The sequence below is a fragment of the Rattus norvegicus genome, chromosome 13, assembly GCF_021556685.1.
Source record: "Rattus norvegicus strain SHRSP/BbbUtx chromosome 13, alternate assembly SHRSP_T2T, whole genome shotgun sequence".
In the NCBI taxonomy this organism is placed as follows: Eukaryota; Metazoa; Chordata; class Mammalia; order Rodentia; family Muridae; genus Rattus; species Rattus norvegicus.
In genome coordinates this window covers 87,385,444-87,457,133 of record NC_141546.1, presented here as the reverse complement: position 1 = coordinate 87,457,133, position 71,690 = coordinate 87,385,444, and the positions used below count along the sequence as shown (strand labels likewise).

The 71,690-nt window shown below is 46.2% G+C and overlaps 2 protein-coding genes and 1 pseudogene across 2 annotated transcripts; 1 reads left to right on the top strand and 2 right to left on the bottom strand.

The window, feature by feature from the left end:
* Positions 1-20,344: 20,344 nt before the first annotated feature.
* On the top strand, positions 20,345-21,138 carry LOC148001816 (large ribosomal subunit protein eL8 pseudogene; annotated as a pseudogene).
* A 1,979-nt stretch (positions 21,139-23,117) lies between these two features.
* Positions 23,118-26,815, bottom strand: Pigm (phosphatidylinositol glycan anchor biosynthesis, class M). Its single transcript, NM_024144.2, has one exon. The coding sequence runs from the start codon at positions 26,727-26,729 to the stop codon at positions 25,458-25,460; it is 1,272 nt and encodes a 423-aa protein (NP_077058.1). The 5' UTR covers positions 26,730-26,815; the 3' UTR covers positions 23,118-25,457.
* Positions 26,816-33,497: 6,682 nt separating this feature from the next.
* Kcnj10 (potassium inwardly-rectifying channel, subfamily J, member 10) lies at positions 33,498-62,999 on the bottom strand. The gene is made up of 2 exons (NM_031602.2): positions 62,866-62,999; positions 33,498-34,801 (listed from the first exon to the last, which is right to left on the bottom strand). Exon 2 carries the CDS (start codon positions 34,799-34,801, stop codon positions 33,662-33,664), a length of 1,140 nt encoding a protein of 379 aa, NP_113790.2. The 5' UTR covers positions 62,866-62,999; the 3' UTR covers positions 33,498-33,661.
* Positions 63,000-71,690: the final 8,691 nt, after the last annotated feature.

Genomic DNA, 71,690 nt, shown 5'->3' with positions numbered 1-71,690 from the left:
AGGCCAGTGTTAGCTACATGGCAAATTTGAGGTTATCCAGGCTGCGTGACATATTATCTCAGAAGAAAAAGGAAGACAAAGTGGAGGAGGAAGAGGAAGAGGAAGAGGAAGAGGAAGAAGAGGAGGAGGAGAGGGCAAAAGCAAAAGTATGTAAATAAACAGCCATATACTAGGTGGAAAAGTTTTCCTTAAAGTAACCATGAATACAAAAAAATCATAAAAGGGGAAACAGATCTTGAATATACACTTTGTTTTAAAGACTTACTTATGTGAGTACACTGTCTTCTCTTCAGACACACCAGAAGAGGGCATCAGATCCTATTACAGATGGTTGTGAGCCCCCATGTGGTTGCTGGGAATTGAACTCAGGACCTCTGGAAGAGCAATGAGTGCTCTTAACCGCTGAGCCATCTCTCCAGCCTAAATATAAACTTTTCCCCCCAGCTTTTCAGATCAAAATATAAAAGAATCCGTGTAAAGAAAACTATTTAAACATGAAAGATCAATATTCCTTATATAATGAAGCTGACCTTGGAGATCAATAGCAGGCACCTTTAGAGAATACTGAACACAGGCGGTGGCAAAGCGAATCATAAAATAAGAAGGCCAGAGGCCAGTGCGTGTGATGTTCAAACCTCACTCGTAATCAAAGAAATCAAATTGAGTTTTCCCCACTGACCTGACGAAGACTTCTTCTTTTTTTTTTTTTTTTTTTTTTTTTTTATTAACTTGAGTATTTCTTATATACATTTCGAGTGTTATTCCCTTTCCCGGTTTCCGGGCAAACATCCCCCTCCCACTCCCCTTCTTTATGGGTGTTCCCCTCCCCATCCTCCCCCCCTTGTCGCCCTCCCCCCAACAATCTAGTTCACTGGGGGTTCAGTCTTAGCAGGACCCAGGGCTTCCCCTTCCACTGGTGCTCTTACTAGGATATTCATTGCTACCTATGAGGTCAGAGTCCAGGGTCAGTCCATGTATAGTCTTTAGGTAGTGGCTTAGTCCCTGGAAGCTCTGGTTGCTTGGCATTGTTGTACTTTTGGGGTCTCGAGCCCCTTCAAGCTCTTCCAGTTCTTTCTCTGATTCCTTCAACGGGGGTCCTATTCTCAGTTCAGTGGTTTGCTGCTGGCATTCGCCTCTGTGTTTGCTGTATTCTGGCTGTGTCTCTCAGGAGCGATCTACATCCGGCTCCTGTCAGCCTGCACTTCTTTGCTTCATCCATCTTGTCTAATTGGGTGGCTGTATATGTATGGGCCACATGTGGGGCAGGCTCTGAATGGGTGTTCCTTCAGTCTCTGTTTTAATCTTTGCCTCTCTATTCCCTGTCAAGGGTATTCTTGTTCCCCTTTTAAAGAAGGAGTGAAGCATTCACATTTTGATCATCCGTCTTGAGTTTCATTTGTTCTAGGCATCTAGGGTAATTCAAGCATTTGGGCTAATAGCCACTTATCAATGAGTGCATACCATGTATGTCTTTCTGTGATTGGGTTACCTCACTCAGGATGATATTTTCCAGTTCCAACCATTTGCCTACGAATTTCATAAAGTCATTGTTTTTGATAGCTGAGTAATATTCCATTGTGTAGATGTACCACATTTTCTGTATCCATTCCTCTGTTGAAGGGCATCTGGGTTCTTTCCAGCTTCTGGCTATTATAAATAAGGCTGCGATGAACATAGTGGAGCACGTGTCTTTTTTATATGTTGGGGCATCTTTTGGGTATATGCCCAAGAGAGGTATAGCTGGATCCTCAGGCAGTTCAATGTCCAATTTTCTGAGGAACCTCCAGACTGATTTCCAGAATGGTTTTACCAGTCTGCAATCCCACCAACAATGGAGGAGTGTTCCTCTTCTCCACATCCTCGCCAGCATCTGCTGTCACCTGAGTTTTTGATCTTAGCCATTCTCACTGGTGTGAGGTGAAATCTCAGGGTTGTTTTGATTTGCATTTCCCTTATGACTAAAGATGTTGAACATTTCTTTAGGTGTTTCTCAGCTATTCGGCATTCCTCAGCTGTGAATTCTTTGTTTAGCTCTGAACCCCATTTTTAATAGGGTTATTTGTCTCCCTGTGGTCTAACTTCTTGAGTTCTTTGTATATTTTGGATATAAGGCCTCTATCTGTTGTAGGATTGGTAAAGATCTTTTCCCAATCTGTTGGTTGCCGTTTTGTCCTAACCACAGTGTCCTTTGCCTTACAGAAGCTTTGCGGTTTTATGAGATCCCATTTATCGATTCTTGATCTTAGAGCATAAGCCATTGGTGTTTGTTCAGGAAATTTTTTTCCAGTGCCCATGTGTTCCAGATGCTTCCCTAGTTTTTCTTCTATTAGTTTGAGAGTATCTGGTTTGATGTGGAGGTCCTTGATCCACTTGGACTTGAGCTTTGTACAGGGTGATAAGCATGGATCGATCTGCATTCTTCTACATGTTGCCCTCCAGTTGAACCAGCACCATTTGCTGAAAATGCTGTCTTTTTTCCATTTGATGGTTTTGGCTCCTTTGTCAAAAATCAAGTGCCCATAGGTGTGTGGGTTCATTTCTGGGTCTTCAATTCTGTTCCATTTGTCTATCTGTCTGTCTCTGTACCAATACCATGCAGTTTTTATCACTATTGCTCTGTAATACTGCTTGAGTTCAGGGATAGTGATTCCCCCTGAAGTCCTTTTATTGTTGAGGATAATTTTAGCTATCCTGGGTTTTTTGTTATTCCAGATGAATTTGAAAATTGTTCTGTCTAACTCTTTGAAGAATTGGATTGGTATTTTGATGGGGATTGCATTGAATCTGTAGATCGCTTTTGGTAAAATGGCCATTTTTACTATATTAATCCTGCCAATCCATGAGCATGGGAGATCTTTCCATCTTCTGAGGACTTCTTCAATTTCTTTCTTCAGAGTCTTGAAGTTCTTATTGTACAAATCTTTTACTTGCTTGGTTAAAGTCACACTGAGGTACTTTATATTATTTGGGTCTATTATGAAGGGTGTCGTTTCCCTAATTTCTTTCTCGGCTTGTTTCTCTTTTGTGTAGAGGAAGGCTACTGATTTATTTGAGTTAATTTTATACCCAGCCACTTTGCTGAAGTTGTCTATCAGCTTTAATAGTTCTCTGGTGGAACTTTTGGGATCACTTAAATATACTATCATATCATCTGCAAAAAGTGATATTTTGACTTCTTCTTTTCCGATCTGTATCTCCTTGATCTCCTTTTGTTGTCTGATTGCTCTGGCTAGAACTTCAAGAACTATATTGAATAAGTAGGGAGAGAGTGGGCAGCCTTGTCTAGTCCCTGATTTTAGTGGGATTGCTTCAAGTTTCTCTTCATTTAGTTTAATGTTAGCAACTGGTTTGCTGTATATGGCTTTTACTATGTTTAGGTATGGGCCTTGAATTCCTATTCTTTCCAGGACTTTTATCATGAAGGGGTGTTGAATTTTGTCAAATGCTTTCTCAGCATCTAATGAAATGATCATGTGGTTTTGTTCTTTCAGTTTGTTTATATAATGGATCACGTTGATGGTTTTCCGTATATTAAACCATCCCTGCATGCCTGGGATGAAGCCTGCTTGATCATGGTGGATGATTGTTTTGATGTGCTCTTGGATTCGGTTTGCCAGAATCTTATTGAGTATTTTTGCCTGACGAAGACTTCTTAAAACTACTTTCTTAGTCTCAGCGTCCACAAAGGTGTTTGTTGTTGGTAGTGGTCTACCTTAGTACACCCTGTAGAACAATCTGACAGCACATGTCAGAACACTTTGGCTCAGGAAGCCCATTTCTAAAAGCTTAGTCTAAAATACAAAGCATACAAGAATGCCACTCGTTAAAAAAAAAAAAAACTAAAATGACACAAAACCACAAAACCAACCCAGATGAATTATGAAATGCTTAGCGTTTTGGGTCTGAAGTAAGACTTCAAGACTATTTGTTACTGAGAGCCATTGAGTCTAGATGGCTCAGGTTTTCTTTCGAGTTAAATTTAAATGCTATACAATGATCTGGACAGACACACCAAAGGTATGAGCACAGTTTTCAGTGGACTGTGGAGTTCTGTTTCTGTGTTCTAAATGTTCATTTAAAACCTTGGTTCCTGCTTTTCACAGTGAACATATTGTTTTGATAAAACGGGGAACTTAAATTTTTATTTAAAAATAAAGCAAGCTGGAGTCATCACATGAACTAATTGGTTGCTATGGTTACTCAGCTTCCTTAGACAGAGCTAGATACCATTCATTTACATACCATTGTTCTCTCTGTCTGTCTGTCTCTCTGTCTCTGTCTCTCTGTCTATGTGTGTGTTTATCTCTACTAACTGTACACCCTGTACATAAGCAGTAGTCCCATCTTTCTACTTGTGTTTTGCTTAGACCACTTCTAAGGTGAAGAACTCATATGTTGAATTCTAATAAAGAAAACCTCCCCAAAAATATATGAAATACCCAAAGAGAGCTTAGACGGGCTTCACTTTAACACTGTGAACATTTTAAATTTTATTGCAGATAATCCACAGAGTGGATTCTCAGCACACCGATCACTACAGTAGTGTGTACGCAGAGCACGTGGCTTGTCCATGGCCACTGAGTACGGTTAATGGCTCCCACAAAGTGTGTTGGCCCAAAGTGACTTGCTGACAGACTTAGCCTTCTTTCCAGTCGCAGCGAATGGTGGATTCCTGCCAACTCCTCAAATATATGGAAAGGAAAGCCAGAAAGATTTTGCCTTCCATGGTTCAAGGAAGGAAAAGCCTGCCCTCCAAAGGCTGTGCCATACCACATTCATTTAAGAGTCCATTCATAAGCAAGAATGTGGAGGTCTGAAATAAACAAAGCATCGAACAAGTTTCTGTACAGTAAGAGAGTCAAGGTAAGGGCCTGCGCTTCTAAAATAATATGGTCTTTGTCTAACTGGCATGCGTGTGTGTGTGTGTGTGTGTGTGTGTGTGTAGGCACATGTGTATGTCTATCATGGCATACTTATGGAAATACTTATAGAAGTCAGATGACAACTCTTTCTGGAGACCTTCCACCATGTGAGTCCCAGAGATCAAACACAGGTTGTAAGGCTTAGCAGCAAGCACCATTACCCACTGAGCCATCTTGCTGGCCCAAACTTTATTTTGATTCAAGATTTCTCACTGAACCAATCTTGTTGGACCGGCTAGAAAGCAATGGTTAAATCTCAACCGGCCTCCTGATCCACACACACAGGCCCTGAAGTTAGAGAGCTTTTACACAAGGGGGCTGGAGATTCAAACTCAGCACCAAGCACTTCCAAACTGAGCCATCTCCGTAGTCCCAACCCCCAAGACAGATTTCTTTTTGTTTGTTTGTTTTTTTCTTTTCTTTTCTTTTTTTTTCCTTTTTTCCGGAGCTGGGGACCGAACCCAGAGCCTTGTGCTTGCTAGGCGAGCGCTCTACCACTGAGCTAAATCCCCAGCCCCCCAAGACAGATTTCTTAATGTTAGATTACCCTGAGGAGCTCATTTATAAACACCCTTGCACGCAAGTTCTGTCAGGCCCTTGTTTGTGAGTACATCTCGTCTGGTGGTTCCCAGGCGTCTATCTGACTGCCCCCTGACTTTAACCAAGATATCAGCATCTCGAACTTGGCAGGATCAATTCTAGGCCCTGTCTTCCTCCCTAAATCTATCCCTTCCCTCCTCCAGTTCAGTGAAGGATATCACTATCCATCTCATTGATCAAACCAAAAGCCTTTTCCCTTTTGCTTCTCCTGGGCACCAAATCCATTAGCAAGTCCTGACAGTTCTCGCTCCAAAATACAAATATGTGTGCTGAACCCAGCCATCTCTTGTACTGGAGTGTAAGCCACTGTCTTAGGGTCTCTATTGCTGGGATCAACACTGTGACCAAATGCAACTGAGCAGGTTAGGGTTTATTTCATTTTACAGATAATAAGTCCATCGCTGAAGGAAGCTGGGGCAGGAAATGGAGCAGAGGCCATGGAGGAATGCTGCTTACTGATCTGCTCCTCGGGTTGCTCAGACTGCTTTCTTAGATATCCCAGGACCACCGCCTCCCCACTCACAATGGGCTGGTCCCTCCAACATCAATCACTAGGAAAATGTACTACAGATGGATTTTACTGGAACCCCTCTCTTCCCAAATAAGTTTAACTTGAGTCAAGTAGACACTAACCTCTCCAGGACAGCCACCGTCATAGTCTCTTATCTGAGTATTGCAATGATTTCCTGTGGGTCTTAGCAGGATCCATGCTCACCCCATTTTGTTGTTTTACTATCCGTTTGGCTGGTCTGGAATATTCTGGTTTATTGAGACGAGATCTCATTATATAGCCCAGGGGATCATTTTGCCTCCACCTCCTAAATATGGGGATTACAAGCCTGTGCTATTACACTTAGCTTCAGAGCAGTGTGTGTGCTGTGTGCGTGCACATGTATATGCATGTTCAAATCTGTATGTGTACATGTGCGGGTGTGGGTGTGAGTGTACATGCGTGCACATGCATGTGAAGGCCTGACACTAACGATAAGAGCCCTCCTCGACCACTTTCCACTTTACTGAAGTTTCTCCCTGAACCTGGGGCTCTCCGGTTCCATCTGGTCTAGCTAGCCAGCTTGTTTTAGGGATCCCTTAGTCTCTGCCTCACAGTGTTGGGATTACAGGTGGCTGGCCACACTCTCCTGGCTCTTTTGTGGGTGCTGGAAGTCTAAACTCCTTTTCTTCATGCTTGTGCAGCAACCACCGAGCTGCCTCCCCAGCCTGCAGAGCATTAAACACCCCCTGAGTCTGTGTGGTACTGTCGCTCGTTCGCATGCTTCAGCGGTGAGCACTTGGTATTGGATAACTGTAAGGAAGTTCATCCAAGGGAGAGGGGGACTCTTCCTCTCTCAATAGATATCAACTGCCTACAGCTCTTCACTAGGGGTGGGGCCTTATGAAAAACACAACTCTTTTCTATTTAAATCTCTCCAGTGACTTCCTATTTGGCATGAAATAAACAAACAAACAAACGAACAAACAAACAAACAAATAAATAAATAAATAAATAAATAAATAAATAAATAATGAAACCTGAATTTCTTACCTTGGCCCACAGCAACATGGTGAAGTCAAGCCTTACTTCCACCCCAGGGTTTTCTTCCCATTTCCGGGTTGCCGCCAGGTCTGTCTTCTCTGAGAGCTGTGGCATTCTCTCAAAGAACAGCACATCTAAGAACCTGGCTCCAGAGAAGGGAGTAAGCAAAAAAGGAAAACAAGGACAAACGGTTGTGGCTCTCCACAGCAGGTGACCAGCTCCCATGACCTCCCAGCTCTAATTTTTCATCTTTATTTTCCAAGAGCAGAGTTAACTATTGTACTGGTCTCTAGAAGAGCAGCTCCCGTTAATTTGAGAGGTTTTGTTTTCTTTTGTTTTTGATGGTCCCTGGCAGCTTAGCGATTAGAATTCAGTCTCCCCTTCCTCCCTCCCTCTCTCCCTCCCTCCCTCCCTCCCTCTCTCCCTTCCTCCTTCCCTTCTCCTTCTCTTTCTGTCTCTCTCTCTCTCCCTCCCCCTTCCCTTTTCCTCCCCTTTCTCTATATTAATTAGGGGCTCTTAAAGCAAAAATTAATTGCACAAGATGTAGTTTCAATAGGACATTTTCATACATGTACCTGTATGAAACATCCCATCCCATGTTCTCCAGCTCGGTCCCCTCCCCCATCCCATAGTTCCTCTTCCTCTCTCCCAGTAGAACCTTTTTTTCAGATTTCATGTTTGTGTTTTGATTCAGGAATCACCTCACTAACTACATGAACACCAATCTCAGTCAGACAGGATGGTTTATTGAGCATACGCCCCAGGACTGGTAGACCAGGGCCGTGGTCCAGATTCGGAAACTGAACTGTGACCCCAGTTAAGAGCCTACAGGGATTAAAGACTGAAATCTACAAACATCTGTGTCAAGTTATTCTACCAATCAGGATTTAGGGATAGGGGGATTTCCTTAGGAACATGTCTTTGTTGTACATGTTATCCTGTTTCCATCGGTTGGGGTATTCAACTGTGGCAGGGGACTTGCCTAATATTCGTGCCTTAATCTGTCTACCAGGATGGGACTTGTCTAACATTCGTGTCTTAACTTGCCAACCAGGATGTCAGCTACCCATTTACATGTATGTCTTTTTCTGTCAAGTAGGATGTCACTTCCCAGGGAAGTCTTGGGAACTTAAATATTACTGGACTTTACTCAAAATGGAAGTCTTATTTTAAATAGTTTTTTTTTATATCTCTTAGGTTGAGGTCCCTCCCAGGGACAGCTTATAAAAGTAAATACCATAAAAGCTTATATGCTGGTTCAAAAAGTGCTGACGGGTGGTTGGTTTGGGTCCAAGCTTATTGTGGGTAATTATACAAAGCAGTTCTACTGACTTCTATCTTGATTGTTTCCCAAGGGCACAGAACACAACAGAATATGTAGTCAACTTGGCGTTAAAGTTTCCTAGTAACAGGAGAAAGTTTCTTTATGATGGCAGGCTGGTCAGGTAACAGCTACCTAGGCCTTAGCATTTTACCTAGGCTGTAACGGTTTGTTAGTTGGTTAGTTTTTAATGTCGTTTCCTTGTGTGAGAAAACACAGAGTACTGCTGGGTTTGACCCAGCCTTACATAACATGCACTCCAATTCTGCCCATTTTCCTTCCAACAGCGAAACTCTTTTCTTCTTTGTGGCTAAATAAAACTCCGCTGTGTGTAGATATTTCTTTTATCCATCCATCTGTTTGTCATCAGACTGATTTCATAAGTTGACTGTTGTAGAAACCATGACTGCGCAGGCATCTCAGTGATCCTTCTGGCATTGGCCAACGGTAGAGCTGAATTATACAGTTCTTCCATTTTCAGTGTTCCGAGGAACATTTCATGGTTTCATAGTAGCTGGGCCAATTTACATTCCTACCCACAGTATAGAAGGCTTCTCTTCCCCGCCACATATCCTCCTGCACTTCTGTCTTCTCTTCAGTGTTTATGATGATAACAATGAGAGGTGAATAAGGTGATGTTTGTCGCAGCGTACTGAGATTTATGGAGTTGGTCCTCTCCTTCTACCTTTTGGGTCCCGGGGATCAAACCCAGGTCATCAGGCTTGCGAAGTTAGTGCTTTGACCCCTTCATCAAGGACTTTCGCTCGCTGAGCCATCTGCCCAGTCCCTATTTTCCTTATGATAGATAGTCTGGCAAGAGTGAGAGAGATTTTCAATGCTGTCTTGATTTGTTTCCCCAAATGGCTGAGGAGGCTGAGCATTCTTTAACGTATTTGTTAGCCATCCACATTTATTATATGAAGGATTAAAAAAAATTAGACACCGATAGAACAAATAACCCAATCGATAAATGGACAAACGCATTGGATTCAGTTCCCAAGAGAGAAAGTATAAGTGGCTAACAATTAGGGGCTTTTTTTAATTGTAGAAATTAAGAAAGTGCACTGACGTTACCAAAAGAGAATAAACACCAACCCATCCATAAGCCCTTTGATCTATGATGGTGACCTGCCTGTATGATGTGCTGGTGTAGTAGTGGTACAAGCTTGTGGGAGTAACCAACCACTACCTGATTGTGTCTAGGAGGAGACGAGGGAAGGGAAACTATGATCAGAATATATTGCATAAAGATATATATTTTCAAATTAAAAAAAAAAGCAAGTTCATTGAGAGGCTGCATCGTGAAACCCACAATCTGAAGACTTGGGTGCCTGTGTACAGGTCTCCTATCATTTTCAAGGTAGGATACCCGCTCTAACCAGTAACGGTTATGAGTGTGGTCAATAGCTGGAGCGATTCCTTGGCTAATGAGCTGATCTTTTCAGAGTTCAGTCCCAACAGTTAACTCTGTTCTTGAAAATTTAAAATGGGCCTAAGACAGAAATCTAGAGCTTGTCACCTGATATGGACATCTACAAAATGCAGTTTCTTCCTTCCCACACGTGTTTGTTCATGCCTTTCAAGTTTATTAACTGGCCTGTAGGGTTTCAATACATCCTTTAGCTAAAGTTGGGCTCTGTGATTTATAATCTACAAGGCCTTAGAAGGAACTCCATCTTAATTACTTTAATTATCTGCTACCTAGAGTTAAGCCTCATGAGCTCTTTTCTTAGCAATGACTAGTGGCTACCCCAGACTGTCTATGAAGCCTAAACTCAGTGTTAACTCAGCACATTTGGGACAATTTAATATGTACATGTGTGTGCATGTGTTTGCATTCATGCGCATGAGAACATCCGAGCTTCCTCTCCAAGTCCCTCAGTACCCTTTTGTATTTTTCAACCTTAAGGCTGAATTCCTGCTCTCCCTCACTGTACACACAATTCATTTTCCCACATGCGTGCAGTTTTTGTGAGAGAATTGGGAACTCTCTCTGTATACACAACAGGGCCCCATGCATGCAATGCCAATAAATCTGAGCTCTAAAAGGCTATCTTCTCTCTCCAAGGAGGAGCTCATGTCTGAGTCCTTCCTATGTCTCCTTTTTTATTGTTTCTCGTAACTCTAATCACCAATGTAAGGGCGTAACCTCTTAGAGGTCAGGGATTCCTTTGACTAGAGCTACAGACATTTTCCCAAGGGGGAAACAATGAAGACATGTGCATGTAAAACCATGCATACATCCAGGATACTGGGATTCTAATTAATAATGACATCTCCAGCTGTATCCGTTCATTTTTAGTCATTACAACAAAATACTCAAGGCAAGCTAACTATACAAAGATACAAAGTTTCTTTGGCTCAGCTTTGGTGACTATCCTGGCTGTGTCAAGTCATGCCAAGAATGTAGGTAAAGGAGAGAAGTCACACAGTAAGAGCGAAAGAGGTGGGTCCCACAGTCCTACTAAGTGGTTGCCCCTATGTCCTAAGACCTCCCCAAGTGTCCATCTCTACAGTCCCTACCATGCCCCACCACCACAGAAGACCGAGGTTCCAACACTGGAACCTTTAATAGAGGGTGGGAACAAATACCTAAACTATAACAGCGTCTAACAGCCCACCACACTATTATTCCCTCTTTTTTCTAGCAATGAGTCACTCATACCCCCCTGCTGCCAGAGATTGATAACACAATCTTACTCCTGGGGTTTATTACCCTTATTGGAAGACCGACAGAAATTAAAGCTTCTACAACACTTACAGACAGTTATGCTTAGAAGTCACTAACTGCCTCCCCCATTAATAACCCCAGGACAAACACCTGTAATGTCCTAGATTACAGTTTACCTCACGCAAGCGGCATCTTAAATGCTTTCCTTGGTAGTGAGACATTCTTGGGCCCTAGCTGAGATTACAAATCAGCCAAATACTACCAGCAACAGACTTAACAAGAATTTCTTAGGTGGTTATTTCCTGGGAAGATTATCATAGTGATTAATCCCATCGACTTTCCGTTGTCACTTTCAGAGGGTGACATTTTTGGCCTTGTTCCCAGGTTCTAGAGACCTCGTCAGTCTGAAACCTGCAGCGTTTTACGGACTATCTCCTCCTTCTAATTAGAAAAGAGTTTTGAAAACATTGGAGCTTTCTGGATTGCCTTCTCCAAGATAAATTAGAAAAGATAAGGTAGGGGCTGGAGAGATGGCTCAGTGGTTAAGAGCACTGACTGCTCTTCCCCAGGTCCTGAGTTCAAATCCCAGCAACCACATGGTGGCTCACAACCACCTGTAATAGAATCTGATCTGATGCCCTCTTCTGGTGTGTCTGAAGACAGTGACAGTATATTCATATATAATAAATAATTTTTAAAAAAAAAAAGAAAGAAAAGATAGGGTAGGGAGAAGAAAGATAGAAAAAACATTGGGTAGACAAGAAAGAAAAAGAATCATAAAATTGTATACAGGTCAGAAAGTGGACCGTTTTGTGTTTTTATTTTAAACCAGTCCTTTTGTTTGTTTGCTTGTTTGTTTTTGTCAACAAATTGCAGATAGTTTTAAAAAATTATTTTGGCAGTTAAAGGAAAGAAAGTATGAGTATGAAATATACATAGGCTTACAAACAGTGCTCAGCAAGCACTTGCTTCCTACACTGTCCCACTGCAGCAGTAGTTACACACACACTCACACACACTCACACACACTCCATTCACACATACACTCACATACACTCTCACACACTCACACATACTCACACACAATCACACACACCACACACAATCCACTTACACACACACAAACACACACTACACATGTACCACATACCACATACATACTACACACACTCCACTCATGCACATACCACACACACATGCATACCACATACATACCATACACTCTCATACATATACTACACACACACACATACACACATACACTCACACTCACACACACACACACTCCATTCACACATACACATCACATATATTCACATACACTCTCACACACTCACATACACTCTCACACACTCACACATACTCACACACAATAACACACACCACACACAACCCACTTACACACACGCACACAAATACACACTGCACATGTACCACATACCACATACATACTACACACACTCCACTCATGCACATACCACACACACATGCATACCACATACATACCATACACTCTCATACATATACTACACACACACACATACACACATACACTCACACTCACACACACACACTCCATTCACACATACACATCACATACATTCACATACACTCACACACACTCACACATACTCACACACAATCACACACACCACACACAATCCACTTACACACACACAAACACACACTACACATGTACCACATACCACATACATACTACACACACTCCACTCATGCACATACCACACACACATGCATACCACATACATACCATACACTCTCATACATATACCACACACACACACACACCCGTGAATGCACATACCCACACACATCCTCAGAAGCTAATCTACTCTGAAAGAAATAAAAGCCTAATGAAATATAATAGTACCTCAAAAATATTAGGTACCCAGCCTTACTAGTTAACCTCTCCGGCTTTTTTAAACTCAAAAGAGGCTTGCGAGTTAGGCCTTGAAGAGTGGGTGGCAGGCTCACTTGGCAGAGAGACAGTACAAATGAGGGCTTCATACCGGGGTCACTTCCGAAAACTGCATTATCCGGTGAGCCAGAGTGAGGCTGAGGGAGGGAAAGTGGTGCGAGACGGAAGGCGCTGAGGCATTTGGACTTCTTGCAGGTCACGAAGCCTCCTAGGGTGCTTTCATCAGAATGGTGACAGGAACAGATGTGCCTTAGAAAGCAGACTGTGGCAACGGCGGGGAGGATAGATGAGGGGTGGGATGAAGGGCAGGAGAGATGGAAAGCGAGACCAGTCAGAGCTATCGATTCCAGATGTGAAATAATGAGGGCCTGCGCTGGAGAGCTGGCAGCGGGCAATGGCCAGATGCCAGCAGGCTCTGGGGACATTAAAGGGTAGAGCTGACAGGATTTAGTGACTGATTAGCCAGGGGCGGGTAGGAAGAGAAGGAATAGGAGGTGATTATGAACTCCTAACTTAGAAAACTAGGCAGACACGGGTGGCATTTAGAAATGACAGGCGGTAAGAAACTGCTTTCTTTCCCTTTTCACAGCTGCTACCACGGACACCGTGTGCAGGACTCAACTGTCTCCAGCTCCCACTTGACGTACTCCTGTATAACTCAATTCAACAAACCAGGGAGAGTAGGCGGAACACCCCGTTAGCTCAGTGACGTTAGTTACTCCCATCCGTCTGGAAAATAAGCAGGAAAAAAATAATGCCAGTCCTTATAGAATTTGAGGCCTACCTGCCATAGTCACACATTGAAACTACAGGACAAGATGACCTGCACTGTAAAATAAAAGTGCTGTACCAGAGGATGGTTTGCAAAGGTCACCCTTAAATGAAACACGAACTGGTGAGAGAGACAAGGAGGGCACTTAACCACAGGAGCAGCAGGAGTTTTAAAAGCGTGAAGAGTTGGTGAATTTTGGTAAGGTGGTTGGGATGCGGTAGATAAAGCAGAACAGGGAAGGACCAATTAGAAAGGTCGTGTAAGGAGCAATGGCTTAGTTGGTAGAGTGATCCCCTAGCATGCGCAAATCCCTGGGTTCAATCATCATTATATGTAAACCTCGCGTGAAGCGCACATCTACAATCCCGGCACTTAAGACGTGAATCAGGAGTCAAGATGATTCTTGGCGATACAGTGAGTTCAAGGCCAAGCTGGGCTACATGAAGCTGTCTCAGAAACTGAATTTTTGTTTTGTTTTGTTTTTTAAAGGTTGTGGTGGTTTGAATAGGTATGTCCTCCACAGACTCATGTGTGTGAATGCTTGGCCCACAGGGAGTGATGCTATTAGGAGGTGTGGCCTTGTTGGAGTGGGCATGGCCTTGTTGAAGGAAGTCAATGAAACAGGCAAGCTTTGAAGTCTCAGACTCAAACTCGTTCTCTTTCCCTTGCCTGCCCATCTGGGTGTCAAACTCTCATCTCCTTCTCCAGCACCATGCCTGCCTGCCTGCCACCGTGCTTCTTGCCATGATGATAGTATAAACCTCTGATCTATTAGCCTCAGTTAGATAATTTCCTTTATAAGAGTTTCTGTGGTCATGCTGTCTCTTCACAGCAGTGAAACTTTAACCAAGACAAAGATCGTGTTTATTTTGTAAAGACATGTTTAATCATTGGCATCCCAGCCAACAGCTTCCTCCCCACCATCCTCTCCTCGCAGCACCTACCTCCCAACATCCCCTTCCTGCCCTATCCACTCCCCTTATGTTTCTATTCAGAAATGGCTGACCTTGGAAGGATATCAACCAGCCATGGCATATCAAGTTGCAGTAAAGCCTCCTCCTCTATTAAGGCTAGACAAGTCAACCCAGGTTGAGGAAAGGGTCCTAAAGGCAGGTAACAGAGTCAGAGACAGCTCCTCCTCTTGCTGTTAGGAGTCCCACGAGAAGACCAAGCTACACAACTGTAACATATCTACAAAGGGTCTAGGTCAGTCCCATACAGGCTCCCTGGTTGGTGGCTCAGTCTCTGTGAGCCCCTGTGAGCCTAGATTAATTAATTCTGTGGGTTTTCTTGTGGTGTCCTTGATCCCTCTGGCTCCTACAATCCTTCCCCCCACTCCATAAGTTTCCCCAAGCTCTGCCTAATATTTGGCTTGGGTCTCTACATCTGCTTCTGTCAGTTGCTAGGTGAAGCCTCTCTGGAATCATTTCATTGACTTCTTCTCCTCATTCATGCTTGGTTCTCTGGGCAGTGTCAGGAGTGGGCTCCCTCTCATGGCATGGGTCTCAAGCTGAACCTGTCTTTGGTTGGCCGCTTTCAAATTTCTGCACCTCCTTTACCCCAGCACATCTTGTAGGCAGGGCAAATTGTAGGTCAATGGTTTTACGGCTGGGTTGGTGTCTCAATCCCTCCACTAGAAGTCTTACCTGGATACAGGAAATGGCCAGTTCAGGTACTGTATCCCCCATCGCTAGGAGACTGATTTTAAGCAGGAACGTTTTTAAAGCCACTGCTATTTACCCAGTACTAAAGGAAAGCAGATAACATCTTAGTACCTACCTATCCCAGGTTCTGCACTAGCTTTATTCAAACCAAGGGTGGATTAATCATGTGTACATTTTATCTCAGTCATTGAAGTGGAGTTACAATTGCTTTCCCATCAGTTGCCTGTATCAGACTATGAGTTCGTTGAAGAAAGAACTGTTATTTTCGTCGTCTTTATTCCCAGAGCCTGAGAATATAACCAAAGCTGATTCCTAGCACTAGCCACTATATGAATGAATGATCTTTGAACTAATTTTTTTCCCTGCACTTCCAGACTTCTAGAACCCAGTGGATCATTTTCTGTTCACCTGAGGAAGAAGTGATGAAAGCCCGGGAAGATCTGGGTTCCAGTCCTACTAAGCATACTATCTTCGACCTTGGACTTCCCAAGCTCTGCCTGATGTTCAGCTGTAGGTCTCTGCATCTGTTTCTATCAGTTGCTGGGTGAAACTGAAGTGGAAATTTCTGGTCTCTTTGGAAACTCAGTTATTTCGTATGATGTTTTGCTGGGGCAAATAAATAGGTGAGAGGATATTTTGCTGAAGCAAACACAGGTGAGATGTTTTGCTGAAGCAGACATGTGAGAGGACACGTGATGTTCGGGAAGAATATAAAAAGGACCCCACGGACAGTGGGAGGTGGCTCTGGCATTGGTTCATCTTGTAGTGCGTGACTGATCTGTCCTGGCCTTGTGGAAAGTAGTCGACCTTGTAGAAAATAACTTACCAAAGAACTTCTTGTGATATTCCAGCAGCCTCTCGGCATTTCTTCAGACTTGGGCTGATTGTCAGAGCCTCTTGGTTTCTTCAAAAGAATGGCATTTGAAATTTCATACATGTGAAGTGACTACGTCATCCCACGCAGGCTCCCTGGTTGGCAGCTCAGTCTGTCTGCCCCTGTAGGCTCATTGATTCTGTGGGTTTTCTTGTGTGTCCTTGACGCCTCTGGCTCCTACAGCCCTTCCTCCCCGTCTTCCTGATCAAACTGCCGTTGCTAATTCGTGGATGGTGGTTGCGGAGTGGACTGAGAGCTGCAGCTGCTGATTCATGTTGGTGTTTGCTAGAGGATTGGGACCCCTCCCCCCAAAATTTCTGAACGGTCCACAGTTCCCACTTCCTATTAACCTCCCTTTCCACTACCTCCGGTGGCTGGTGGGCTAGAAGGGAGGTTGAAGTGTCTAAGAACCCTTATTAAAGTAGGTTTTGAAAAATCTAAGCCTACATGAAGCCTTTCTGATGACACCCGGGCTAGACAACAATCTGTGAGTACAGCAGACTATCATTAAGAGTCATTTAGTTGACTTTTTCCATTCACCTTTGGTTCTATCGTGGGTCTCTGGGGTATCAGAGGAAGAGTGGATGTGGGGGGAGGGGACATTGAGAGGAAGAGGCTGGGAGGAGGGAGGGGAAACTTTGGTTGGGATGTAAAATAACTAAAATTAAAATTTAAAAAAGGGGGTTGGGGATTTAGCTCGGTGGTAGAGCGCTTGCCTAGCAAGTGCAAGGCCCCGGGTTCGGTCCCCAGCTCCGAAAAAAAAAAAAAATTAAAAAAAAATTCAGTCAGTGATTACACATCCCTTTAAAAAATAAGCATGGCCTTTGTCTCAGTTAGGGTTCGTTGCTGTAAAGAGATACCATGACCACGGCAACCCTTATAAAGGATGATATTTAGCTGAGGCTGGCTTACAATTCAAACGTTTAGCCCATTCTACATAAATGAAATTTCCCTAGGAAATCAGCCATTTTCACCTGGCATTAAGAGAAACTTGCGAAATAATTGGAAGATAAAGAACTGGGGTCAGATGTGCCGGATGCTGACTCTGGTCTTGTGTTAACCAGCTCTTTAATTCTGGAAAGTCACTTGTTTCTGAGTAGAATTTTTTTTTTTAATCTGGAAAATAAACATGGGAACACCCTCCACCCCAAGCTCTTACCCACCCTAATCTTTAAAAAGAAATCATGCTATTTTTAACGGAACTTAATGGGGTCTCACATACGGTTTTATTAGCAGAATCTGTTTCTAAAGTTACTGGTAATTCTTCAAAAGCAGAACACTGAGTTGACTCGTCTGTTACCATGTTTGACGCAGGGGTCTATAAATAACTGCCTAAAGAATGGGGAGCAAGGAAAGTGAAAGTTTTCCTTTGTGAAACGAACTGAACTTCGAGTATTCATGCTCCAAATTATTTTAAATAGTCACTGTAAGTGTCATTTCACTTTAGATAGCAGACATTGCAATTAGCAGAGTGTCTGCACAGCTAGAAACATTGCCATTTAGTCTGGGTTTTATTCACGATAATGAATATGAATGCGTTTTGACTAAATGAATGGCTCTGCTAGAGCAGCGCTGAATACAATGTGCTCGGGCTCTTGTGATACTTCTGACCCAGGCAGAAGACATGTGTTCCCATTTACAGAGCACTAACCTTTGAAAGGCATCCCACCCCCACCCCCACCACAACACAATGGAGAAAAAAGTGCTATGTAGATTGGGGGCACAAGCCAAACCTCCACTGATCAGTGCCTGGCAGTGGTCGTGCAAGCCTTTAATCCCAGCACTTGAGAGACAGAGGCAGATGGATCTCTGAGTTCAAGGCCAGCCTGGTCTACAGAGCTAGTTCCAGGATGGCCAAGGCTATACAGAGAAACCCTGTCTTTAATTCTGGATCTCCTGTGGAACTCTAGAATAATCCCCTCCTCTCATTCCACCATTGTGTGTGTGTGTGTGTGTGTGTGTGTGTGTGTGTGTGTGTGTGTGTATGTGTGTGTGTGTGTGTGTGTGTGTATGTGTATAATATATACACATATAATTCCAATCAACCCTTTGCTTTGGAAATGCCGCTAACTTTCATGGCTGAATAAAATTCTGGTGTGTATGCCTCACCTTTTCTTTATTCTTGGTTCCTCTTTTTAGATCATTGTAAATTGTTCAGCAATAAATAAAAATGAAGACAAATCTCTGTAGAACTTAAAAGTCCTGGTTTGACTTTGTACCCGGGAGTGGGATAGGCGGTTCCTCTGGTAGCCGTATTTCTGTTTGAGACACCGCCATCCTGATGCCCACAGAAGCTGCCCCAGTTTACTGTCCCAGCCTTCTGAATCCTCACCTGCGTTAATTTTTTTGACTTAAGCCATTCTGACCAGAGCCTCAAGAGTACTTTTAACTTGCATTTCCCTTTCAGTGTTTATCGTCCGTTTGCTTCTCCTTTTGAGAACTGCTGTTCAGTTCATTAGCCCATTTACTGACCAGATTTGAGAGTGTTTCTGTTCTTCTTTACCAAGTTGCCCATTTACCTATTTAGTGTCTTGTTCTGTGCCAGTACAAGAATGTTGGGCCTATTAATTTAACTTTTTTAAAGAAAGAGTCTCATTATGTAGCTGTCTGTCCTGGAGCTATGTAGACCAGGCTAGCCTTGAACTCAGAGATCTTCGGTCTCTGCCTCCCAAGTGCTGGGACCAAAGGCATGTGCCACTGTGCCTGGCTTAATTTCGTACCAAGCAATTTTCTGATTCTATTTTCATCCCCATTTTACAGATGGAAAACGATGTATCTAGAGATGGAGATCTTGTTTGAGATCTAAACCTAAGCTCAGACCCGTGCTCTCTCATGGTCTAAATAAGCCTAGAACACTCTGCTAAGCCCGTGGATGTTCATTATACAAATTAGCATTGCAACGTATAACGGGATTTGTCTTCACCCTGGTCAGAATGGCTAAAGTCAAGAAAATTAATGCAGGTGGGGTTGTAAATTGTGACAGTAAACTGGGGCAGCTGCTGTGGGCATCAGGGTGGCGGTGTCTCAAACAGAAATACAGCTACCAGAGGAACCGGCTATCCCACTCCTGGGTCCAAAGTCAAACTAGGACTTCTAAGTTCTTCCACAGAGATCCTTGTTTGTTTCTTGCTGCACAATTTACGATGATCTAAAAAGTGGGGCCAGTGAATAAAGAAAATGTGATGCATATACACACAGTAGGATTTTATTTCAGCCCCGAAAGAAATTGAATACACTTCAGGAATTATGATCACATATTACCTGTAGCTTGATTTACAATTAGCTAAGACCAGATCTAATTCACTGATTCGACTTCTTAGGCTCGGTGAACGGAGGGAAAGGACAGTAGCGAGGATTTAACACAACTAGGTGCAAGAAGATGCAGAGACAATTTTGGATTCTTTTAAAGATACAGAATTAGTCTGAGGATGTGCTTTTGTTTTAATCCCAGGTCTAAGGATATGGGCTGCTGCTGACTGACTCCATCAGCTATGATTTGCCTCGTGCAGAGGCATGGTTTTGCCAGCTGCAGATAGTTTCTGAGATTGTGTGACATTTGGAATCTGGGATCTTTTCAGAGGGTGTATAAATGCTAGGGCCCAAGAGACAGCATGGTTGTGTTTTGTTAGTAGTAATGCTCAAGAGAAAAAAGAACACTAGACTTAGGAATCTCACACTCTCTCTCCCTTCTTCTATCCTTTCTCTCCTCTCTAGTGATGGGAGTGAAACCAGAAGGATAAAGGGTGGGAAAAAGAACCCACAAAGTAGCAAAAAACCAGCTACAAGAGGATTTGAATGTCAGAAAACTTCAATATCTAGAAGTCACTGAGAGAAATGTTTAAGAACAATGGAAATGGACTAGAATTTAAGAGTCCTTGCTGGTCTTCCATAAGGCCTGGGCTCAGTTCCCAGTACCTTACATTGGTAATTCCCAGAGGAGCCAACATATTTGACCTCTGAGGGCACCAAGCACACACAGAAACTTGACAGAACTGAAGAACTGCCCCTTAGAAAAATCTACATCAGGCTCTCCTCCAGCCAAGCAAGATGACCAAAGGAAAGAAGGCCAAGGGGGAAAATGTGGCCCTGGCCCCCACCGTGGTCAAGAGACAGGAGGCCAAAAAAGTGGTCAATCCTTTGTTTGAGAAAAGGCCTAAAAACTTCGGCATTGGTCAGGACATCCAGCCCAAGAGATCTCACACACTTCGTCAAATGGCCCCGCTACATCAGGCTGCAGCGGCAAAGAGCCATCATCTATAAGCACTCAGTGTACCTCCTGCCATCAACCAGTTCCCCCAGGCCCTGGACAGGCAAACAGCAACTCAGCTGCTTAAGCTTGCCCACAAGTACAGGCCAGAGACAAAGCAGGAGAAGCAAAGGCTGCTGGCCCTTGCTGAGAAGAAAGCTGCTGGCAAGGGGGACGTCCCAACTAAGAGACCACCTGTCCTCCAAGCAGGGGTCAATACAGTCACCACCTCGGTGGAGAACAAGAAGGCTCAGCTGGTGGTGACTGCCCATGATGTAGACTCCATTGAGCTGGTGGCTTTCCTGCCTGCCCTTTGTCGAAAGATGGGGGTGCCCTACTGCATCATCAAGGGAAAGGCCAGGCGGGGCGCCTGGTCCACAGGAAGACGTGCACTACTGTTGCCTTCACACAGGTTAACTCGGAAGACAAGGGTGCTCTGGCTAAGCTGGTGGAAGCTATTAGGACCAATTACAATGACAGATATGACGAGATCCACCACCACTGGGGAGGTAACGTCCTGGGTCCTAAGTCTGTGGCTCGCATTGCCAAGCCGGAAAAGGCAAAGGCTAAAGAACTCGCCAGTAAACTGGGCTAAATGTACACTTAAGTTTTCTGTATATAAATATAATTACAAAATTAAAAAAAAAATCTACATCAGGAAGGTCAAACTGATTGGCAGGCTATCTGCCAGAGTTCAGCATTGAGTTCCATTTATTTTGCAGAAATCGTCTGCTGGAGTTGAGCATGCTGGGGGAAAAAAAATCTAAAACACAGTGAAAAGGGCATGTTATTTTAGTCAGAAAAACTCACTTAAAATTCTAGTTCTGTCTTTTATCAGCAAGCCATCAAATCTTTAACACGCTTTGTTCATCTATAAAACTAAGTCCAAACACCAAATCTGAAGTGTCGTCATAAAACTTAAGTTGTGGCAGAGTAATTGATTAACAATGAAAAACCATCATCATGATACAAACCAGTTAAGCAGCTGTCACCGAGTAAGGAAAGGATGGAGATGGAGGACGGCTATGGGTATTTCCTCTTATCTTGAAGTTTGCCATAAAACACAGGATAACCTTCTTAGGTGGGAGACAGAACTGTCTACAAAAGTTGTGTTCGATGTAACCGCTATATGGCTAACGTTTAAAGAAAAAAACAAAAGCCAAGTATGGAGACAAATTCTTAGAATCCCAGTCCAAAGACAGGCAGATCCTTAGGGCTTGTTGAACAGTCAACCTAGCCAATCTGGCCAGCTCAAATAAAAAAAAAGTGGATGGTGCTTGGAGATGATACCCAAGACTGATAAACACCTGTGTGCACCCGTACTCACACTCACTCTCTCTCTCTCTCTCACACACACACACAAAAGCATGAGAGAAATGAGAAGAGATTGCATTTAAAGACCACCACAGGTAGAATTTTTTACATTTTTCTTTTCTATTCATAACTCACATCACAGATGGCAAGAAAGTGTAGGTAGTAATATAACATAACAACTGATGTTAAAAAAATAACAATATATTCAGTCATAAATTAAAGAACAGGCTTTATACAACTTATGAAACATCGTCCTACAACTTCTAAAACCCAGATGGTGAGACATCAGTAACTGAGATATAAGTTTTTTTGGTTTTTTTTTTTTCTTTTTTTTTTTTTTCAGAGCTGGGGACCGAACCCAGGGCCTTGCGCTTGCTAGGCACGCGCTCTACCACTGAGCTAAATCCCCAACGAGATCTACGGTTTTAAGACTCCTCTTGCTGAGCTGCCCAGTAGTGGATAATTGTCACAGCTTTTCCAAAGAACCTAATCCAAACCAGGCATGGGCCAGCACACCTGGTAATCCTAGTACGTGGGAGGTAGACTTAAGAGGATGAGTCCTCGGCCAGCCTCTGTTACATAACGAGTTTGAGACCAGCCTGAGCTATCTAAGACCCTACCTCCTACAACTAAAAACAAAACAGACAATAATGATCCTAATCCAGGGAACTAACTTGATGATTTAAGGGCATTTTGGAGACATCAGAAAAGCAATTAAAGAAAAAAAAAATCACAACCATCTGGAGAAACATTCTTCTTAATCTAATAATTAATGCTTGCCTGTAAATTAGTCTTACAGTTGATGCTATAGTGTGGATCTGAACTCTCCCCACAAAGGCCCAGGTGTTAAAAAGCTTGCCTCCTTGTGGAATTTAGGCCAGCCCAGTGTGAGGTTTTAGGGGTGTGCCCTCGAAAGTATCTGAGAGAGCCATGTCTCATACTCTGTCTTCTGCACACACGATGAGGTGAACAGTTTGTTTTATTGTGTCCTCATGCTACAATACTCTACCACATCATAGGCCTGAGGCCAACCAATCTCAAAGTGAAACTTCTAATCCATGGGCCCAAGTAAACCTTTTCTCTCTACAGTTGACTTACGAAGGGCATTTGCTACAGTGACATCAAGATAACGCAGGTAGTATAGGAACAAGAGAATTACACAGAAAATAAGAAAGAGCTACACAATTTTAAGGCATCATTTAAGGACTTATAAGGAAACAAAATGGGAAGAAGCCAAAGCGACCAGACAGTGCAGTATAAGAAGGTACTGCTGCCACGACTGATGCCCCAAGTTTGATCCCAGGGTTAGCATAAGAGAAAGAGGAAAATCGACCACCACCAGTTGTCCTATGTTGCATCTGACCTCCATACACAGGACATGGAATGTGTGCCTCTTCTCTAAATAAAACTTTTAAAAGTTGCGAAACAGAAGTAAACCCCAAAAAGATCAAGTCATTTCTCCACTTAACTTACTGAATGTTTTTGCAGCAGGGGGCTTGAGAGTTGGCTCAGTGGTTAAGAGTGCTAGCAGCTCTTCCAGAAGACTCTCAGGTTGGATTCCTAGCACCCACCAACATCGTGGCTCAAAACCATCTGTTCTAGTATAGCCAATGTTCTCTTCTGGCCACCTTGTGCACTAGGAATGCACACGGTGCACAGACATATATGCAAAATACCTATACATATAAAGCAAATAAAAAAATAAAGGTTTGCAGCAGATTAACTGCAAAACATCTGCATCTCTTAGGAAATACTTTCGTTTCTTTAATAGAGATTTTCTGAGCCAGGCACAATGGCACAGGACTGTAATCTCAGCTCTTAGGAGGTAGAGGCCTGAAGGTCAGGAGTTCAAGTTTATCTTGGGCAAACAAAGAAAGTTTAAGACCAGCCTGGACTGTTTAAAAGAGCAAGAAAAGCCAGGCCTATACAAATACACGAATATACTTTCCTTGCTCAAATTTTCATTTCAAAATTTCACTTGGGGCTGGATACATTGCTCAGTGGTAGACAGACTACTTGCCTAGAAAGTTTGAGGCCCTAGTTTCAATCCCCATAATAATTTTAAAAGGTTCATGTGCCATAAAGTGGAAAGCTACTACTTAAACTGTCTTAAGCAGTATGCTGTTATGAGCTAATAAAAAGGATGGGTTTTGACATTTTAGGAAAGGCCATTGTTTTCTACAATTGACCACTTTTCTTCACACAGTAAGCAACAGAAAGCCTTTTCTTCTAAGGCCAATCCCAAAAGGAATCCAGCAAAGAAATGCTGCCACAATAGAATTTTTAATTATGAGCAGCCCTAAATATTTTATCAACAAAGGCTTTTTTAGGCTTGCCCTAACAGGAAAAAAATTACTACTTTTCTGGAGCAGTATTTATTTTTCAGGAGTTTTTTGTTGTTGTTGACTCTGGAAAAAAAACAATTTTTTTTTTGAAAAAAAAAATCATGATCACAAAATCATAATTATCTATTTCTGCTACATCTTCAAATGTTAGAAAGCCCTCAACATAGATGGGCTCTATGTTTTCTAAAAAAATTTTAGAATGTTTATTCATACAGTTGAGAAAGTATTTCCCTATCACTGTATTTACTTCTAGTGATACATAAAAAGATCTGCCTACCACAGCCTCATTTCTGTAGTTCCTCAAGTCCCTTGCAACCTCTTGATCTAGAGCAGTGAGCCCAAACAATGACACCACTTATGCTTCACAGGAGTCTTCCTCAAAAATCATCCTTTCTATCAGGGGATTTTCAGAGTGTAGGATTTATGCCTTATCAACAATGTTCACTATTGTAACAATTTAGACGATAAAGCCAGAATAGAGCAAATGACGTCATACCCAAAACTTTGGCTTTACCATCTAAAGTCTACTACTTTTACAACAGACAATACTCAAATTAAACTCTAGAAGAAAAATCTTTCTAGGAATTAGAAAAAGGGCAAGCATATACATGCTAATGTCCAATTTCTTTTGTTTAAACTCAGGTCTAAAGATGGAGGAGTTTAAATTTAATCTTTTTGTATAAAACGAATATCACTGGTACTAATGCTGAAAAACTAAATTACAAAACAAATACATGATCACAATTTAAATTCTTTGGATTAGTTCTCTTCTAAGCCCCCACATTTAATGCAAAAATTTAAAGCTTTCCCAACTGAGCATGGAACTGTTAATACTTTATATGTAAAAATGGTGTACTTTAGGAACTTTGTAAATGTCCATAGCTGTCAGAACTGCAGGGAAAAAAAAGGCAGGGGCTGAAGGTACAACAGTAGCACAGTGACAGGAACAAACTGACAGAGACCTTATGTCTATTCCTCTACTGTTCAAAAATATTTCAGCATCTTCTAGCTTCACCAGCTTTTCAGCAGTCAAACAAAGATTTACTTCTCAACAAACAAACAAGAGTCCTAAGACTTCTAAAGGATGGACCTCAGTTATTGGTCCCCTTTATATGTAAGGCCAACACCGGTTTTAATTTCTATTGGAACAAGGAAACTTTCACTAGAGTGCTTAGAGTGCTCAGGGAGGAAAAAAATTACAAAGCTTTTCTAGTCCACATGGAATCATCAGAATGCTACAGAAGATCCAGACACATTAGTCGTATTTGATTCTCTCGGTTAGGCGGTCCTCCTTGTAATGGGAAATAATCTGAATCAGTATAGAACAGTTGATCAGAAGGAAGAACAAACCAGCTAACCAAATAAACAGGAAGGTGTTCTTTCCTTGAAACTCTAGAACGTATGCAGGAGCCAGCCATAAGGCCTGTCCTATGAACCACAACATTAAGAGGACCACGGCTCTCTTCCAAGGCATCCTCACTAGTGGCATCACCAGAGGCAGAAGGCAGAGGTACCAAAGAAAGTACTGAGAAGTGCAGACTTTGTTAAAAGTCACAAAAATGGATGTATGAAGAAAACAACAGAAGACAAGGTCTCTGTAATAGGCAAAAGACGCGGCTGAAAGCAAGATGAACTGTGGCAGGAACGCAGCGATCCCCAGCGTGAAACTCCACTTGCTCTCTGCAGTCAGATACAGCATATAGAAATATGGAGAAAAGTTATGGCGGATATCCCTCCGAGTCAGGTGATAAAGGTAGGTGTGCTCCAGAAACTCCCAACCGTACTTATAGTAAAAACCGAAGCTCAGGGCCAAAAAAGTGAGTCCTGCAATTGCTACGAAAAGCAGCACAGCCCAGCTACACAGCCTCTTCAGGAAGTCGTACAAACGAGCCTGGAAAGAGTACCGGGCTAGCCGGAGCCCCTCGTCACTGTCGCGCTCGGGACGCAAATGGAGCGCTATGGGGAGGATGTAGGTCACCGGATACATCTTCATGTGCACCGCGAAGCCATAGAACACCGCGGCACACGCGATGAGTCGTTTCTCTATTAAGTACAGGGTCGTAAGCACCAGGGAGGCGACGATGGAGTCTGCGTTGCCTCGGCTGGACACCGCCATGGGTAAGGGGTTAAGCAGCCAGAAGACGCAGTAGCCACAGGCCTGGCGGCGCCCCAGCCCCTTGAGCAGCAGCAGGCGGTACAAGAGGAAGGCGGTGAGGAGGTCGCAGCTGATGAAGAGAAACTTGCCAAAGAGTTCGCTGAGGTAGACGTTGGGAGTGAGGAGCCAACTCAGGAGCGGCGTGTAGCGATACGTCGCCCTCAGGTAAGGGGAGCGCCCCTCCGTGACGAAACGCGCGGCGTCCGTGAACACGTGGTAGTCTATGTCGGTGTACCTCACGAGCAGAGTCCGGTCCTGAAAGACACCGTAGAAAACCAGGGCGACCCGGGCCAGGAAGGCCACGCCGAACACCCCGGCGGGCGGCACCCGCAGGTTCAGGAACCATTCTCCCCAGTGCTTGGTGTAGCTCATGGTCTGAGTGCGGGCCACCGGCCCGGCCCCGGGTCCACGCTGCGCCCCTCTCTCTAACCCTCCTCCGGCTCACTCCACTCGCCCACTTGGAGCATCTCCCCCGCCGGTGCGCCGACAGTAATAACTCAGGAACGATCACTTCCGGTACGAAGTCCTGCCCCCACCGTACTTCCGGCCTACGGCCTTCGCGCGGGCTCTAAGTTGTCTCCATGGAACTACTGCCTTCCTCGGGATTGGCTGTCTTGCGTCCGCAGCTTCCTCCGGCGGAGGCGGGATTTCCGGTCCCTCCTTCGCGACACTTCCGCTGTTCGGAAATCCCGGAGTGGCTGAGAAGTCGTGGAGCTGGGTGAACTTTGTTTGTAGAAACCAGTGCTTCCGCGTTCTCAACTCGGGCCAACCGAGGAGGACTCTTGACTCGGTGAGCTGCGACCTGCTGCCACCTCCCGCAGAACTGGCTTGGAGGACTGAGAGTGGAAAATATAGATGGGAAGAATAAGCCTAAAAATAAAATAGTTCTCGTGGTTTTACCCTGATGTGAAGGTTCCGCCTACCGAAATAACGTCTAGATTGCCATCCCTGGAGTACTGTCAACTCCGTCCTTTTCAAGCACTCTTCACGTAGGTAAAAATCGGCCCTTCACCCACCCCGTTCAACCCTACCACTATTAATTTCTTGCCAAAGACTCCCAACTCTTTCATTCTTTTTCTGGTTTCTTACTGCACTTATTAATCGACTTTTAAGAACGTCATACTTTATTTTACAGCGTTTTCAGTTTCAACTAAATTGTTCGTGATAGTAGAAAGTATATCCTTATTTCTTTGTACTTTCTTGTAATGTATTAGAGTCTCAAACACATGGTAACTGACACAGACTGCCTTGATCTTACGAATTGAGCCTGCGCCTAGGGAACGTCTTCTAGATTTCTATAGAAGTGGTTTCATTCAGCCTAGACATCTCTCCTCCTACATCTCACATTTATCCTTTGAATCAGCCATATTAACCTTATAGTCATATTTCTATGCTTTGATGTAATTACATGGTGTAGATTAATAACTACCTCTGTTCATTTTTTACTATGCATTGCCCATATGTACCGTCATAACACATTACCATTCAGATCACCTTACAACTAAATTGTAGGGTTCTTGAGAGTGGAAGTTATATCTTTATTTCTTTGTACTTTCTTGTGTTAGAGTCTCAGACACATGGTAACTGGCGCAGACTGTCTGGCTTCATCTTATGAATAGAGCCTGTCAAGAGTTATTTGAATACTAGGTAATGGGTTATCATGGTATATATGCCCTAAATTATTTTGATTCATAATAGTGGTTTGTTAAGGACTTATTCCCAATTGTCAGACATACTAACTACTTTTAAATGTAGACATCCTTATCTTTATTAATGAGCAAAATCAGGATTTCTGGAGAGTAAATAAGTCACATTGCCAACTAGTAGCAGAAAAGGAATTGGAAGTAGGCCTGTCTAACTCAGGATAGCATAATGATTGTGTGATGAACTTGCAAATAAAATGCTGATATGATATCTATTTCTTTTTCTCAATCTCTTCTTTAGTCTGTCTGATATTCTCTGTCATCGTTACTTTTTATATCCCTGGTTTGATAGTTTGAGATCTGATGCCCTCTTGTGGTATGTCTGAAGACAGCGACAGTGTACTTCTGTAGAATAAATATAAATAAATATTATATTTATTATTTAAAAAATAAATAAATAAAATAAGGGTTCTTCTGGATGGGTTGTTCTAGGTATTCTGGCAGAAAAGCCACAGCTAATTCTCCTCTATGGCTGGTCTAATAAGTAGGAGAGGCTCTAATTCGACAGCCTGTCCGTGGAGTCATGCCAGTGAGCTGCAGAAAGTGGCAGAACGCTTGAACAGATAACATTTCCCGTCTTAGGGTCTGACCCTGTGAAATCTTTAAAAGATTATGTTAATTCTCTATTTTGTATTAGTATACGCTAAATGCTCTACCCTTGGTTCTACGGGTTATATACCATTTGTTTCTGTGTTCTGTCCTTACGTCTTGTACATCTAATATGTCTTATGACTCACATGTAGTGTGTCCTAAATGTCAATTTATTAATGATGAGAGACTCAATTTTCCATTCTTCCCTTTGTCCTTTCATCTTAAGGACCAAGAGTCAGTTGTTTCTGTTGTTTCTTGCCAGAGTATTTGGGATTGGAGACTGACTGTGACTTTCTCAGGCTAATGCTAGGTAAGAATACATGAGAAGTCAATTATGCTGAGGCCCGGGGATAGAAATGTCTGCTGATTACAATGGACTTCCAGAGCCTTGAGGATGTGTAAAGAAACCATCCAAAGAGTGTTTCCTATAGTGTGAAAGGAAAAATGAACTAAAAAAATAATCACTATCCAAAAGAGACGGTGTCCACTCTAGAGCTATTTGACTCCTGGAATTAACTAATCCAGTTTTCAGATTCCTGAGTCTTAGTGTTTATTAAATCTTGCCATTTAAGAACTGAATTTGCAAGCCTTCGAGGTGGCTCAGTGGGTAATAGGGCTTGCTGGGAAGCCTGACAACTGGAGCATGATATGATCCCCCTGACCCCACATGGCGGAAGGACACACACACACACACACACACACACACACACACACACACACACACACACAAAGACACATACCTTTAATCCCAGCACTCAGAAGGCAGAGGCAGGCAGATCACTGTGAGTTCCAGGACAGCCAGGACTACACAGAGAAACCTATGTCTCAAAAATTAATTAATTAGTTAATTAAAAACTTTTCAGAAATTCAAAAACTGAATTTGAAATGTATTTGTTAAGGGATCTTACCAAGAAAAGGGTTGGTGACAGATTGGGTGAAACCATTACTGAATGTTTTCATGCAAGGGAAAGTCAGCAGGAAAGGCTGGCCACAGGGTAGCAAATCCTTCCAACAGAGCCTAGTTGAGCCCCCCTCTCCCCAAACTCAGCCCATGAGTTCAAACCATGATAACAAGTTAGGGTTCCATTTCTAAAAGAAGACACAGTGAGAACAAGAAATGCATCCAGTTTATTTAGTACTTTGTTCTGAACCGACAAAAATAAACCAAAACTACCTCACAGGTCTTTTTCTAAATACATTTGACCTGGTTTAGTCTTTACTGCAGTGTGTGGGAAAGTCATCCCTAGACACTTCTGCTTCAGTAGCACTGGCCAATGCTGGGCCTGGGAAGCCCAGCCAACTGTGCAGCATAGGTAATGGGTTAATTTGCAAAGAAACTAGGTTAGCTAGCAAGGTTTGTGATAGCAAACCTTGAAGAACAGGCACTGTCCCTGGCTAATAACATTATAACTGCTTTGCTTTTTCTGCTGACCTCAGGAAAACCCCTGCATAGTCATGCTAGCTGGTGTGGGTTTCAGGAAGTGTGGAGAACAGAAGGGAGCAGCTGGAATTAAGTGAAACCCAGTTTAGGGATTCCAGAAACCTTCCATGGACCTGCATCATACTCTGGGGAAGAGGAAAGCCACATTCTGCATTTTCATCGAAGAGCCTCGTAGCCATAGCATTCCAAACCTGCCTCCATGCCAGAGCTGAGACTCTGACATACGAAGTACGCTTTAGGATTTTTGTATATGGACTTGAGCCTCTGCCTTGAGAGTATCTTGAGCTCAGCGGCTCATCAGTCCAGGTGTTCGCACTCTAGCGTTTGCATTTGCCTCCCAAAGACTAATACTTCAGCTTCTCAGTTTTTAATGATGGGGCTCAGACCTATAGCTCCCACCCTGGTGGAAGAAGAGAAGAAAATGGAAGGATGCCATAGCTTGCTTGCTTGCTTGCTTGCTTGCTCGTTTGCTTTAGAATTTGTTGGATGGCAGGTTGTTGTCAGGGATAGGTAGCACATAGTGTGAGTGGTAGATTTTCTTAGCTCTCTGTGAATGGGACAACCCTATGCCCCATTTCCTCCTCTCTCTTCTCTTGTCCTATCAGCATGATTCATCAAACCTTGATGGATGTTGCTTTCTTTATCTATGAAAAGGGCAGGGTCTAGCCCTCCCTTTTCCATCAAGCAAACTTAAAACCATCAGCTCCTCTCACTGTTCTGCTGACCATAACACAGAAGATCCGGTTATCCTACTCCCAAAACCAAGGCAAAATACTTGTCCCTTTGTTAAAGTCTGAATACTTACTTTCTGTACATTCCATATATGTGGGTATACGTACATATATATACATATCTGTCTATATATTATCTCTGGTTTTCTCCTTAGATAAACATATATATCATATCCCAATTTCCCAAGTTTCCACCCACCTATTGTGTGTCCATCATAAGTAAGACTCTGGGTTTCAGTTCACTACATTTTTCCCACTTTGGATATACTTCCCCATCGGTGTTTTGCCCACCTGTTACTCTCTGACATTCCAAGTCTCTAGCTGGTACAGATAGGGAACCCATTTCTCATTTCTCATCAGTCATGGCCACTAGTGAAGCTTGTCTTACATCCTGAAAAGGGATTCCAGGTCAGAGAGTCTGGCTGCGATCTAAAGAACCACTTAGGGCTGTGAGTGGGCGTTGTTCATGCAGAACATAAGGCTTGTTGGAGGAAGGTGCCATTCTGAATTAACAGGACAGAATGATTTTAAAGTGCAACTTAGAGCAAAGCCTAGGATTGTAGAGGAAGTTCAAAAGGGGTTAAGGCAGGAAATGCTCTCTCTCACATTGTTATCCAAGAATCTGAGGAGAGTTGGGCCTTGGGCAAGGGTCTGGGAAGAGGGTAATCCCTTCAGGAGGGAAGCAGCAATGTGTAGAAGAAACAGGACAGAGGATAAATTGCCACAGGATAAGAAGACACACACACGGCAGTACACTTGGTCCTTGCACGCTGGACACAATCCAGTAAGCACGGCATTGAATATATTTGAAAGCACAGAAGCTGCTTCTTGCCTTCTCGCTCTTTGTTTCAGACATTCAGGTTCTTCTGGTTCCTGTTTTGATAAGAGCTGGAGAATAATGGTGAGCTTTACAGTAAGGAGAGACTGAAGCCTCTACGCTTTCAGGCTACAGTTAATTGAGTTCAAGGGACCGTGCACAGTTGAGATCCGTGCACGGTTGAGATGGGTTCAGCCTTGGGATCTTCTGGGCTGCTCTGCAAGGCTTTGCACAGAGATCTGTGCATACATTCTGTACAGGTGTGTAGCTTGTCCTCAATTGTCACGTCCACCTTACACCGACAGTTACATCATTCCGGCTAAACTATCCAGGAGGTTTCCTGGGTACCCAAGTGGAGCCAGAGCTCACCAGAACAGGACCTGGTGACACCTGATACAGCCCTCACCAGAGAACTAGGAATAGCCTGGGTGCGATCTTAAGCTGTCTTTGTAATTTGCCTGGAACTGGCCCGTAGGCAGAGAAGAGAAGAGATGAGGCTGATTTTCATCATGTTATGCCAAGTGTCAGTCAGAATGGCTGAGATCAGAATTTAAGTTCCTCTCCTCTCAGCATTGCCTCATAAAATAGCTGGTGCTTTTCAGAAGGGCACCAGGAGAAGGAACAAAACAGTGGCTGTCAGCCAGAGTTCTGCTTCAGCCCAAATCTTAACAAAACATCACAAATTCCCAGAGGCTCTGTACAGTAATCTGGAAATCTGAGAAGTTGGTTCAACTTTCCTGGGGAATCTTTTCCCTTGTGACTCGTTTTGATAGATCGATCGATGTTAAGAAAGGTAAATGACATGTTTCACTCTCTTACTTCAAAAAGTTGGGTTAAGGGACGAGGGGTCTGGGTTGGGAAGAAAGGAAACAGTGGAACTAGCACAGTGTAATCTGGAGTGTTTTTAGATATTTTCATGGGCACTAGACTTATTCAAGAGAGCATTGGGGGCTTGGCATAGTGGCTCGTGCCTGTAATTCCAGTATATGGCAGGCAGAGGCAGGTAGATATCTGTGAGTTCAAGGCCAGTCTGGTCTACATAGTAAGGTCAAGGTCAGCCAGAGCTACATAGTAAAGCCCTATCTCGGAGAGGGAGGGAGGGAGGGAGGAAAGAAAGAAGGGAGGAAGAGACAGAGAGAGAGAGAGAGAGAGAGAGAGAGAGAGAGAGAGAGAGAGAGAGAGAGAACGCGCATTGGCTAAGGTCTTCCCATTCCCAGGAAATAGTTAATAGTTAAACAAATCTTTCCAGGTCAGGGCTGCCTGAAGAACAGGGCTAGAGTTTTAAACAATACTTCCAAAATTGAATTTCTCAGAATCCAGGATAGGTGCAGGAAAATGGTGGCTGTTTGTGTTCCTCAGGCCAACCCCAGTTCTGTGGGAACAGAAGCTGAGAGAGACTGGTTGTCCTGAGAAGACCCACTTGAGAACAGGAGAGGGAGGGAAAATTAGGTGGTGACCAAGAGTCCAGGCTCTGTCAGGAGTTACCAGCTGAAACTGAAACACTATGACAAACTCTGGCTTCTTCAGGATTTGGTAGAGAGCCCAGAGAACACTGATTTCAGATCCCTGTACTTCTGAGAGGAGACCATAGATCGACTCTCTGAGAGAGTTCTGCTTTAGGGAACTTGCTAGATGCCACAGAGGACGAGGCCCAGTCTCAAATCATCAAACATTCTAGTGGGCGTTTGGGGGGAGTCTATCCATCCAATCACAAGGTCCTCTGAATGTGAATCTCCAAGCATGGCTGAGGCCTTTCAAGCCACATCAGCCTAATCTTCCCTCTCCTTGCCCCAACCCGGCTAAGACTCATGTACATTGGTGTAGTAGTAGAGGAAGGCACAAGGGGACAGTGAGAGGAAAGAGTAGGACTCCAGCAGGCCTAGACTGCTCATAGGCCACCGGGTTAAGGGAAAGTAGAGGATGGGTACTTCCAGGGCTCTCCAGCGAACCCAGATAGTATCCTTTTCCCAGGACACTGGGAGAGGAAAAGGCCAGAGGGCTGAGGAGGAGAGAACAGGATGTCAGACGTTACTAATGCGCACACTAAGGGCACTGCCTTCCTTTTCAGCTTGCTCTCTTAATGACTCCTCCAACTTGAGCTTTTCTGGGTCTCCATAACGTACGGTGCTATCTCGGAGACCACCGGGGGACGCCACTTTCACAACCTGGTCAAAAAGGCTGAAGTCAGCCACGTATTTGCCACTGGCTGACAGTGAGATAGCAGGTGTGAACTCGTAGCCCCAGAGGATCTCCTCCGGTAGATAGGAAGTGCGAACTTGACAGGTGGCGCTGGTGGACTCCACCGTCCCACTTAGGATCAGCACGAGCTCGAAGTCACCCTCCCCGCTGCGGAGGGGGAGATCTTTCAAGGGGCTGGTCTCATCTACCACATGGTAGAAAGTCAGGGGTAGAATGAGAAAGGGGCTATCAGAGGCTGTGTCTACTTGGAAAGTCACATTGACCTGGTTGAGCCGAATATTCTCACCCTCCTTTGTCTGGTGGGTTTGAAGCAGTTTGCCTGTCACCTGGCACCCAATGAGGAGACTCTTACGCATGTTGGCCACCCGGATCATGAGGCAAAGCTTCCCGTTGTGGTAAGCCACAACCGCATGCTGGCTGAAACGGATCGTCTCAGCCCTCTTCTTTGGCCGGGCAATCTTTGCAAGGAAGGTTCCGGTGATGAAGATTTCCAGAATGGTGGTGAGCACGAGCTGTGCAATGAGAAGCACAATGGCCAGAGGGCATTCCTCGCTGATGTAGCGGAAGCCATAGCCAATGGTGGTCTGGGATTCGAGGGAGAAGAGGAAGGCCCCAGTAAGTGTGTGCACCTGCACCACACAGGGCGTGTGGTTGGCAGGAGGTCCCAGCTCCAACAGGTCCCCGTGGGCCACAGCGACCAGATACCACACCACGCCAAAGAGGAACCAAGTGCCTGCAAAGGTTGCCGAGAAGAGCAGAAGCTTGTAGCGCCACTGCATGTCAATGAAGGTCGTCCATAGATCCTTGAGGTAGAGGAAACGCTTGTCAGCAATATGCTCCATTCTCACGTTGCTCCGGCCATCTTTTGTCAGGACCCTCCTCCGACGTATTCCTGGAGCCACTAGGGGCCGGCTCTCTGTCTGCGTCGTCTGGCTGTAATAGACCTTGGCAACTGATGTCATCTGCAGGAAGCAAGACAGCGTAAAGAAGGTGATTGCCAAAATCCGGCCAATTCCTAGACGCCACCCAAAGAGAAGAGAAACCATCATCCTTCTTAAAATGTCTTTGATTTATTTTGGAGGTGGTGGGGTGCTTAAGTGTCACTGCTGAGGACAAGTCACAGGATTTTTGTTTTCTCCCGCCACGTGGGCCCTGGGAATTGAACCCAGGTGGCCAGCCTTGGTGACAAATGCCTTTACCTGCTGAGTGAGTGCCATCTAAGCCAGCCTCTAACCTTCCTTTTGATGCCATTGATCTCAGCAAATATTTGTAGAGCCTTGTTAAATGCCAGCGACGGCGTGAGGTCCTGATAAGTGAAAGATGAAAACGACATGGTTCCCGCTAAGAACTCGAAGCTTTAGTGAAGAAGACACATGTGAACTAGACACTGCGAAACACGCAATGCAGGGTAGTAACGTTGGTGATCTGGGGAGGAGGTGGAGCAGAGAAGAGAGTGAGAAGTGCACAGGCTGCTGAAAGGAGAAATGAGAGGGATGAGAGCTCTCCTGATCGCCACTGAACGTGTGTGTGTGTGTGTGTGTGTGTGTGTGTGTCTGTGTGTGTGTGTGTCTGTGTGTGTGTGTCTGTGTGTGTGTGTGTCTGTGTGTGTCTGTGTCTGTGTGTGTGTGTGTCTGTGTGTGTGTGTGTCTGTGTGTCTGTGTGTGTGTGTCTGTGTGTCTGTGTGTGTGTGTGTGTGTGTGTCTGTGTGTGTGTGTCTGTGTGTGGAGATAACTAATTTAAAATAAAACCCCTCCCTTCAGATGACTATCAAGGCAAGAAAGCTTATCCCACTGAAATCCTAGGACAGCCCTGCTTAAGACGTGTGTATGCCTTTAATTTCATGACTCTCTCTCCTAACCCCCGGTCAGTGCCCATTGGTGAGAAAATGGCCAAAGGGATCCATCCCTGCACCCTCTAGGCACCCAGGCTCCTTCCTTCCTTTGCCGTCATCAGTTACCACCATCACTTGTTTGCACTACCTGGGAGACATGGCGTCTGGGTCAGGGTCTTAGCTGATGTTAGAGGGAGCACAGACAAGGTCTGAGCAAAAGCAGGAAGCAGAAAGGAAGCAACTTCCTTCCTGTCAGCTCCAAGGGAGGCATCTCCCCGTGGGCTGGCAACGATGCCAGGTTGTAGGCAGCATAACTGCCCTGAGTGAGTGAAGCGAGGGTGGACTCCATAATCATTAGAAGCTATGTCTTCAGAGGCTCAAATTCAAGATGGCTATTTGTCCTGATAGTAGAAAGTGGGACAAGAGATTGAAATAGGAGACCATTCACGTAATACAAGGTGTCTGGCATTCCTGCCCCAAAAGTAACTTTGTACTTTTCCAGTAGAGAAAAGCTTAGTCACTTAGACTCTGAGTCTGACATCTGGAACTCCTGAGAGGAATTAAGATGCTTTCTGGGACTCCGGGCTCTTTGGATACTGGAGCAGCCCGTTGCATCCCCCACCCCATATGTCTGAACCGTTAACATTTTATCATTGTTCCATTTTCCCCATTGCCTTGCCTGTGGAAGAGTCTAAGTTATATGCGCCTGTCCATAAAGTCCTAGCCACACAGGGAACCGAATTGGAGATCACCAATGAATGAGGGCCTTGAGAACATTCAGAAGCATTCAGCCTGCCCATCTTACCAGCCTGGAGACCATTTGAAGTGTTTATCCAGCCAGACCCTGGTGCTTTTCACTGCCCTATCACCTTGGTTCCTTTGAAGCAAAAAGGAAGCTCTATAGCTCTGAATAATTTCAGTTTGGGAGCTTAAATAAAGCCCTGCTCGGGGGCTGGGGATTTAGCTCAGTGGTAGAGCGCTTGCCTAGCAAGCGCAAGGCCCTGGGTTCGGTCCCCAGCTCCGAAATAAATAAATAAATAAATAAATAAATAAATAAATAAATAAATAAATAAATAAATCCCTGCTCAATACTCAAAAGTGCTACTAATAACAACCACCTACCACAATTTGTGTATGTGTGTGTGTGTGCACGCGCACACCACTGTATGGTCTGCACAAAAGAGTGTTTGATCCTCAAACTCTTTTTTTTTTTTAAGATTTATTTATTTATTTCATGTGAGTTCACTGTCACTGTCTTCAGACACACCAAAAGAGGGCATCGGATCCCATTGCAGATGGTTGTGAGCCACTATGTGGTTGCTGGGATTTGAACTCAGGACCTCTGGAAGAGCTGTCAGGGCTCTTCACCACTGAGCCATCTCTCCAGCCCCAATCCTCAAACTCTTAAGGATGTGAAAGCTCTACATAAGATTTCCGAGTGCTGTTGGAGAACAAAGGAACCACACAGTTAGAGATGAGAGGAAGTGATTTTAATTTTCAAAAGTAAAAATTAAATACACTTCATAAGATATAGACAAACAAGTGTAGTGATCCTAGGAAGAATTCTCGAGTAAAATACGAAGATTATGTGTAACTAGACAGAACAAGGAGAAAGAAAGTTGTCTGTAAAACCCTCTGTGGGTTTACTAAGATTGATTCATATCAAAATAACTTAATTTCCTTCCATGATAAGGTTACTAAATTGACAAACCAACAAAATACCGATAATATGTAACTAAAGCTTCAGCAAGCTTTTGGGCAAAAATCTATCATTATATCTTTGGGAATAAGATAGAGAAGAACGACCAGAAGGGTAATGTAATTAGGTGGTTTTAAAATTCAGTGGCTCTGGTGAGTAAACCCCAATAGGCCAGAATTCACTTTCTATTGATGTAGCAGAGAGATTTATTCTTTATTTTGCCCTACTCAATGCTCCTAACACTGACTTCATTCAAAACTAGAGAACATTGTGGCTATCAATCATGTGGACGACACAAACCTAGGACAGTCTGCAAGGACTGGGTGGAACTGGGATCTAGAAGGAACCAGATGAATGAGCCAAATGCGACAAAAAGGATAAATGTTGGAGTATGTGCTTGGGTCCAAAAATTATCTGAGAGAGTTTAGAACTATGAAGACGTAGTTTAGTCACATCACCATGGGGAAAACGGAGACTTAAACATTTTAGAAAAAAAAAATCCAGTATGAGTTATTCATGTATTTTGACTGCCATTAAAGCAATACAATCTTAAGCTCCTTTGGCTGAATGAAGTCTCTAAAATAAAGAGGTAATTGATTCGACTCTGCTCCATTAGTCCCACTTCGTCAGTGTTCTATCTAGAACAGCAGTCCAGCTATGAAAAAAAAAAAAATCAGGACCAGATCACATGGGGAGCGGTTAAAGGAAAGGGATGGATCTTGTCAAGAGATGGTCTGAAAGAAAGAACACGTGTACAGGATACTTGTCTTGAGGGGCTGTCACATGAATGAATGTTCTGAGCTCCACGAACAAACAGGAGCAGGGAGTACAAACTACAGGGTGAAAGATTCCAGAGTTACATTGAAAAAGAACACTGTGTCACCAGGATTGCACCGATGTGAAGAGTCCCTAGAAAGAACATACTGTCCCCAGATGCTCAAGGAGAAGCCATACAGTATTTTCAGAAGGTTCATCTCCATCTTCCTGAGGATATGGATATAGACAGATTAAGCTTCCATCCAAACCTGAGAGAAGCACTGGGTGCCTGCCTCCTCCTCCCCATCTCCATCCCTGACCTTTCTGTGGTAACAAGCAGGGGTCTTTCCTCTAACTCCTAGCTTTGTATTAAGAGGAGGTTCTACACATCGGGAAGAATGGGGGCTCTCAAAAACCTACTTTATCCCTCCTAAATCAATAGCCCATGAGTATTTACTACTTTATAAAATATGTAATCTGACCCCCACACTGTGAGGTAGAGAGGAAAGATGACATCATTAGAAACTGAGGCTCAGAGAAAAATCACTCAAAGCAAAATAGTGATCAAATGGGAAGCCAAACCCTGGTCTTCTGGCTCCTGGTCCAAAACTGGTTCCTTGAACTGAGGAGCTTCACTGAGACAGAGAAGACAGAGCCTGGAGCTCTGGGAGTGCAGGTCAAGGCTATAGACGAGATTTTGGCTACTAGCTAGATATTTTGTTGCCTCTGGCTGCTGTGTTTACCGCCTCCACCTCCGATTGTTGTGTCTCCCCTTGCCAGCCCTTGTATCTGCCACCTCCAGCTGTTATCCGAAGTTCTCAGCTGTTATGCCACCTCCTACAGCCAAGCCACTTTGTTCTCCGGGGTGGCAAGACTCCGAAACAGATAAACAATCTGCACTCCACCCCCAAGCTGGCCAGGCCTCTGGGGAAGGAAAGCTGGCCGAAGTTCTGAAAGTGGTTTGTTGCTGCCCTACCAAAACCCACACATCCGTTCTCCTCTAGAGGGTGCAATTTCTCCAGAACAGTGCCAGCCACGCACTGGGGCTGGCATTCCACAGAAGCGCTTGAAGAGAGAGACTGAGCCGGTCCATCGACCACCTTTGCCCTCTAAGAAGTGAGCTAATTCTTTTCCAAAAGGACAGTGATGTTCAGTTCTGTGCCTGTCTTCTGTTTCACACTGTCAGCTTCCCCCTAAAGCTGGGTTTCCTTACCTACAAGCACTTTCATTTTATGCCCGTGACTTGCGCTTCGGAACGAATGGATTTATCAAAGCCTTTCTCAAGTACTTGATTGCCCATGAGACAAGACACAGTTCTTGTGTCTAAAGTTGGCCAAGGTCCCCCGTTGTTTTGAGGATCAACTGCAAGACTTTTGTACAGCATTCAAGGTGCTCCATGATTTAGCCTCTGCCCGCTGCCGCTGCTTCTGTCTCCTCCTCTTTTCTTCTTCTTTAGTTTTTTTAAATTATTTGGGGGGGGGGTTGTTTGTTTGTTTTTGTTTCCAAGGAAAGGGTTTCTCTGTGTAGCTATGGCTATCCTGGTCCTCTGTAGACCAGGTTGGACTATCTGCCTCTACCTCCGAAGTGCTGGGACTAAGATCGTGTGCCATAAGCCCTGGCTTCTGTGACTTCTTGGCCATACCCTGGACAGTCTTCCTCACACCCTTAGTCTTCAGCTCTGCAGAAAACCCTACTGTCTGATTCTTTCTACCTTTAGAGATGGTTTTGTATCACTCACATCTCTGGCTTTCTGACGACCTCCTGCCTACCTTACACAGCTTGGACCAAGTGCTAGAGATGCCTTCGGAGGCCTTCCTGGCCCTCAAAGAAATAGTTTTTCTCTGTACTCGTGCTCCCTCCGACATGCGTCTTCTAAGCACGCCTCTGCCCAGCTCCTACTTTCTAACACCACAGCGCTTGCAATGTTTATTTGCCGTTGTTTGCTGTCTGCGAACTCTTAATTGAAGGCCGTGGGATAAGCTTGCATCTGCTTCACCAGAAGCAAGTATGGTTTTTAAGACTGAGGAAGAAATGACTGAAGGCATTGTCTGGACAGGTCTGAGTGAGGCTGAATCTTTGAGCCCTGGAGCCCTTCAGGAGGAGCCATGACATCGGGAAGAAGGGGATCCAGGTTCACTCAGGCATGACTTCAATGCCAGCCCTTATATGGGTCAGCTGATTTTTTTTTTCAGGAGCATGGTAAAAGAGTGGATCTTTCAGGTAGCTGCAGGCAGGAGATGTGAGGGAAATTAAATTAGCAGAGGTCCTGCACGGCACTCATGAAGTCCTGAGCTTGATTCCCCAACACTGCATTAACTAGGAATGGTGGTGCAGTTGTTATCAAAATCCTCAGGGAGATCAAGACAGGAGACTCAGAGGTTCAATGTTGTCTCTAGCTACGTAGCAAATTTAAGACCAGCCTGGGCTACATGAGATCCTGACTCAAAATTTTAATTGAGTTGATTAATTAGCCCTGAAGTGTACTACGCTCTATTAGGTGGCCAGAAAGGATGGCTCAACTTCACGCCAGAGACAGTAGAAGGGCAGGGGACAAATGGTGCCATTTCCTGAAACCTATCATGTGGGAGAAGAGTCCCTTCAACCCCAAAGACAGAGCTTTCTTTGTAGCAAAATCGATCCAAGTGGAAGGAGCTTCACCATGTGAGCACTAAACTCACTCGTTTCCAGACAGTTCCCTGCCTATCCCTCTCTTTGGCTCCCTAAATCATTAAAGGTGCCATGGCTCTCCCAGCTACTCACAACTCAAGTTCTAGAACCATTTCAAGCTCTCCTTCCTCCTCAGTTCAGTGTTGTGGATGCGTCCCGTGCTTCCCCCTCTTTATTTCATTCCCATCCTTTGGGGCCTTAAGGAGCCACTGAGGCACCTACAGTTTGTCTAATTATCGCCATTTTTTCCTGTGACTCATCCTATATCGCTACCGTGCTACTCTTAACTACATGTCTGATGATGCATCCGCGAACGCTGATCTGGTATTTTCCAAAGAGCCCGCACCTTTCCTGCTCTTGGCATTCCTAGGAGAGGGTAGAATCAGGGTTCTGAGGCTTAGGAGACAACAGAGCAGTTCAAAGAAAGTATTTCACTGGTCACCGAAGAGAGACCAGACTCAGTCTAGCACTGACGGGTTAGTGATCCACTGCCAACCCATCTTCCATGCCTTATTTCCTACTATTCCTCTCTTGGGGCAAACAGACGCCTTGCCCTTGAAGCCCTGCTGTGCTCACACAGGCTTTCTGGCCTTTACCTGTGCTTCTGTCTTCCAGGCTACCTGAGTTCATGACCCCTGTTCCATAAAACCTTCCCTGAACAGCAGAGCCTATTCCTGAGTTGCCATGTATTGAGTGAAAACAAGTTTACTGAAGGAAGCATCGAGGTCTACCATGTCTTGTCCCTAGTGTCTTGTGATTGAGATACCAAATATTCTCCCAAGAAAACACATGTATTGAAGGCCCTGGTCCCCGATACAGCAGTGTTCAAAGGTAGAGACTTGACACGTGAGTGGTTGGATTATCAGTGGACTGATGAACTGGCAGTTAAGAGGTGGGGCCTAGTTAGAAGTAGATCATGACTTGAGGGGCGTATCATGTCCCCCAAACCTTCCTCTGTACTTCCCCGTTTCCCTGCAGTGATCAGCTTTCTTTCTCCTTATGCTTCTACCATGACGCTTCTGCCACATCAGTGGCCTAAGGACAAGAAAGGTTACCACCTGGACTGAAACATCTCAAACTACAGCTCAAACATTTCCTCCTGTAAAGTTTTTTGCTTTTGCTTGTTTTTGTTTTTGTCAGAACAGCATAAAGCCAATGGATATAGTAACACTTACGTGATGCATAGAGAGGGCTCAGCCAGGAAGCATTTCGTGAGGGAATTAATGAACAGAAGATGGCACAGCCCTGTCTAGGTGTAGAGGTCAATCTAAGAGAATGGGAAGACGCTGCCAACACCGTAGGGCCGAGGAACCGTAGAACCTCTTGTTCTATGAACAACGAATGGAGCTCTGGCCCAGGGCCTTGGAGACCTTTTCCTCCTCCCTTCTTGTTTGTGTCTTCTCGAGTTTTCCTGTGATTTTTTTCCCCCTTATACACATGGAAACCCCAGATAGTTCACTAAAAACACTAATAATTATGAGGAAAAAGCCAAAGTATTTTCATTTGTAGTGTTGGCTTTCATGCACTTGTATAATAAATTTATTTTCAGTATTTCCTGGGTACCAGCTTCTAAACAAGGCACTGGGGTCCTAGAGATGACGAAGATATAAATTCCTTTCCTTGAAGACCTTAGAGCCTAACGTGGGAATCAATGCTAATGGGAATCAGGCAGGAAGAAGGGATCCGCAGCTCAGGGTGTGTGAGAGAAAGGAAGGACAGCATCCTGAGGGATGATAGTTGGGAGCTAACTAATACCTGAGCCCCTGTTGTGTGGTAGGTGTGGAACCGAGCGCTATATTTTAAATTATGTTTTGGTTATTAATGATAATAACTATAACATTAATAAAAATTAACAGTAACTAATGATTTAGTTAATATGATTTCCAAATCACCATAATGCCCTGACCCGCAGGGCAGTCAGCGGAGGTTGGGGACCACCTAGGAGAGAATGGAGGACAAGAGACTCGAAGACGGATGCCAAGACAAGAGTCTGATCAAAGCGACAAATTTTATCTTTTCCCAAGGCTGAATTTATACCATAGCAGGGGTAACAGAGGGAGGGGGGAAGCAGGAAACATTCACGAAAGCCAAGGACACTGTGCTCTTGTGGTCAGGTAATCGGCTGACGTCAACAGGATATTGGTTTCTCAGAAAGGTCACAAGTTTGTCATATCATTAGGCATCCTGACCACCAGATTTGTATTAGCCTTGCTGGCTGGGGATTTTCCATCATCCTGACCTCTTAATGAACCCAGTCATACTTAACTCCAACTATAATATTAACATCAATAATGGAGGGTTTTAAGGGCATCGCTCCCAACACCATAAAAAACTGTTATGGTTTCCATTTGGACCAGGAGATGGTGAGAGCAACCAGGATTGGAACTTTTCCTGCTATACTCAAATGTCTCTTTCAGAAAAGAATAGGAGAGAAAGGTGATTTGGGGTCTAGAGGATGGGCAAAATTCGAGTCAAAAGAGAGTGCACCAAATGAGGTGAGAATAGCTTGCCTAGCAAGCGCAAGCCCTGGGTTCAGTCCTCAGCTCCAAAAAAAAAAAAAAAAAAAAAAAAAAAAGAAAAAGAAAGAAAAGAAAAGAAAAAGAAAAAAGAAAAGAAACCCCCCTTCCGAGAGCTCAGGAAAGACGCAGGTGAATGCTGCGTTTTCTCTCTGCTTCCTGACTATAGATGTAATGTGACCTCACACTCCAACCACCATGCTTCCCTACCATGAAACTCTTAAACAAAAGCCAAAATCAACCTCTCTTTCCCTCAGTTGCTTCTTGCCAACTATTTGGTCCCAGAAACAAGCTAAGTGAGGAATACAAGCCCACCAACACAATCTGTGGGCAGGTCATCTTCCAATAACATGCATTTTGAATAAACGACCTAGACACGTGTCCATGCAGTACACTCTGGAGATGAAGTGAAATCCTCGGCCACAGGGTGAGTAGGTCCCAGCCTGGGGACGGACCCAGCTCTGTCTGCTGGGAAAATGCACTGCCCTGGGAAGCAGAAGACAGGATGCTGGTCTTAACTCTGCCAGACTCTCCGTGGACCTGGATAAGCTCTTAGCCCTCTAAGCCTCCATATCTTTCACTGTGGAAAAAGGAGGTTGTAGCGAATCCTCAATGCCCCAGCACACACTTGTCTGTACACAGAGACACCAGTAGCCCCAGGATTCACCCCAGCATGTTCTCTGTGACTCTAGACTAGAAAGATCTTAGGGAAATAATATTTAATCATATATAAGCAAAGAACAGTAGGATAAAATGAAACATTTCCATTACTTAGAACCAACACAGACCTCAAAAATGTCCAAAGCACAGCACCTGTGACTCTTCATGGACACCTTCCTGTCCTCTGCCATCAGAACACACTGCTGGGTCAGTTTGGACACGCTGTACTAGAAGAAGGGAAAGACTTCTTTCTGTGGCAAAACTCCCCATCTGGTGGGATGGTGGTACACGCCTGTGAGGCCAGCATTCCAGAGGCTGGGACAGGAGGATGGTGAATTTGGGGCCAGTCTGGGCTATACTAGAAGGAAACGATCTCAGAAACAAACAAACAAAAAGACCTCACTACCCAGCTAATGAGGTCCAGTTCTATTCCTCTCATTGGAGAAAGGAAGCAGCGACTCAGATCCCCCTTACCACCATATTATCTCTTCTTTGAATACCAAATCCCACTTAAATGGTGACCTTAGAGGCCTCCTGGGGGAAAGTGGCTAGGTCTAAAAAGAAGTATTTCTGGGCTTCCAAATATTCTTAGTGAAAGGGAGGAAGAGAAGAGAAAGGAGCGGGTAGAAGAGGAAAGAGTAATGAGGAAAGCCCTCGGGGTTATGTAAGCCCTCAAGGTTAGAAGAAAGGACTTGGATGTGAGTTCTTTCAGAGCTTATTGTCACTATTCATCAATCTCCCCTATCCTTTCCCCGTGAAAATAGACAAATAGAAATGGAGCCAGATGCACACAAATCTCGAGGTGAGGGAAAAGGGGGCAGTGTCTGTGTCTGGGGCCCTGCCTTCCCAGCTGAGTCACCACTGCCTCTGTCCCCCACCCTTGAGCCTCCTTCCTCCTGGCCCTCCCATCCTCTAGCCTCAGCCTGACACCAATGTCCTGGCCCAGGGAAGAATAGGCTTTTCTTCCCTTGTGTCAACGTTTGGAAAGTTCTCGTAGTTTGATCAGAAGGAAGGACTAAGGACTTCAAAGCATTTCCTGGGAGCCTGTGACCTCTCGCTGTCCCTCCTGACCCCTCCCTCTGTGCTTTCCAGTCAAGGGTGGGAGGGACGAAGAGGTGGGGCCATCTGAGATGGTTCTTCTGTGTTTAGACACTGCTGTCTGTCAGTGTGGGCTGATCAGGACCCACCGGCCCTTCCTCCAGCTTGTTCCCTAGACAATGCCTTCTGACCCCCTTCAGGAAGGGAACCGCATTCCCTGCAGGGAACTCCAGAAGGTGGCATCTCAGAGAACCCATTGTCCCTGGCTGGAAAGGGAGGATGACCCTGTAGCAAGCTACCTCCTCGTGTGCCTCCCAATCTCCCGCGTCACCTTCAGCATACTTCCTCCCCGATTTGTGGTCCAGCCATGGTGTCTGCTTTTATCTGTTGTCTGAGTCTACAGAACTGCACATCCTGAGCTCTGCAGTAAACTAGTCCTTTGTGAGGACTTGGCACTGTGTCGAGTTCAACTGAGGATACAGCTGTACCATTGCCTCCTCATTAGCCTCGGCTCCAATGGTCCGGAGAGCCTCCAAACCTGCCCCACGTGAGTCTTCACCTCAGGACATTCGAGTAGAGATGTTAACCCATACTCCTTCGCCTTAACGGAAGAATCAGAAAATTCAACTAACAGTAGGATTTAGCAGGAAACCCTTTGGTAGGAAAAACTCCATTCTCCCAACACACCCCTGGGGAGAGAGAGGCAGGATCTTATGTAGTCCATGCTGTCCTTGAACTCATAATGCAGTTAAGGATGACTCTTGGCTCTGTCACCCAAATGCCAGGATTACGGTTGTGCAGAATCACACCCCGTTAATGCAGTGTTTAGGGGATCCGTGCGTGCCAGGCAAGCAGTCTACCAACTAAGTCACAGCCCGGCTTATATTTTCTCTCAGTAAGATATGAGATACTGGAACAGTTCCCAGGGACGTGGCGGGGAAAGCCGCAGTCTAGGTTGGGTTAGGAAGAAACAATGCTAGGCAACATATCTGTTCTAGATCTTGCCTTTGCGGACCGCCTCTGCCTTACATCTCGATCAGTCACAGCCTAATCTTGAACTCCATAAAGAGTTTCTAATCCAACTTCTGTCTGATGCTACCAACTGAAGTAATAAAACTCATTTGTGTGTCAGATAAAAACCCCCATCTCAGAGATAGGAGAGAACTACAAAACTAAAAACTTCAAGCTTCCCTGTGCCCTACCATTCTCCTGTGCTGCAGATTTAAGTCCTGGCCACCAGGGGGCAGGGCTCTCTAGTCTGGCAGGCTACCCTAAGCGTCTCCTAACCTCTACCAACACACCAACCCACTCCTTTTGCATAGAGGTTAAACTATATGTAATCACAAATTAAAAATAAACAGGGGTTGGGGATTTAGCTCAGTGGTAGAGCGCTTGCCTAGCAAGCGCAAGGCCCTGGGTTCGGTCCCCAGCTCCGGAAAAAAAAGAAAGGAAAAAAAAATAAAATAAACAGATCCCATATCGTCAATATCAAAGGGTTCAATAACACTATTCAAGTAATAGTAGCAACCACCTCAGGAGGGCAGAAATTTGCCTTCGGGGAAGCACCTACACAGATTTGGAAGCCTTCCGTTTGATCCACACAGCCACACTGGGCATGAGCAAAGGCCAACCGGGAAATTCTTGCCAAGGTCAGATGTGTTCCATTTGCTAACTGTAAGGTCCTTTTCTCAGTTCTTATCAGCATTGGAGACTGACGGCAGGTGGCCCCTTCCTGGCACACTCTTTGGGGTTTTGTTGTTTTGATTGTTTGTTTGTTTGTTTGTTTCAATTGCAGTGTGCTGGAAAACCTGACTTGTAGAGCTTCTAGGCTTTAAGATTCTAGGCAAATCATTTGAGTTTCTGAGCTTCTTTGCCTTTCATCTGCAGAAAGGGCCTAAGGACCCAGAGGGGAGGGGAGAATGATAGGAGGTCACAAGTGTACCAACTCCTCTTGAGTTCCGTCTGTCCGTCCGGAGTGCTCTAAGTATGCAGTCCTGACATCACATTCCCCAGGTTCCCTCTGCCTCCTTTTAAACGCTTACTACATTTACTCTATGGGTGCGATAGCAGATGTGTGGACATCAGAGGACAACTGGTAAGGGTCAGCTCTCTCTTTTCACCATGTGTACCTTCCCGGTATCAAAGTCATATGGTCAGGCTTGGCTGCAGGCTCTGTTCCCCACTGAGCCAGCTCGCCTGCCCTCTGTTTACTTTTGGTCTATCTCTTTGGATGAGGTCTCTTCCCTCCGGATTCGGGTTGACATTTCTTATGCATCACACACACACACACACACACACACACGCACACGCACGCGCACGCACTCGAGGGCGCACGGGTGCTGCCCCTTTGATTCTCATTCCTAAGAGTGCTACGCGCCCAGTCTCCACAGTGTCAGCCCTTCCTGTGCATTCCACCTTACCTTGTATGTCCAAGTATTTACAGGCTCCATTTATCTGAACATCCCAATTTAAAAGATACAGACCCATGCCCTCTCCTCAAGATTTTCTCCTGTGTTTTCCTCTTGTTCAGAGAATTGTCATCCATTCATTCAGTGCCCAAGCCAGATATCTGGTCTCTTGCCCCTCAGCCCATTTGTTACCAGGTTTTATCAATTCTTTCTGTGAGTCTCCCTATTTTTCTGAGGTCCCCATCATTCAACCTTGTATTCTCCTCCTGAAATGGTGCCTGGTCCTCCTACCCCAGACTCTCGTCCCATCTCCACCCCCAGCTACCACAGAGTTCCACAGCCCAGCCTGATCTATCATTCAGTGCAGGCTTGAGATTGTTCAATGAATTATTTGACCTTTCATGACACGGTACTCAGAATCCTTCGCCGCTGTCTGCCTCACCTCTCTCTGGAAGCCTCTTCTTCTCCCACAGTCCTGTGTCTGCCATGGAGAGCACTGCCTACCCTCCCCTGCTTGACTCTTACCTGTGCTTCTGCAGTTCTCTCCATGGAACACCACCTCTGTCCCAACTCTCTCCCATACCCCTCTTCCCTCTAAAATCTTTTCATCCCCCAAGGCCCTGTCCTAGTCCCTGTGGTCTCTCTGTCCTGGAGGCTGCTCCAGGCTCTCAGGTAGAAATATTTAGATTCCCAATATGCTCCTGAGGTATTGTGTCGCAGCTTTTTGAAGTCAGAGACTACCTCGGGCACATATTAAAGCTAGTGCTTTTGAAATTTATCTAACTGTTCGGTGTATAAGGACTTAAGTTTGTTATGTAGGGATAGATTCTGGGCCATAAATGTCAAAAATACAGCGTGTATGAGCCGTCTTCACACACACACGCACACACACATACATATGCACACATGCACACACACATACATATGCACACATGCACACACATGCACACACACATGCACATACACATATGCACACATGCACACACATGCACACATGCACACACGCACATACATGCACATGCACACACATGCACACACATGCACATACATGCACATGCACACACATGCACATGCACACGCATGCACACACACGCACACACTAGATATCACTGATTCATAAAGGTACATTTTTTCTCAGCCGAGCTTCAGAATCTGAACATAGTGATACAGAAACCCATTTTCAAATGGAGTTAGGCTAACAAGCATTTTTTCTCTGGTGACTCCAACTAATAGCCAAAATATCTATTTGTTCTCAGTTGCCACTGTTTGTCATTCTGGTCTTTGTCAGTTAGGAGTCCTGGGAACCTCAGTCAATCTCTTAATCTCTCAATGGCTCGGTTTCCTAATCTAAGGAGGCAATACACTTTGACTGTGTGCTCAGGATTACAAGAGATAAATAAAGCATGTGAAATCTGCTAGGCCCTTTATGCAAATAAAGACATCATTTTTTATTGCACTTTCCAGCTAAAGAAAAAAATTCCCCAGAATCAGAGGAACTAAGACTCGGAAAGGTGGCGTGCTGACATTTATTTAATGGTAAGCCAGACGCTCTCTCCAAGTCTCACAGGATTTTTACTCATATTGTTTCTCTGTACCCTAGAGGGCTTAATGTCACTCAAGCTGAACCAAGACCTTATTACTGATTTCTCTAGGGTAACTGCAATTGGCAGGCTAGGATTTACTATAGCCTCTGAATTTGAGGGGCTTCTAATTCACTGCTCTGTACCAGCCCCCCTCATTCCCAACTTGAGGCTTCCTCCAGAACCCCCTCAGTCTGCCAAGAGCCAGGGAAAGGATGCAGCAAGGAATGATGGACAGAGTTCCTGGATGTCTGCTTTCTGGCCCCTCCCCACCACCTCAGCAACTTCCAAACTTAGAGGCTCCGGGAAATTAGCAGGCTCTTCCAGACTCAGGAGGCCCAGGCCCTGAGAAGACTATATGCTGGCCCCTGAGACACTACAGCGGCTCAGAGCTGACAGGATTTCCTCCTTAGGAGTCCTGTGATCCCAGTCACAATCCCCACTTTAGAAAAGAGAGAACAGGGCGTGGTGGCACAGGCCTTTAACCCCAGCACTAGGGAGGCAGAGACAGGCAGATCTCTGTGGATTCAAGGCTGGATTGGTCTACATAGTAAGTACCAGAACAGCCAGCACTACATAGTAAAACTGTCTCAGAGAGAAAGAATAGGGCCCCTACTGAAGGCCCCTTCTCTATACATTCGCTATTCCCTAATCTGCCATCTTGAATCTAATGACGAGGGAGGGTTTGACCTGGTTGAAGTATATATGTTTTTATGCATGTATATGTGTGCCTTGGATCCCCTGGAACTGGACTTAGAGACAGTTATGATTGTCATGTGGAGACGCTGGGAATTGAACCCTGGACCTCTGGAAGGACAGACAGTGCTCTTAACCTGCTGAGCCATTTCTTCTGCCCCTGAACTGATTCTTTTTTTTTTTTTCCCCCGGAGCTGAGGACCAAACCCAGGGCCTTGAGCTTGTTAGGCAAGCGCTCTACCACTGAGCTAAATCCCCAACCCCCCTGAACTGATTCTTAATCTGAACTTTTGGTTCATTTTTGTGTCTTCCTCAGCACCTAGTATTTACAGACTTAAAGAGCCCATAAGTAAGCGATGAGAGTGGAGGTGCCTTGAGTGTGGCCTCTGAGACCTGCATGGCAGAAGGAGGGAACCAACTCCCACAGATTGTCATCTGCCCTTCATGCGTCCATACCCATGCACACATGATTAGCTCTCCAGATTCCTTTTACCTCCCTTAGGCCAGCCCTGCAGAGTGTGTGCTGTGTTTATCCTGACAAACCATCCTTCTTAGCTCCTTATAGAGTCTCTGGGCATGGGGGGGGGCAGGGAGGGGTTCTGACTCATTCTCCTCAGCCATCAGATTGGGCTGAGGGCTGTGCTCTCTTTAGTTCTCCGGACCATGTTGCAGGCTATTCTTAGCCTTGTCTCCACAGAATCACCCTTGCTTTCAGAGTGAAGGTATACGGAAAAACTGAGGCTGCAGTCAGCGTGCTCAGTGCCAGAAATCCAGTTGTCCACAGGACGTAGACAACTCTTCTATGGCGTGAGAAGGGAAAGCAAGTGCTAAGCCCTGACCTAAAACTGCTGAAGCCTTATCCTAGATCAAGATGTCCTCCAGGCAGATCCAGTGCCTCTAGAACCAGGAGACTAAGGTAAGAAGAGAGAGTCTTGAGAGAAAGGGAGCGAGACAAGTTGGAAGGAAAGGGTTGAGGAGACGCTGCGGCACCTGTCTCTGTCTCTTACAGTCTGACCTCCGCTGACCTCCCAAGCATCACTGTTCTCTACCCCTCATCCTCTCCTCACACACATCCTCTGTCCACTAGTCATACCAAACATCTCTTGCTTCAGGAACACACTCTGGCAAACAGTTCTTTCCAAAGTGGGGCCTCTTCCAATCCCACTTTGCTGTCTAAGTTCTTCTCTCCCATCAGGATTCAGCTTGGATCTGGAAAACTCTTCAGAAGGCCTCCAGCCCCCTCCCTCCCTTGTGGGAGACACCCTTGTCCGTGTTTCCGTGGTCTCACCAATGGCCCTCTCTCAGCTGTCCCCACATGCTAGTATTTTGCTGATTGCTCTGTGTGATACAGTGAGTAGATCAGTCCTCTAGGAAGCTGGGAACAGCATTAACTTTGTGTATAACGGCATGGAGACTAGACTTGGAGAATTAGCCGGCTTTCTCCATAAAGCTTCTAACAGAGCTTCTCAGAGACACTGCAAGGTGAGCCCGGTCTGTGATGCTCATCTTGCCTGAGTCACAGTTGGTGCCAGGAGGCCCATTCCCCTTTAGTCAGTCCCCTTGATGTACTGAAAAGAGGAGACATGGCTTAGGAAAGATGTGTACTTCCCTAAGCTCACGCAGCTTGCCAGTGGCGCATCTTACTTTACATTGGCATCAGAGCAGGACCCCGGCCTTCATCCCACCTTCTTTCTTCCTAACAGATCTGACCCTGGGGTCCACAGAGCTTGTCCCCTGCCCTCACCCAGCCTGGGATGTGTTTGCTCTGACTCTCTAATCAGGCCTCAGGCCTTCGCGCACCTCCTGCAGCAGCCAGCCCAGAAGCCACACTGTAAGAAGTGAAAGAGAAATTAGTGAGGCTCCCAGAGAAGAGAGGGGATGGCATCCAATGATGCTTTCTCTTCAGGCTCTGTGAAAACAGCACAAGAGTTCCTCTGAGACATTTAGAAATCCCACCACCCGGGTTCTGAAGTCATTTATCGCTTAGGCCACTCAAGCTTTGTTCAGTTGTTGATTTCAGGGAGGTCTTCCTACCAGAGACTTTCCCTCCTTCCTTCCTTCTCCCATGCCTAGTAATACCTCAAACCCAGGAACTGTTTTAAGGCAAGTGTTAACCTTCTGTTGCTTAAGCAATTTCTATTTCTGCTTTTGCTTCTGCTTCTCCTTCTCCTTCTTTTTCTGATTTTTTTTTCTTTTAGACAAGGTTTCAATTCACTCTGTAGACCAGGCTGGCCTCAAACTCAGAGATCTACTTGTCTCTGCCTTCCAAGTGCTGAAATTAAAGCTGTACTCCACGATGCCTGGTGAGCAGTTTATTCTTCTCTGCATCCTTGATGGCGACCCTTGAGCACTCTACCTACCCTGACTAAAATACTCAGGGAATTGAGCTACCTCTTGGACAGGTCCTCTCAGCTCCATCTCCTCCTCAAGGCTATGGCTCCAAATTGGAAAGCAACCTGTGACTCACAAAGAAGTCCCAGGGGTTCAGCCTTCACCCTAGGAGATAGTCTCTTTACTCCCGACTTTCCCCGTACCCTTTAGCCATATTCCACTTGAGAAGGACAGGATAGGGTGAGAGCAGCTTGCAGATTCTGAACAGATACAGAGCTGCATTCAGGGGGAGAGGTGGGCCTCATCATAGTCCCCTCACCTCACTAACTGCTGCAGCACAGCAGCAAGGGTGTCGGGCAGGTTCCATTCATGCGAAAGGGACTTTTAGAGGCCTAAGACCATGACTAGAAAGGACAGATGAGGTACAGAGACTGGTGGGTAAGGCGACTTGGGCTGAGTGCATTACCAGAGGGAAACATCTAATAAGGAACAGAAGGAGGACTAGAGGAAGCCCGCAGTTCTTTCCCACACTTCTTACATAAGGAGGGGAAGCATTGTGGAGATCAGTGTGCAGTACCCACTTTTGGCTTGATTTCTGCTGAAGCTAATGCAGTGGGGCCTCACACACCCTCCCAGGACCCAGCAAACTTCAGAAGTCAGCTCAGCCCGGAAGCCCTGTAAGTGCCAGAAGGCCTTTCTTTCTCCCCCTCTTTACAGCATCCACCCCAAGCTACTAGAGAGACACCCCAGGTCTGAATCCTAGCAGAGGCACAGATGCTGTACGAATGCTGTACGGATGCTGTACGGACAGGGATAGGAACCTGAAAGTGTAGAGCCCGGCTGACAAAGACTTGCAGAGAACAGTGGTCTCCTGGGGGAAGCTGAGGAGTTACTCTCTCAGGCTCTCTCCAGAGTCAGCAGGAGGAGGAGGGCTGATACCACAGCAGGAAGTGCAAAGAGGTAGGCTCACCCTGCACAGAGTGACCTTCCGAAACCCTTTCCGTACCCAGAAGCCTAGTGAAGGTCCCCATACCTGCCGTTCTCTACTCCCAACTGTTACCATGCCCACCACGTCTTTCTGAAAAGGGTGAGTGAAAGCCGGCTATGGTAGAATTCCATAGGAGCAGGGGACCGTCTGAGTAGAACCAGAAACAGCCAGTACAATGAATGAGTGAATGAATGAATGAATGAATGAATGAATGAATAGCAAATCAGAGGCAAGAGACAGCCCCAGTCTGGTCACCAGCTACCTTGGGCACTTCATCTCACCTTCTATTCAGTCTTGCTGGGAAAATGATTATTGTCCTGTCTACCCCTCAGGCCCATAAGGGATTGGGATGTTCTGGAGTGCTCTGGGGATATGCAAAAGATAATTCACCAGGGTCTGCCTGCACCAGATCAGGGTATGTTAGCTACCCACATATCCGCATATCTGTGTGCTTGATTCAGAGCTTTGGTGGGGGTCCTGATCCACCAGCCTCACTCCAGGGCTGCAGTAGAGGTGGGAAGGTTGTACTCAAAGTTTGGCGGAGGCTGTGTCCATGGTTAACGTATAAGCAGGTACAGTCTGGGGCAGCAGGACATTCCCCGCCCCAGGGCCACATTCTTGAGGTCACGACAAGTGCAAACTTGTTAAAACCTGTGTCAGAGCAGCAGAGGGCAGCGAGGGGGATGGTACTGAGTTGCCAGCAGCTGCTGGAGGAGGGTGAAAGGGAAAGGGGTGAGGTGGGGGCGGGAGAGGTGTGCAGGTGCACATGCTGACGGAAGGTGGTATAGGTGGTATAGACGTGTGGTCCTTGAGCCCCACTCTGCACGTTATACTGAGGCACATCTGCTGGGCTGTGTGCTTGGAGCCGGTGTGGGGCTGCATAGATGAGTGTGTGCTTGTGTGTCTCTGCATATATGAGCCACGTGCCCATGAGCTGGGATAAGAAAGGGGCTGGGCAAATAGAAGCAGATGTGGACAGGCTGTAAGTACCCTTTTCTGTCACGGGCCTCACAGACCTGCATTCCAACTCCTTCCACAGACCGCCCCCAGCCCTGTGGTCCACAGTCAGCCCTGTCAAATGCCCATCTCACCAGCCTGTCCAAAGGGGGAGTGTCGTACTGCCTACATACTCCCCCCATGCACTCCCCCATGCTCTCTGGACACTGGGGCGGGTGAGGGGTAGTGGGGGGAGGCTCTGAAAGCAGGTGACTGTTTGGGGGAACTTGGGGACAGAGCCCCATTGTGCCCTCCCCGGAGCCGCCTCAATGGAGCTCTCTGACACAAAGGGGCTTTGACAATGGGCAGGACATTAGTATGCAGAGCCAGCCCCTCAACCCTCTCCCTGTCCCACAGTCCAGGGGAGGGAGCTGGAGGGCTGCTGGCAGTGGGAGACAGGGTGGGGCAAGGCTCAGATTGGGGAGATTTTAGCCTTAGCAGCTTCCTCGAGGGTCACTGACCAAGAGCCAGGAGGAGATTTGACCAGGGCCTCCAAACCTGCTGCTGACCAGAGAGGACAGTCTAAACAGGGAAGGCCTTGGGGACAGGTGTTGGAAGAGGGGCTGTGGGTGGGCAGTCTGAGTCCACCCACCCTACCCCCCCATCTTGCCCTTAGTCAAGGGAATTGTGTGGGTAGGATTGTGACCACCAGCACGAGAGAGTAAGAACCCAGGCTGGAGGCCAGAGCTGCAGCTGGTGTAGGCTGTGTGTCAGGCTTCAGGAGTAGAGGGATCCGAACCTCTGAAATTCAGGGTGCTCAGATTTAGGAGGCGGCCTCTGGTCTGCTGCTTCCTTGCATGCTGCCCTTTAATTCGGCACGGATGGGTAGGAAGCCGATGTGTGGAGGCCTACGGTTGACGTCAGGTGTCTTTTGCTGTAACTCTATGTTGCGAGATAGGGTGTCTCACTGGGCCCAGAGTTTACTGTTTTCTAGGCTGGTTGGCCAGCAAATCGTAGGGATCTACCTGTCACCACATCGTGCCCTGTTTTACATGGCTGATGGAGATTTGAACTTGGGTCCTCACGTAAAGCAAGCCATTTCCCCATCTAGTGCTGCCCTCTTATAAGACTTCTACTGCTGCCGCTGTGGGGACAGAGAAAGCAGGCGCAGTAACTAAGAACATGCAACAGCCATTGCCCTTTGTGCTCTTCCAGGGGGGTCAGGGTGAACCCACAAAGTAACATCACCTGCCCAGCTAAGGCAGATTAGTCACAGGGCCAGCAAACCAGGGGACTCTTCCCAAAGCGGGTGCACATCTGTTTCCAATTCAAATCCACCCAACACAAGCCAGCTAGGTCCAAGTCAGGGTGCAGGGCAAGGGCTTTGAGGCCTGGGTTGACGGGAGCTTTTAGAAAGAGGATAAGAACCCGGCAAGAGGCTGCAGGCAACATGCAGGAGAAAGCAACCACCCAAGCTGCTGTGTCGTTTAATCAGATTTCCTCTGGTCTGGACCGACAAGCCCCAAGAGAGAGGGTGGATATATATCTATGTATCTAGAGATATAGACGAGTTTGAGCTTAGTATCTTGCCACCGGCTGATGAAGCTCACCATTAATCACAGCACTCCAGACTCAGAAGCAGGCAGATCTGAGTTAGAAGCCAGCTTGGTTTACAGAGCTACAGAGTGAGTTCCAGGACAGCCAAAGGCTACCCTGGCTCATAAATCAAAAACAAGACAAACAAACAAAATTTTCTTCCCAGTTTTCCTTCTTTGTAGGTGACAACAGAAAGTCCTCCCTCCTGTTCTCTTCTCGGGGACTTCTAAGGGGAGGTAAAACCTGCTTCCTTTTTTCTCACATTGAAAACTAACTTTCACCTCATGATGTGATAGAGAGAACACAAGGCTAGACCTAAATCAGACTCCTGGTTCAAGACCCAACTTTCCCTGGAAGCTAGCATGGGTCACTTGCTTTCTGAGCGAAGAGATGCCCTCTGTATCATGGGAAGACCTCGTCTAGGCCTGACCATTTCTTGGTGAACTCAGACACAGGACACGGGAAGGCAGCAGCTCGTAGTACTAAGTACTGTCCTAAGCACCTTTCTAGCATTGGGTCAGGGGCACCCAGCAATAGATGCTTACTTATTTATTCTGTGTCGGAGGAATTGAGCCTAGGGCCTCTCCCACTACGCTATATCTCCCACTAAGCTTTTTATTTTGAGACAAGAGTTATCAGACTGACCCTGAGTTCACTATGTAGCCCAGACAGGTCCTGAACTTACAATCAGCTTCCTGAATGCTGGGATTAAAGACACACACCACCATGCCTGGCAGCAGACGCATTTCAAAGGCTCCATTTTATAGAGGAGAGAATAGAAACATAGGATGTTAAGGATTTACCCAAGGTCACCGAGCTAGTGGATAGAGGAGCTAAGGTTTGTATTCACAAAAGGTAGCACCCCCCCACCCCCAGCACACATGAGCTAACCACTGTCCCCTCCCATCAGCCCAGTGAAGACCCTTCTGAGGGGCATCAGCCAAGACGCCCAGATCTTTATAAATGTCCCATGCAGTCAATCAAACTGAAAGTTCTTGAGGGATGGCTCAGGGACCCACAAAGCTTCCTGGGAGGTTTTCAGAGGCCTTCTGAGGTCGGACCCATCCTTGTCATAACGCTAACGTAGCATTATTTATTCTTCCCACTTTGATGATTTCAAGGGTGATCGGCCGAGCTTCCCAGGGGAGCAGGTGGCACGAGATATTGCAACATAGTAAATGCAGAAGCAAATAGAAGGAACCAAGTGATTTCTTTTTTACTGAGCTAGACATTAAAAAGATTTATGTAAATAAAAGGCAGCAACACTCCTACTAATCCTTAGCTTTATAAAGAAAGCATAGCTAGTTTCACTTAAAACTTCACGTCAACAGGCAATGGGGTTATTATCTTTAACGTTAGTTACGAATGGTCTTAAGTCACCTCAGCATTCGTTTCTAACATGCCGCAGATCAACAGACACAATCTTTGAAAATAATGCCCTCATGAAAATGGAATGTAAAGAGGTACTGAGATGAGAGAGAGAGAGAGACAGGGACAGAGAGACAGGGACAGAGAGACAGGGAGAGACAGAGAGAGCAACCACTGCAGACAGCCATAGACACTCACCTTCACCTTGTATATGCTGGCCATGTATCTGTTTCAGTCATAAGACCAGCCATGGTTTAGGCATGGGAGTGAGGTGTGTACCTGGATCTCAGAGTTAGGACTAGGGAGAGCTGAGGCAGCTACTCTATGTGACAATAAGGGGCCAGGCCGGCGGCCCATTTGAGTGGGATCCACACATCTTGCTTTGCACATCCCCACTCAGAAGTGTGAACAAGACAACAGGACAGTCCCAGACTGGACTCTGACCAGCTGACAAGCTGAGCTCCAGGCTGGATCAGACCTCCCTCTGAGGGACCATGCTTAGAGGACAAGGAGCTGGGTGGAGTCCAAACATCTGCTGCTTTTGATCTTAGGGGGACGCTGTCCCGCAGACAAAATGGTGGGTCCATAAGGAGTCACTTTGAAGCTCCCCAGAGAGTTAGGTAATGGGGTCTGTGGTGTGTGGAGGATGCCCACTTAAGTCTGTAGAATCAGGGTACTCCCCCCAAATGAGCACACACAGTCCTGCCTAAATGTAGAGTAGACAACGCCTTCTCTCATTCCTGGGACTAAACCCTCTGCTGGGTTCCCCAAGGCCAATGGAGGGAAGTCTTGCCTTTGCTTCAGAAGATCCTCAATATGACAGGGACATAAGTATGTCCTAGAGGAACTCATAAGCAAGTAAGAAAGACATGATGCACCCTCTAACATTTGCCGTTTATGAGGCATCCTGGGAAAAGTCAAAGTTGGAAAGATAAAGCAAGATGGTTGAGCAGAAAGAGAAACAAGAGCACTGTAGTTTTCAGGCAAGTGGGCCTTGGGAAGGCTTGTGATGGCCAAGAGTGGGTAGGAGAGTGAACTCAGGGAAAAAGGATCAGCCCCGGGAAGAGATGGGGTTTGGGAGTGGAGGTGGAAAAGGCAGAAAGTCGCTTGAATACTGTGACTGGAAATCCCCATCTGATCTAACAGGCACGGAAGGGGCAAGCTAAAAACCACTGCTCTGTGGTGACAGGGCCCAACATGGAGCAGCGATGGGGAGGAATCAAGAAGAGCGGCCAGAGTCAGGAAAACCTCATTAGCTGTGGAGGCCATCATTAGCAACTACTGATGGGATGGGCAGGCTGGTCAGAGGTGAGAAGCAGAGAAGGGCACAGAAGCCATGTGAAAAGGAAGAGAGGCTAAATGGAGAGACGGAGAGATAGGCAGGCTAGGGCTGAAGCTCAGCTGTAGAATGTGTTTGCCTGGCATATATAAGCCCAGAGTTCCACCCTCAGCACCACGTGAAACCAGGCCTGGAGGAAGTATGGTGACACCTCCATGTTTACCATTGCAGCACCTGAGAGGTAGAGACTGAGGTTCGGAAGTTCAAGATCAGCCTTGGATACGCAGCAGCAAGCTTCCTAAGACCTCTTCCAACACACACACACACACACACACACACACACACACACACACACACACACACACACACAGTGCTGCCGAGAGGGCTCATTAAGTAAAGTGCGTGCTATACAAGCATGAATGGATAACCAGCACCCACATAAAATGCCAGGCACAGTGAGCATGCCTACAACCCCAGTACTGGGGAAAACAAAAGATCCCTGGGGCTTGCTGGCCAGTCAGTCTGGCCAAATTGGTGAACTCCAGGTTTAATGAGAGATCCTGTCTTAAAAATACAAGGTAGACAAAGACTGGGGAAGATGCCCAGCATCAACCTCTGCCCTCTACACTCATGCACATGTACACGCACACATGTCCACACATGAACACACACATACACCATACAAAAGAGGGGAGACGGGGCCATGCCAGGGAACAGAAATACAGGACGATAGATACCCCAGATGGAGGGATAGAAATTGGTCTCTGGCTAAGAAGCAGAGGTTGTTAGGAATGGGAGATTATCTAGGGGAGGAAGTCATGTTCAACAGATCGGTTATTCAATCTGAAGACAAGAAATCTGGCACGAATTTCATGGGAAGAATGGGCTGTGGCATGAAGGCCCTGCTTCTGGCAACAGCTGGTCTGTTGGCATGAAATGGGACCCCTGTGTTTAACTTCTCAATAATTCTTCTGCCTTCCCAGATCTAGGGCGAAGTCTCAGAGAACTGCCACTGAGGGCTGGGACAAGTCCCAGGAGCCAGTAATGACAGAGTGGAAAGATTTGGTGGGTCTAGAGAATGCCAACCGCCAACTACACCTTGTACACACCACCCACTTCCTATGTCCTTCACAAATATTGACTCTTTTAATCCTCACAACTATTGTTAACCCCGATGAAAGCACGAGGGAAACTGTGGTTATTCACTGGGAAAAACAGAACTTAAACCCAGCAACGAGGACTCCAAGGCCATGCTCTGAACCTCTGTGTGCATTATCTCTCAGAGAGTGATGGTGACAAAGGTTCCACTGCCATCCGTGAGAAGCCTCTTGACAGTTATCACATGAGCTCTGTATGAAAGAACTTCACAGGTCCTCTCAGAAGCCTTCACGATGGGCTATTTTGTTTGGGGCTATTTATTTTATTTTATTTATCACGGAGGGCAGGGTCATATGTATACCTGAGTGCATATAACCCATGTGTGCAGGTGGCCAGAAGAGGGTGTCCGATCCCTTGGAATTGGAGTTACAGATGGTTGGGAGCTGGCATGTGGGTGGGGAACTAAACCCAGGACCTCCATAAGAGTAACAAGTGCTCTTAACCACTGAGCCATTTCTCTGGCCCCTGGATACACACACACACACACACACACACACACACACACACACACACACTCACCAGAAATGTGTCTCCTTTTCTTTCCCAGTCATCATTTCAAGTGCCTTTTTTTGGGGGGGGGGTGACTTTCCTACTGGAGCCTAATCTATTTCCCTGGGCTTTATTGTTGCTGTTGTTGTTACTGAAAGAGCTGCAAAGGTACCACGTATTAACCCAGTCTTGGGGAACCCCCACTTCCCCAAGCTTCTTCTCCAGACCACACAATTTAGCTCTGACCTCTCTCCCACATTCCAGAGACAACCCCTCCCTTCCCCACCACCTCAAATCCAGGCTCTAGGCTGGCAGACACCCACAGGAGGGCTGCTCCCACAATCCTTTTCTCTTTGCCCTTTCAAGGTTCTGCTGGGGGAAGGGTGGAGAGGGGCCACCCAGGACGTACTCTCTCTATGAAGAATGGTACACCATGGGCACTCGTCTCTGAAAATATCCCTTGGCCTCGGACTGAGGTGGCGAGATGAACAAAAAAGCTCCCCACTCTCGGGAGCGGACCCAGACAACTGACCTTCATTCTGTGCTAAGACATTTGGAGTCCAAAACTCCCCTTTCTGGCCAGTCTTCCTGAAGCTTCATCTCAACGGGGTGCCTCATGCTAGTCCTTCTCTCTGCCCTTTCCAGGGCCTCACTACTGTCCTGGACAGCTTGGCCCCAGCCTGGACAGTAGCTCCAGTCAGGCAAGGGAAGAATCTGGGCCGGAGAAGGGAGGGAGAATGAACTTTGTTGTTGTTATTGTTTGGGGTTTTTTTGTTTGTTTTATTGTTTTGGATTGGGGGGGGTTGATTTTGGGGGGAGGTTCCTCTCATCCCTAAATAACTTTTTGCAGGGAAATTTAGGTACCCTTATCTCCTTCCCTCCTCACCGGTGCTTTGGACCTCAGCATTTCTTTGCATCTTATACACAAACCCAGCCTAGGACGCCCAGAATCTCCTTCACGGAAACGGACCGTGCTACACAACCCACCTAGCAAAGCCTTTGAAACTTTTATCCTGCCAGTGCCAGCATAGAGGAAAAGAACTTCATACAAGTCCACCCAGATCTTAAGGTCCCAGCTTCCCTGGTCCCTAGGGGGAAGAGGGAGAGGAAGGTACCTGGGTCTTCTGCCAGTCACTTCCCTTCTAGCTCAAGCCAGGAGACCTGGAGTATGAATGAGTTTGTGCAGAGTGCGGGGTGGGGGGCGTAGAGAGAATTTGGGAAATGCCACATTGTCTCCCACATAAATATATGCCCCCCCAAAGATATATGGACACATGTTGGAGAGGTGTTATCCCCCCACCCCAGGGTAAGGGAAAGCTGTAGGACTTTGCCTCAGAGATACACAAGGAATGGGACCATGCCCCCCCATTACCCCCCAGTCGGTGGAGTCATTGCCATCTGATATCCACTGAGACAACTTGGCTGCTCTGGGCTCTGGATGGGGGCTGGGGGGATGGCTCAGAAAACAGCAGGTCCTTTCAGGACCCAGGTTGGCAAGGGCTTTGGGAGGCTGGACTGGCCCAGATCACCCCTAACTCCCCCTCTTTTCTTCCCTCCCTTGCCACCACCACCAAAGACTGGGCGGGTGGGTGGAGGGGTTGGCACCGCCTGGGTCAAGCCTACTGCCTCTGCAGTCTGGCCCTGGACCCTCCCCCTGGCACAATGCCTCCCTACCCCCTCTTCCCCTTTCCTTCTTCCTGAAGAACCAGCTTTGAGCCAGGACACCTGGTTCCTTCTAGACTTGGTCCCCATACTCAGTCAACCCCCCAACCCCGGGGACCTGACAAACCCTGCGCTCTGGCAGAGGATGGAATGATCTCCATCATTCCAGGAACATATTCAAAACTCCTTGGAGATCAGGGAAAAGTGTTCACAACGAAACCCAACTGCGCTCATGGTAACTGCCTGCTCACGGCGCCAGTCTCTCAATGCCCACTCCGTGCCTTCCCCATTACCCCAAACAGGAGGCTCCCAAATCATCGTTTACCATCTCCTGCCCTCTCAGACTACCCAAAGAGGTCCGTCCCAAAGGGAGAAAAGCATTTCAAATACCACGGCAAGGACAGTCTGGCCAGAAACCTCTCATCAGAATTTGTGTTGATAAGCGACCTAAGCAGGCTTTAAGCTTTGCTTTTCCTTGCATCCAAATCTGCCTTTATTTCTTTACACACATACCTCTTGGTCAGCCTTAGTCTGCCCAGGGCACTTCAGTACTGGAAAACCAGAAGTCCTACCCCGACATGGTTTTTCTTTCCCAGTTTTGACCTTCTAGCCATTCTGGGCCTCGGGTCTCCTCCCCCAGAATCAGTTCTGTCCTAACACAATTGCCCTTGGTGAGTCCCTGTCAGAGGAAGAGATAAAGTGGGAGTGGGGATCCCTGGAGGGTGAATTCAGAGGCCTTAACCTACCCTAACTCCAGAAGAAACAGCTTCTCCTTCTGACAGTGTCCTTGTGAAACAATTTCAGAGGTTGAGGGATGCCGATAGGGAGGGGTGTTTCAAAGGGGGAACCCAGAAGGAAATGGAGAAGAGGGTCCCAGGCATGTCAGCTTGACTCTGTCTTCTAATCTAATGCATGGCTTTCTCCCCATGTATAAACTGGTGATTAGGAGATCATCAATGAGTGTCACTGTGTGAATGTCACTGAAAGGGGGAAGAGCTGGGAGCAGGAGTAACCTGTCTCTGCTGGGAGCAAGGGGCACTGTCTCTATGCCCGTGGGTGCAGACTTATGTGTGGTAATTATTCTAGTAACTGGATGAGCCCCATGCAACTGCAGGTGTGCCAAGTGTCAAAGGGAGGGGCTATCATGGAAGCCCCTTTCTTAGATGGAAGGCCTGAGGTAACTAGCGTGAGTAAAGTACTCTTGATGGGGGGCCCTTCCCAGGAAAGTCCACTTGGAACTGACAAGACTGAAGGAGGGAGACCCGGATGGTACTGCTGCGGTCCAAACAGCTTTCCTAGGGACCAAAGGGTTAGGGGAACCCGATGTCGCTAAGTGGATAGGACCCAGCACCAGGACCAGAGTCTTACCTTGGCACAGAGGTGGAGTGGCTGCTCTGATGAATCCTGGGGTAGTGGGACAGATGAAGAGACTGGCGGGCAGGAGTGGCGAGCGGAGCTGTGCCACTGCCAGGGCCAAGACTCTTAAACCCCCAGCTGGAATCAGATAAGGGTTTGTCCGGGAGGGGGGCCGGGGCCGGGGTCGGGCCGGCCGGGGGCAGAGTTGGGCCGGGCCGGGTCGCCCCCTCCCTCTGCAGTGCAGGAGCCAAACTTTGTGTGAATGGAGGGGCCCGGCGGGGGCCGGGAGGGCGGAGGCGGATGGGGGGGAGGAAGCTTGGAGCCGGCCAATGGCAGAGCGGAGCGCCAGACCCGAGCCTGAGGATTGGAGAGATAAGTGCAAGGGGCGGGGCGTGGGGGGCAAAGAAGCGCAAACCCAGACGAACGAGTGTGCAGAAACATCCGAAGACTGAGATCCAGACAGAGTCCCGGAGAAAGAGAGATGAAGGGACGATACGCGTAGCGATAGAAGCCGAGCTGGCAAGATGACAGGGGGAAAGAGAAAGAAGAAAAGCGAAGCGGCCCTGTCAGAATGAAGGAACCAGGACGAGGGCCGCGGGGGCGGGACTGGGCCCCAGTTAATGAGGTGGAAATGAATTCAGGACGGGCTGTGACTAGGACCGAGACTGTGGCAGACTTGGCCTGGGTTCTGGCCTGGGTTCCTGGGGCTACAGGGCTCTGGCATCCCGTACAATTTCCAAGGTTTTCGTTGTTCCCTGTGTAGAGAGTGCGGCGTGGGGTGCAAAAGCGGGGTGCAAAACCCATCTCTACCTGCAGCAACTTCACCTGGAAGGAAAAATAAGCCAGAGAACGGTGCAAAGAAGTGTAGGAGACATCCAAAGCTGTGGAAGAAGTGGGAAGGATGGCTCTATTTAGGGGATACCCCACAAATGTTCCAGGAAAGAGATAATGTCTATATAGGTCCCGGGGATGCAGGGGGCCCAGGTCCAAGAAGAAGGAGGGAAGAACACTGATGGCAGAGAAACCTCCATTGTGAAGCCCTGAGGGGACACAGAAGTATACCTCAGCTTAGGAAATAGCATCAAAATCTTCCCATCCACTATGTACCCTCCCCGAGGATTGCTCTCATTACCTGAATCTATGTTTTGAGTGATTCGTACCCACTACCTGATGCATGGCACGCAGTAAAGAAGAAAATAATCACATCCCACTTGTATTCATAACAGATATTGAACTACTAATCAATAGCCAGTATTACTCACTGTGTTAATATAAATTCAGGTTTGAAATTAGGGAAATGATATATTTAGTTTAGCTTGAAACTCTTAAAATCATAAGGTGAGTACATATGCCTTTTGAAAAGCCCTCTTTGGGGCTGAAGGTGTTGTAGCTGAGTGGTAGAATGCTTGCCCTGGGTTCCACCCATCACCACCGCAGAAAGAAGAATGGGAGGGAGGGAAGGAGGGGGGAGAGAGGGAGGGATAGAGAGAGGGAGGGAGGGGTAGTGGGGGCAGGGAAGGTGGGAGGGAGGAAAGAAAGGAGGGACGGAGGGAAAGTGGGAGAGAGGGGAAAAAACAGAGAAGAAGGCAAGGAAACCCTCATTGGCAAGGGCGAGGGTTGACTAAAGGCTAGTTCTTAGAAGCAAGGCTTGTTCAAGAAGTAGGGAAGACCCAGACTAAATATATGGTTGTTTGGTTGTTTGGTACATGATTAGCCTGGAGTTTCTGTAGGCAATGGAAAGGAACTGAGAGTTCTTGGACAGCAAAGATTAAAAAAAACAAAAAACAAAAAAACAGAAGCTGGAGGAGATTAATCTAGAAGTGAGCAAGATGGTTTGACTCTGAGGGGAAACAGGAAGCAATTAGATCAGACAAAGGACAATAACAATAATGTGGGCACGAAGATAACTTGGACCAGGGTACCAAAAGCCAAAAGAAAAAAAGGACCAACTTGACGTGGTGAGCAAAGAGCAATCTTCGGAGACCACACTGGTTCCGAACCCTACCATGAACCAGGAGAACAATGAGATCACTGAACGTCAGAGAGCAGCCAACCTGTTGAAGAAACAGGTAACAGAGGCTAAGATGGCAGATCAGGAGCTGAGAGGGGTGGGTGGACATCGGCGGGAAGAGGAGAAAGTCAGTCAGCAGCTGCTGCCAAAGTAGGCAGCTAGATAGTTCTCAATAAGGACCATACATGGTGGAAAGACAGACTGACACAGAGCAAGGAAGACTTACACTTCAAGGACTAGGAGGAGAAGAGCCCCTAAAAAGTCATAGTGGATGGGCAAAAAAATGAATAAATGAATGGGTGAAGAGAGCAGCGTGTCAATGGACCAAGGAAGGGAGAGGAACTGAGGACAGTACCAGTTGTTGCAGAAAGGGAAGAATTGGGTTTGAGAATGAAAAGGCATTGGTGTTATCTGAGAGCAATTTCTTTTCTTTTTTCTTTTCCTTTTTCTTTTTCTTTTTTCCTTTCTGTGCAGCCCTGGCTGTCCTGGAACTCACTCTGTAAACTATGCTGACCTCAAATTCAGAGAGATCTACCTGCCTCTTGCCTCCTGAGTCCTGGGATAAAAGGCATGCACCACCCCTGCTCAACTGAGGAATAGTGACGCAAGGGAGGATCAGATTACAAGGTGCTACATTTGAAAGTGGAAAAACTGTTAACAAGGACCCCTTTTAAGAACTTCGCTTAGAGAGAAGTACAATCATAACCAAAGCAATGGACCAGGAACTGTCTTCCTGCCTGTTTTGTAATCTTCTGCTCCCAGAGAGGGATGGCTACAGTCAGATGGTCTGAAGACCTCATGGTTTAGGCCTCCAATCCCAGCGTGGGGAGTGGAAGCATGAGGGTTGCAAGCTCAAAGCCTTCCTGAGCTACAGAATGAGCTCAAGGCCAGCGTGAACAACTTAGCAGGGCCCACAGTCTTGACATTCGGAGGCAGGGAAGACTATGGGGCTGGGCTCAGACTACAATATAAAATGAAGAACACAGAGAGGAGAAGCCAAAGAACTGCCGTGGTTTATGGACTCATTACAAGACAGTTCTCATGAATTTATTATGTTTCTAAAACTGTCACCCAAGTATTTGGCACCAATGGCCCCTATGTGTCCATGACTCTAATTCACCTGGATGTAAAGTTCAAATTTAGGCCAACGTAGAACATCTTACCCACAGAAGTGTTCCTCTTTATTACAAGTCACGTGACTGTGTCACCATGGTCCAACTAGGGACACAGCAGTCATCTCAGCCTCCGTTTCTTCCTGACCACAACTCCATCCTCTACCAAAGCATCTCCTTCCTAAACCCACTGAGCACACAAGCCCTCCTGCCTCTCTCTCCCATTATCCCCGCTGCAGCCTACAGCAGATGCTCCTCTCAGCAGGGCTCCTGTGGCAGCAGGCATCTAGAACCTTATTCCCGCCAGTCTTTCCACACTCAGCTTCATAATGCTTCAGCTCACAAACTCCTTTATGGACAAACAATTCAGGCCAGCGAGGCTCGGAGGATAAAGGCACTTACTGCCAAACCTGATGACCTGGGGTCTATCTGCAGTGCTCACATGGTAAGAGGTAAGACTCAACTGCCAAAAGTTGTCCTCTGACCTCTACATGTGTTTTGTGGTACACCCACAAATACATACACACACACACACACACACACACACACACACACGAGAGACAGACAGACAGACAGAGACAGAGACACACACACAGACACACTCAGAGAAATGTAACTTTAAAAAAAGAATTAATACACATTCTTTGGAATAGAACAGAAGGCTCATTATAACCTGGACAGACACCAGTCTACCCTGTCTTCCTCTGACCCTTCACATCCAAATCTATAGGTGTTTCCTCCTCTAACACCCATGGTTGTTAAGTCTTGTGCTCTCTTTCTTTCTTTTTTATTGGATATTTTATTTATTTACATTTCAAATGTTATCCCCTTTCTTGGTTTCCCCTCTGCAAACTCCCTATCCCAGCCCCTCCCCCTGCTTCTATGAGGGTGCTCACCCACCCACCCACCTACTCCCACCTCACTACTCTAGGGCATTGAGCCTTCACAGGACCAAGGGCCTCTCCTCCCATTGATGCCCGATAAGGCCCATCCTCTGCTACATATGTGACTGGACTGTGTTCTCTTTCTGTATCTTGCTCCTTGCCCTTCGGACACACAGTGACCAAAGTCACTGAGTGTTGTGCAATCCTCTTCTTCACCCCTGTATTCTCTTTGAAGCTCTACTTACATCCCTGTTCCTGCAAGGGCTTAATACCCTCACATGACAGACCCCAGACTGAACCCATCTTCTTTTCCCCTCACTAAGGTTAGGAATGCTCACAGCTTCCTGATTCCTGTGTAACTCCTGTCAAGCAGATTGAAAAACTGACATTAGTCTTGGTCTTTATGCTTGCCTATGTCCCATTCTGTGCCATGACAATTCAGACACCAAGTTCTGTTAACTCTCCCTTGGTTAAATCTCTCTAGGACACATTTTCATTTCTATGGCCATAATCATAAACATTACTACTAGCCCAGGATCTGCCCCAGCCCTCACCCTTCTCTCCAGTCTCAAAGGGAGACAAACTGTTTTCATTAAAGATGTCCTGTATGAAACATTGAATCAAAACCGTGAACAGAGTGGGGTCTGGTAGCACACACCTTTAATCTCAGCACTCAGAAAGCAGAGACAGGAGACTCTCTGGGAGTTCCAGCCTGGTCTAAATAACCAGTTTCAAGCCTGCCATAGGCAAGGCTACATAGCAAGACCCTGTCACAAAAAAGTAAAATAAAATAAAAAATCAGCAAAAGCCTCCCTTACTGGTCCAGGCTCCTTTCCTGCACCTCAAAGTTCTTCTTCGCAGGGGCAGAGGGAAGTGAAAACCGAAAGGGCAGGTAGAAAACTGACGCCCTGAAGAAGGAAAGGTCTCTGGGTAAGCTCCTTCCAAACAGAGATGAGAAGCCATCTGGTGAAGCCCAGTGTGAGAGTGAGATGTTGTGGGAAGGAACTGGGCAATTGGAAAGGATTAGGTATTGTAGAGCCACAGGGGGCGGGGCTGTGGCAGCTTCTGTGGCACTGTGATGTTCTCACTGAAGAGTGACTTAAGCCAAGACTCCATTCTTAAACAGCCATGCATTATTAACAGCTATATTCTCTGTATACAGTGTGTTAGTGCTTAATGGTTAACCTTTTTGTCTCTCCAAAAAGAGGTCCTGAAACGCACTGCAAGCAGGGTAGCAACATCGGTGATGGGTGCACAGAACGTTCGTGCTTCTGAGTGTTTGCCAGGCGTGATGGAGTTGATTTGGCTTGCTTTGTTTCAGTTCACGCTGCCTGAGACAGATGCTCCTGCCTCGGTTTCCTAAAGGCTGGGATTACAGGTGTGCACCGCCACACCTAACTGTACGACAGAGCATGAGATGGGAAAGCCCAGAGTCTGGCGCCTTAGTAACATGCTCAGGAGGTGTTAAAGCTGGCATTTGAATGCACCTGTTTGACCCCAAAGTAATAGCAGAGAGCACTTGCTTGGTTTAAAGAGAACCTCATTTCCCCAAGAGAACCAAAAGGTTCTGGCTCTTGGCCAACCGTCAGTATGAATAAATCCGCTGAGGTATGATGTGCGGTGTTGACCTTACAAGAGGGCAGAACGACCCTTTTCCTTGAAGCCTCCTTTTCTTTCAGGTGGTAACTGTGTCTTCCCTTTGTGATTCATTGCTCCTTTCAGACTCGATCTCTCACCACTGGTCTTCTCTTTTCTTCTACTACCTCATTCAAAATGGGGTCAGTTCCCCCTTAGAGCAAAAGGGGAAGCTGAGGTGAAGACCCTTTGCAGAGGGAAAATCCACCACTGGGCGGCGGGCGGCGGAGCTTTGGCTGGGAGAGGCAGGTGAGTGAGGATGAAGGGAAGCAACTGAGAGGTGAGGCAGAGCCTCAGAACAGGGGGCACTTGAGGAGGCATCAGAGCTGGCTAGAAAGAACGGGACATGGACACGAGTCCCTGGGACTCCGAGGAGCACGTTTCTGCTTAGGTCGCACAGTATTGACACGTTCCACTAAAAGTAGGAACACTCAGCAGAATGACGGGCCACAGAGGAGAGCGTGTCAGTACTCAGGTGGGTCACTATCTTTAAGTAGACATAATATAGACAAACCCGTGTTTATAAGACATAAGTCATAAATGACTAATTACATTACAGGAGAGCTACAGAAGGCAGAGAAATAAGAGGAGAGGAGGGAAAATATTCTTTATTGAATACCTTTCTAATTGGTCCCTTTGATGGCAATTCTGTTAACATCCAAATACACCGTAGAGAGGGAAGAACAGGGAACCTCCAGAAGCCTGGAATTGGGAGGGCTGTAGTAGCCCTGACTTCTCTTGGGATAATCTCCTCATCTGTAAACTAAGGGCTACTTCCGGACCACCTCTAAATGCTGATGCATACACCCTGGTCTAACTCTACCCAGCCCTGTAGACTGGTAGACAAAACAGATCGATGTGTAGTTCTTCTGGGGCTGCATCCGCTGTGAATTTACCTACTTTTATTTAGAGATGGGGTCTCACTATGTCACTCTGGATGAAGTGGGACTCACCACACACACCAGGGTGGCCTCAAACTCACAGAGATTTACTCGCCAATGCTTCTGAAGTGTTGGGGTTGAAAGCATGAGTCACCACCCACAGACCCCATGAATTTATACCAACTGTGATTTGGACTAGCTTGACCTTCCTACTCCTCTAAGCTCACATCCTCAACCATCCCCTGCCTTCCCCTCCATACTTCCTCTCCCATTTCCACGCTTTTGCCTAAGAAGTCTCATGATCTTGTTCAAGGAAGCTTTCCCAGGTTGGCTGACCCCATAGCTGGCAACAAAGGCAGCTGCTGCTGGGGGGAGCACAAGGCTCCAGTGCACTCATCTTGCACCCACACTCAGAGCTGTTGGGGGGGAAAGGGATGTCTCTGCCCTCAGCTCAAACCAGCAGCAACGAAATGCAAATCCTGCCTCTTCTGTAGGCCACCTAAAAGAACTGAGATATGGGAAGGGATCTGTGTTTTCTAGTTTGCACCAAAGTGTGAGAGTGTGTGTGTGTGTGTGTGTGTTTTCTAGTTTGCACCAAAGTGTGAGTGTGTGTGTGAGTGTATGTGTGTATTGTGTGTGTGTTTTCTAGTTTGCACCAAAGTGTGAGTGTGTGTGTGAGTGTGTGTGTATTGTGTGTGTGATATGTATGTGTGTGTGTGGTGTGTGTTTTGTGTGTGTGTTTTGTGTGTGTGTTGTGGTTTGTGTTTGTGGTGTGTTGTGGTGTGGTGTATGTTGTGTGTTTGTGTTGTGTGTTTGTGTTGTGTGTTTGTGTTGTGTGTTTTGTGTATGTGGTGTGTGTGTGATATGTGTGTGTGTGGTGTGGTGAGTGTGTGATATGTATGTGTGGTGTGGTGTGTGTATGTGGTGTGTGTGTGGGGGTGTTGTGTGGTGTGTGTGTGTGTGGTGTGGTATGTGTGTGATATGTGTGTGTGTGGTGTGGTGTGTGTGTGTTGTGTGTTGTGTGTTGTGTGTGTGTGGTATGTGTGTGATATGTGTGTGTGGTGTGGTGTGTGTGTGTTGTGTGTTGTGTATGTGTGGTGTGTTGTGTGTGTGTTGTGTATGTGTGGTGTGTTGTGTGTGTGTTGTGTGTGTGGGGGGGTGTGGTGTGGTGTGTGTGTGTGTGGTGTGGTATGTGTGTGATATGTGTGTGTGGTGTGTTGTGTGTTGTGTGTGTGTGGTATGTGTGTGATATGTGTGTGTGGTGTGGTGTGTGATATGTGTGTGTGATATGTATGTGTGGTGTGGTGTGTGTATGTGGTGTGTGTGTGTGGGGTGTTGTGTATGTGTTGTGTGTTGTGTATGTGTGGTGTGGTGTGTGTGTGTTGGGGGGTGTGGTGTGGTGTGTGTGTGATATGTGTGTGTGTGGTGTGTGTGTGGTATGTGTGTGTGGTGTGTGTGGTGTGGTATGTGTGTGTGGTGTAGTGTGTGTGTTGTGTGTGCTGTGTGTGTTGTGTATGTGGTGTGTTGTGTGTGTGTGTTTTGTGTGTATGTGTGTGTGTTTGCCTTCACTATGTATGCATATGTGGAGACCAGAGACCAATGAGGAAGTTATAAGCATACACCATCATACCCAGCTTTTCTGTAGATGCTGGGGATCTAAGCACAGTTTCCCTCACTTGCTCAGCAAGTCCTTTGCCCACTAAGCTCTCTCCCCAGCTCCACACCTAGGCTCTTTACAGGACCAGCAGCGTGGCCCGAGTGTCCTTTATTCCCAATCTTTGTTTACTACAACTCCACTGACATATTGGGGTTGCTTTCTTGGAGGGCTGCTTTCATTCTCTTGGTAAATTAAATCTAGGATCTTACCTATCTGTCTGTGCCCTGATGGCTTGTAAAATTTTCTTTTCTCCCTCCTCAGTTCAAGGCAGACAAACAAGGATAGAGATTAAGCTTAACAAGTAAAGCACAGGCCCTAAAGAATCTGGAAACGAGGTGAAAGTGTCGTCCTCTCCTAGCTAGGTTAGGTTCAGGGCAGCCAGGATGGAGTCAGAGAGCTGCTTGACAACACCCGAGGCCACTGTCAGCTCTGTGACTCTCCCTCCAGAAAAAGGGGCCAGCTCTGTGCGAACATATTCTTGCCCAGGAGTTTGGTTTCTTCTGTCCGAGCGCCTGGCACAGTGGGACCAACGTGAGCAGTCACCTGGCAGGGCAGAGAAAAAGCCTAGCAGTCCCCAGGCTCAGGTGACAGGGCCAGGCCCAGGAGACGGGGATGTTGACTGGGGCTTTAACAGCTCTGTTGATGCCAATCTCAGGC

Excerpts from the sequence above, each read along its gene's own strand:
- Pigm (NM_024144.2), bottom strand. The coding sequence starts at position 26,729 with ATGAGCTACACCAAGCACTGGGGAGAATGGTTCCTGAACCTGCGGGTG.
- Kcnj10 (NM_031602.2), bottom strand. The coding sequence starts at position 34,801 with ATGACATCAGTTGCCAAGGTCTATTACAGCCAGACGACGCAGACAGAG.